Raw genomic sequence first — 60,948 nt, forward strand, 5'->3', positions numbered from 1 at the left:
CTAAAACTTCACCTCTAAACGTCAAATATGAACATTATCCATTCCTTATGGTCCCATTAGCTTTCAAATTATTTTGAATAGACGAGATAAAATTTAAAACCTGTAACATATATTTATAGAGGTTCTATGTCTATAACATTTTTATAATAAATCATTGGTGGTTAGTTGATATTGATTCAAATTTAAATCTAACATTAAGATTATTTTTTTGCCTAAATAATAACAATTAGTAACAATCTACCACTTAAGATTTGTTAAAAAAATATTGTAAAAAAATTGTGGATATATCATTTCTCTATATTTTATGACAAGGGTTGTTTAACTGACCATGAGACGAATATTCTAAAGTATTTTCTTTCCCCCCCAAAAAAAAAGAAGATATTATAAGAGTTTGTGAATTGAATATTTAATTAGGAACAAAGTTTCTCTCCAAACTAATTTGGAGAGAAACTCTACAAATTCATCATATATCTTTATATTGAGTGTGAATTTTGAAAATCTAACCGTTAGATTACATGTTCTTATTACATTCTTAATACTTAAAAATTTTTAAGAAGATCAAAGATCAAAGTTCAATTGCTATGTCATCAAATAAATGTTATAATTTCAAGTTTTTGTGATTTAAAGTTGTATGTAAAAAATAAGTTAATTGATCAAATAGTAAATAATATTCAATTTAAATGAAATGTGATACGTAATTTAAGAATATAAGAAACATAAAATTCAACAGTTAAAATTTTAAAATTCACACCTACAAATAAAATATATAAGAAATTTAAAGAATTTTCCGAAACTTTGTACTATAATGAGTAGGATGCAGAAGTTTTTAGAACCCAAAAATAGGGTAGAGAAGTTGCAAAAGCGCGTGGAGAGTAGAGGGAAGGTTAATATGTCGGCAGCGGTAGACTTTAATAATTTACACACTTTAATTTGTTTGTTAACACCACTAAGGATAAGGAACCGCGAATATTACGAATTATATTTATAGGATCATTTCATTTTCACGTATCCAATGCATGGTCAGCACGTGGGAACCGTACGTGTGACTGACTCTCTATATATTCACCTGCTTCTTATATCACCCCACACAACACAGCACAGCACAGCACATCATCAGTTACCAATTTTCATGTACTCTTTTTCCCAACAAAAAGAAAAGAAAAGAACAGAAATATGCCTAATGCTACCTTCATAGAAATCATCTTGGCCATTATTTTGCCTCCTCTTGGTGTTTTCCTGAAGTTTGGTTGCGAGGTACCTAATTCATTCATTTTCTTTATTTCATTTCATATATTTTTATATTTCTTTCTTATTCATTTTTCATGTGGTTGATTATTAATTCAGGTCGAGTTTTGGATTTGTTTGTTGCTGACCATTTTGGGCTATCTACCTGGGATACTTTATGCTATCTATATTATCACCAAGTCACCTTACAGATTGAGTTAATGGAGTAGATGAGGCGTCATTACAGATATGCTAGAATAGTATTTTGGTGCAACTTGATCACATGACGTTATGTCAGATACAATCTCAGGAGCATCAAATCAGGAAAACTCTAAGTGTCCAGATTTGCTAATGCAACTTGTTGTGAAAGCAGAATTCGTTCATCATTGAAAGTGAGCAATGCTTTAAAGATAGAAAATTGATGAACTATTCGGTAACAGTAAAATGTAAATTGTCTACCAAGTTCTTAATAATATAAAATTCAATAGACAATGGTGACCTATCATCTGCAACTTTTCTCCAACATACAGCAACGGTTTCTTGAATGGTAATCCACAGCTTTCTAGCAAAATCTGAGCAGATTAAAAATAAATAAAGACAAAAGGGAAAATGAAAATAAGTAACAAACAACTTTGCATAGATTCTAAAGGTGTTGTTGCTGGATAGCCATATAAATAATTACAAGCAGAGAGGATTCTTTTTGCACATCCCATCCAGTAAGAACCTAGGTCCAATAATAGTGTAGTCCCTTGTGCAACTAAAACCCTCCAATCAGAACCTATGTCACTATCAATTAAAGTGCAGAAGAGTTTCTTAGCCTTTAATGCCAGCAGATGATTATTGAACTTGTCACATAATGTGTAGTGTAGAATTTTATACTTAAGCTTCAATGCTTGTCACAGAATGTTCTGCAAAGGCCTTTCTTGTCCTTTAGAAAAGCTAGGTATTTACCATGCAGACACATCTTTAAACATTGAGATGATGAAATCATGGTACTCAACACACTCGAACAACTCACTTGATCAGGACTATCTGAACTCTCCCTAAGAAGCTCCCTGGAAACCCCAACTGCCCATCATAAAACTTATTCTGCAGAACCCCACAATCATTGAATTCCAAGAAAGGAGGCTTCTCACAGGCATTTCATCAAACACTCTCTGCAGAGCTCAAGTCATCACACTTAGCATACATATCAACCAATGCAGTACCAACAAACACATCTTGTTTTGAACCCATGTTTCCAATCAAACAATGCATTTGTACACCATGAGTAACTAACATAGTATGTGCACAAGCAGGTAAAATAGCAGAGAAAGTAAAGTGGTTTGGATAAATACCAGTACATCTCATATTGTTAAAAAATGTCAAGGCCTTAAAGGGTTTGTCAAATTTGACAGAACGATTCTATAAGTTTAATCCCAAATTCCACTACCAACTGCATACCCAAAACCCAGAAAATGTCAAAATCCAGTGAACTTTCTCAAATTCCACAGAGAACCCAAATCACAAAACCATTAAAATCAAAATAAAAATACCAAACAACAGACGAAGCTGACTCCCACACTCAATGAGTCACCAACAGCAGCAACTCTCCTCGTCTTGAGCCCAAGCGCCTTCTTTGCTCAGACCCAGATCGCCGATTGGTGTGGCAGTGGTGAGGCGGAGCTCAAATGTTCTCAAGAGAGAGATTTGAGAGCTGAAGTCAGCGTCAAAAGATTGAATTCAAAACTTATAAACTTTGGTGTAGCGATAAATAGTGCGACGCTATTTGCCGCCAATCCAGGGTTTTAATGTTATTATTATTATTATTTTTTCTTTTGTGACAAATGAGGGGAATTTGAGTATTTGACTATTTATATAGGTGTATGTCACAGATACAAAGTTAATTATTTATATAGGTGTATGTCACAGATACTAAGTTAATTTCGTGAGGATGACTTTAAGATGATAAGAGATTTTAAACTTAAGATTGTGAGACACTAAGTTAATTTCGTGAGGATGACTTTAAAATGATAAGAGATTTTAAACTTAAGATCTTATGAATATCTTGAGGTCTTAAAAATTACAAATAGGCTAATGTTAAGTTTGTTGAGGTTAATGTATTAGTTATCATAATTTGAGGTTTAAGTGTATGTTTGATTATATTATACATTTGAAAACTACTGATACAGTCAGAAATGTCATGAGGCTAGCCACCAAAAATGAACGCTGAGAAAACATTGAAATCATATGTTGAGTGTGAATGCGTTCATTTTTGGGAACTAGTCTAAAGACACTCTTACCTTTATCAGTAGTTCTCAAATGTATAATATAATCAAACATTTATTTAAACCTTAAATTGTGGTAAATAAAAAATTATGACATTAAAAAGAAAAAAAAAACAAGAAAAAACCGTTAGTATACTGTTAAGTGGGAGTGTAAAATAAGTATTTTTTTTTTGGTAAAGGACACTTATTTTGATGGGGTCTTTATATATATATATATATATATATATATATATAACAATGGGGTCTATTTAATTGTTCACTTAGTTGCACTATATTTGTTAATAATATTTGTTAGTAGGCCAATTAAATAGGACAATTCCTGTCCATTTTTCCTTAATTTCAGCTATTATTAGTATCCTTAATTAATTAAGATATATTGTAAAAAACAATTAAGTACAAAAACATATTTTTAAAATATCTAATGTGTGCCAATATTATCTTGTGCCAAAAAAGATTTGGCATAACTTTAGCATATGATCTTATCTTCTGTATACGTACCTCTTCGAACAATGGTTTATTATAGCTCTTTTCAAGTTTGCAAGTATGCTACAACAATCTCTTTCATACTTCTCTCTCTCTCTTTTTTTTTTTTTTTAAGTGAAGACTCAATAGTACAACATCAGTTAGTAACTTAGCAGAAAATAAAAGGCAATAATGGTAGATACACAGAAATCCCAACTAAAAAAAGAAGTCCTATGTAGCTTAGATATTTTACTTCTGTGTTGAAATATTAGTAACACCAACTCTTCTCTGCTACAGTATCTGAGCAAATAGTCATAATTTTGAACCTTGTCTTTGCTCTACCTCCCAGATCTTCCACTTTCTTAAGCACTCTCTTATTAGCCATTTTGAACCATATTCCTTCCATTTGCCAGCCTAAGTTGAGTAAGCCATCTAGGAACCCTTGTATTGTACGAAATTGTTTGAGGGTCACTTATTTTTGCCCAAAAAAAATTAGGAATATTTTTAACAATTTTTTAAATAAAGCTACCGACAATCAAAGAGTCTAGCCTCATGGTCTGCTCAGAAGTCAGAACCGTGCTAATCTTTGCTGTCCCTCATGGGCCCAATATAGTACATCAATCACAGTTCTGAAGTTGGGTCAGGCCATTAACACTTTAAATAGATAGCATGGAAGTCGAAAAATATGAACAAACAAAGCAGCATTTTTCATTAAATCATATTTATGATCGGGTTTGACAGTTGGAGACAGAGGTACATGAAGATGCCAATTGACCTGACCTGGCTACTAGATAAGATCAACATGTATTTTGGGGCTTGGCGGCAGTTGTAAGAGAGACCTTTTTATCTTTACAAATTAATTAAATTATATTTATTTAACTTTAGATATAGTTTTTTTTCTTCTTCTTTCACTTACAGTCTCTTTTTTCTCACTTTTTTTTAAATACAAAATTATAAATTTTTTTTTTGTCGGTAATATAGTTAACACTTAATATTTTTTGTAACATAATTGATATTAAATTTAAAATGTATCAAATTTAATTTTGAAAAATTTATTTTTACCGGCACAATTGTAACATGTGTTAGTGATTTTTTCCCCATTTAATTTAATTTCTTCATTTCTAGATGAATTTTTTTTTAATCGACATTTAAAAGACATGCCAAAAAACCTAATTTATCAAAAAAAAAAAAAAAAAAAAAAAAAAAAAAAATATATATATATATATATATATATATATATATATATATATATATATATATATATATATATTATAGCTTCACTTTATCAATAATTTCAACATTCACAAGGAAAAATTGGTTAACTGAAAATCTAATTAATGCTACAATTTTACACTTTAATTGTAAGGCATAAGATATAAAGTATATAAAAAAAAATCATATTTACCTTAAATATGACTTTTGATGATAAGTTTATGGGGGTAAAAGGGACATATAGAGTGGGTTTGTCACGAAAAACTTCTAGAAAAAAAGAGCAAAGAGAAAATATGGCTTACTTCTTTTTTTCAACTCAAAAAAAAAAACTGAAATACAATAAACACATTTTTATTTTAAGCTGCAATATATTAAAACCAAAATTATGTAACTTTTTTGCAGTTGGAGGGCTGAGGCAATTCTCAATTGCCTATATACTAGTTAAGTTGACACGGCTACAAGGTTATTGGCTAAAACTCAATAAGTCTTTAGTTACAAAAATATTTCATAAAATTTTATATGTCTTAATCTTGCCACCTCACATACACATAAATCCAAAACTTGAGTTTGAGACTTTTGTTTTGAGTTCAAATTTTGGTGAGGCTATACATAAATGTGAAGTGGCACGACAAATAAAATTTGTGTGAAATTTACTGTGCAATTCTTTATGTAAACAGAGACATAGTGATTCAAATTCAACATAAAAATAATAAAAACAACAAACAAACCACGAGTTCAAAAGGCAAATACCAAAATGGTGAATGACAGCCTCGATAATCGATTGTCGATGTCGATTGTCGATTGTCGATGTCGGTCCCCTGCATATTGGTGGCAAGAAGACTAGATAAGGGAAGAGGAACACTAGAAAGGACAATATTAACATGGTCTCTTCTTACGTTATGCAGCTTTTATCTTGCAAATTTGTTGTTTATATGCTTTCGACTCTTTGGATGATCACAAACCATGAGATGCTTGCTAGCTCCCACTCAATGAAACGTTATTTTCTTCCATCATGATTATATGCATTATGCATATGGGCCTAGTAACATAATTGAAGATATAACACCATCATATTCATATGTGATGATGTGTTTGGGAGGGGTCCCTATGAAAATAATGTCCCAACCCAACGGCACATCACTCCTAGTGATCTATAATTTCATGTCGATGATTTTGGCCTATCATTCATAAGCAATCTAGTTTGTTTATTATCACATATTTTGTAAATAATTGTTGTTATAATAAATAATTTAAAGTTCAAACTTATTAGTGTTAAAGATCTATTAGCCTAATCCTATTTTGTATCTAAGTCAAGTTTCATACTTGTATTAAAAGTCTATTAATCATAGCTATACAGGTTCATCTAAGGTTTAAATTTTTAAAAACTAAAAATTTATTATTGAAAACACTGTAGTAAAATAATTTTTAAAACACAAAACACTGTAGCAGTGAGTGATTGTTGCGTTTTTCATGGGTTTGGTAGTCCGTGAACAGTGCCGTGGGACAAAAAAAAAAAACGCAAAATGTAACTTAATGATATATCTTTATCATCATACTAAGACACCAATTATTTTTGGAAATCTCTTATCAATTACAAAAAACTTTACTAGTTGAAACCGCAAATACAGACTAAAGAACCATTCAATATATATAAGTATAACCATTCACCAATGCGTTGTCTTGTATAACACAATACAATGTCAAATTGAGAAATAACTTCAGAACAATATCAAATAATTTTAAATTAAAAAAATAGAAGATCCATAGGAATAGGTGACAGAGTGTGGTCTTTCAACTCACAAAATGGGATTTTTTTTTTTTTTAGTAATCAAATCAAAAGATGTTCCCTCAAAGTAAGAAAAAAAAAAGGCAAAAGGCCATCACAGATACCGATTATTGGATTACTAAAAAGCCAATTAATAATTAATTATGATTAAAGTTGATTAACACATAATAGTATCATATATCTGGCACACGTGGGAGGGCGGCTGAATCTTCCACTTTATTATTATTGGGTTTGCTTTGCTTTGCTTTGCTTGAGTTGTGTTGACTGTTGAGATCTGTGAACTGTGAATAGTAATTTGTGAACATGTGCACACTTGGCAATTTACTATTGGTTTAGAAGCCTCCATCCCCGCCGTCCTTATTTCACAACGTGGCAACCTAGGAACCGTCGCTTGTTTGACACTGCTCGATTTGATTTGTTGGCTCCGCATCTTTACTCGCTTTGTTTTATCCGTGGGAAACACAAAAAACTTTGGGCTCTTTAGCAACATCGTTTTAGTAATATTATTTGTATTTTTAAAAAAGTGAAAAAGTATGTAAAAATATATATAATGTTGTTTAAAAATTAAAAGCAAGTATTTAAATAAATATACCAAACGGGCCCCATAATTCTTAAGAAGATAGCAATGAACATCTTTCTAACAACAAAAAAAATCTACCAAAAATCCGATTTTTTTTAAATTTAAAGAGGAGGGGGAATGATTTGTGCTAAATTGCTGTACCAACTACCAAGTATTATTTTTTTATTCTTATATAAAAAAATTTAATTTTTGATATTATTATGTGTATTCTATCACTGAATATAAACTCGATATTCTAACAATATCAAAAAAAAAAAAACTACCAAAAACCCAATTTTTAAAAAATTTAAAGAGGAGGGGGAATGATTTGTGCTAAATTGCGGTACCAACTATCAAGTATTAGTTTTTTATTCTTATATAAAAAAAAAAGAATAAATTTTTGATATTATGATGTGTATTCTATCACGTAATATAAGCTCGATATGTTGTTTTGGATATAATAAAATTTCAAATTATGATATTTGCTTTAATTATTGGCTATGATACTAATTATTTTTTTAGTGTATATATATATATACACACGATAGAATTTCAAATTACGATATCTGTTCTATTATGATTTTTGTAAATCATTTGGCTAAGATACTAATTGGTTTTTGGTTTTAGATACGATAAAATTCCAAAGTATGATATTTGTTCTATTATAATTTAAAAAAAAAATTTATTTGGCCGTAAGTAAGGTTTGAACCATATCTCTTATTCAACGACCAATATATATATATATACACACACCGATTGAGTTAATTGGAACTCACAAAAAAGAAAATGTAACTACATATAACATATGATTCAATTGATATAATATGGACTTTGTTAAGAGCATAGTAATCAAATGACTAGAGGAAACCATGTGTATATTTATGTTTGAAACATGGTTGCTGGTTTTATGTCTGTTTGGCTAGCTTATTTTTTGTCAACTCATTTTATTATTTTGCTTATTTTACTACTATTCATAAGTCCCACTGCACTTTTTGGTACTTTTCATAAGTCTCACTGTACTATTTCAACTAACACTTACTTTTATTTACAGTACTTTCAATAAAAAGTTTTCAATTTTAACAAAATAAACAGATCTCAAACACACCCTTAGAATATGAATATGGTAGGTAGAAGACTAGAAGAGGACACTAGAAATATCATTGCATCCATCCAATACAAAGCAAGTTTCTTTCTAGGTTTGGAGCTATCTATAGGGTCGATGTCGGGCCTAGTTTTATTCAGAAATTTGGATTTTGCATGGACATTGTTGTCAAATTCGAAGTGAAAATAAATTCTGACTCTTAGCATGAAACAAAAATTATGACTTTTTTTATCAAAAAATAAAAAATTATACTATAACTTTTAAAATAAACACATTGAGAGTAAGTTTTAGTGTCTGGCGTTTAAACAGTGGATCTCATGCACTGTTCACGAGATTTACAAGTATAAAATTCAGCAAATTTTTTTAAAAATTGAGTCTCATAGCACTGCTCACACATTTAAAAATTATTTTTTCTACAGTGTTTTTAGTTTTCAAGTACCTTGAGAGAAAATGGGAGAGATGTAAAATAAGTAGTGTTTTGATAACGGTGAAATTTTTTCCCAATGAGATTTCGATGTGGGGGTAATTTGTAAGTTTCGGAGAGCTCAAGTGGATTACTAAAGACCTATAAAAATATTGTCAGTAACAATGTTAACCTTTTAGCTCAGTGACTAGTTGAATAAATAAACCAAATATTAAGTGGAGGAATATATCAATGTTTCGGCCAAGGGAGGCAAAGTCAATAGTTAGAAAACAAATATACTTTCCATGCTCTGATACCAATGAAGTAAAAATAATTAGAACTCCCAACATGAAACAAAAAATGAAAAAATTATAAGGCTTTCTAAAAAATAAAAAAAAATTATACATCGAGAGAAAATGGGACTAAAAAGAGATCGAGTTTGGATAATAATGAATTTTTTTTTGTCTACAAACCACAATGAAGTTTAAGGGTAAGGTATAATTTATACATTATAGCGAGCTATTTAAAAACCCAAAAAATATTTTATGTTGATTTCTGTTCTTATAACTTTAGATTAGAATCTTATTGTTCCCATATCACCTTACTGCCCCCACTCATAAGCAACTATGACCAAACATCCAATCAAAATTATTTTCAAATATTTTATTAATAGTTTAGTAAATACTCATACACAACACTTTGCAAGTTTGTAAGTGAAAAAAAAAAAATTAATCATTAGACATTGAGAGTTAATTGGTGGCCACGCAATTTACCAAAACCAGTGACTTTCTTTGCTAACTTTGAGTGATATTCTAGTAACTGATCTACCAATACGACAATGAGTGATATAGTTGTCGCCACTTGCCACCGGTTGATCATTAGACATTGAGAGTTAATTGGTGGCCACGCTATTTACCAAAACCAGTGACTTTCTTTGCAAACTTTGAGTGATATTCTAATAACTGATCTACCAATACGACAATGAGTGATATAGTATGGGGGATGTTGTTTGACGACAAAATGATGTTTGTGCTTTGTGGGGCTTAATTTATGTGGGTTAGCTAGTCATTCAATAGTGCATGCTATAACTATATATGCCGACATGATCTAAATGCCCTTTCGCATTCAGGTTCATGGAAACCTTAATTTGTATCTATCTAACTAAGCCGACATCTAAATTGTTATATTTGATTTATTTTTAGGACTCCTATAATAATTATATATTCTTCTCAAACTATCCTTAGGTTTAAAAATATTATATCGAAATTACCCATGCATCACTTTTCCATGGCGCCTTACAAATAAAATAAAAAAAATCATTATATCAGTCGTGGATGTATGAAGTCAAATCTTCTAAAATAATAGTTTTATCATATATTATGAAAATAATTATATCCAATATTTTTTAATGATTTAGAAGGACATCATGCATTGCCAATCAACATTGTTTATTTACAATTAGACATGAAAATGATGCATTTTACCCACCAATCTCAAAAGATTAACAAAAACGCTACTAAAAATTTAAAGATAGTTTTAGGAGCTTTAATATCATTACAAACAATTGTGTGAGCTTCAATTAAAAATATGAACATTATTAAAACGTGTTGATTGTAAGATGTAAGGAACATAGGTTAACTCTTCATCAAAAAAAAAAAAAAAAAAAAAAAAAAATATATATATATATATATATATATATATTGCCGGATCTCATCGAGATCTAGCCGGATCTCGACGAGATTTGGCTGGATCTCGCCGGATCTACGTTTGAGAGTGGCGGATCTCGGTCGAGCCAGTTGGATTTGATTTTTCATGTGAAGACTTGCTAATCGACCCATAGGATTTGGTTTCTAGACATGTAGACCCGCTGCCGTCCATCGTTGGAGTTTGGTTGGACAGTTTTTGGTTCGAGCCTGGGTGGTATGGTCGGATTGGCTGGGGTGTGGGTAAGCTTGGACACCCCTAGACAAAGCCATATTTGATTTGGGTTAATTTCTATGTGATGCTAATCTACGTGCACATGCTAGTGTACTCAATCAAGCTATAGGTGTGCCTAGGTTGGGTTGAAAAAAAATTCAACCTGATTCAACCCACCTGTATCAACTTGGATCCATAGGTTGGACAAGTTTTATTTTATTTTAATTGAGCATTAAATATTACTACTAACACAAATAAGAACAAACTTATAACTTAATAAACCAGAGTATTAGCATCAAACTAACACAAACTATTTTATTAATGTTTTATAGTTTAAACTAATACAAATAACAACAAATTTATATTGGTAGTTCATCAAATTAGCACAATTAATCCAATCAAATCAAATTTCATTTAGTTATTAAGAATAAGATAACAAATAGTTCTATCTCAACTCAGTTGAGAAACAAAATAAACATGAATTAGTTTTATTATTCTATATTTAGTAGAATACTATATAGTTCTATCCCAACTCAATTGATAAACAAAAGAGTAAATAATAAAATCATATTTTATATATATGTGTGTGTGTGTGCGCGCGCGTGGGGGGGGGGGGGGGTTGGATTGGGTTAGGTAGATTTGTGAATCTAGTAACCCACACCTAAATAGATCCATCATAAAAAAGATTTTTACATTCTAATTAAACCCACAAACCCCTAAAAATAAACCAAACCTAGCGGGTTGAGTTTGATTGGGTTAGTTTTAGTGAATTGGTAGGTGGGTTGCACACTCCTAATTCAATCTATTTTTGGCTTTACACCCTTAATTCAAGCCATTTTCTAACGGGGAATTGGTGGAGTATAAGGAGCAAAAAATTGCTCAACCATATTGATTTGTGTGCCTACGACTAATGAATCTAGGATAGGTGCATTTTTAGGTTTGACAGACTTGCACTAAAGTTATTAATTGAAAATTTAATAAAATTCAATAAAAAAATGTCAAAATGTCTTTCTATATTTATACTAATAAAATTATCACTATTATTTCTATTTTGATAGTTGGCGAGTTTGAATTATAGATGGTCCTCTTAGAAATATTAAACATTTTGTTTTCAACTTTACATGAGTAATTCTAATACTTCATCTCTAAACACGCTAAATATGACCGTTATTCATTTCTTATGGTCCCATTAGCATTTCAAATTATCTTGAATAGACAAGATAAAATTTAAAACTTATAACATATAACTACATATTTTATGATGAGGGTTGTTTAACTGAACATGAGACGAATATTTCAATGTATTTTCTTTCAAAAAAAAAAAAAGAAAAGAAGAAGAAGATAGGATAAGAGTTTGTGAATTGAATATTTAGAAGTTTTTAGAACCCAAAAATAGGATAGAGAAGTTGCAAAGGCGCGTGGAGCGAAGAGGATGTCGGCAGCAGTAGCCAAGAATAAAAAAAAGGGGCACATGGAACACTTTGGCTTTGCCACGTAGTTCCTGCATTTATTATGATTTCTATTTAGAGTATAAATTTTCTATCTCACTCTTCTTAGTTTAGCATACACTTTATAAATAAAAATATGTCACATATCCATCTATTTTATTAAATGCTAAATTTATGCTTTTTATTATTTCAATTGCCTAAATATTATGAGTTATTTATTTATTTATTTTAAAAAATTAAAATAATAAAAGTTATAAATTTTGTATTTAATAAAAAAGATAGACATATGACATGTTTTTATTGGTGAAATATATAGTAGAATAGGAAGAGTAATTTAGACTCATCTATCTCAACAACAAAACAAGAAAAGTGAAAGACTTTATTAATTTACACACTTTGTTAAGGAACCGCGAATATTAGGAATTATAGGATTATTTCATTTTCACGTATCCAATGCATGGACAGCACGTGGGAACCGTACGTGTGACTGACTCTATATATTCTCCTGTTTCTCCTTGCACTCTCTTCTATCATTCAACACAACACAACACAACACAACACAAAACAAAACAGCACATAAGTTTAGTTATTGGATCATCATCAATTACCAATTTTCATATACTACTCTTTTTTCCAACAAAAAGAAAAGAAATATGACAGCTGCTACCTGCATAGATATCATCTTGGCCATTATTTTGCCTCCTCTTGGTGTTTTCCTCAAGTTTGGTTGCCGGGTACCTAATTCATTCATTTTCTTTATTTCATTTCATTTCATATATTTTTATATTTCTTTCTTATTCATTTTTTATGTGGTTGATTATTAATTCAGGTCGAGTTTTGGATTTGTTTGTTGCTGACCATTTTGGGCTATATCCCTGGGATACTTTATGCTCTCTATATTATCACCAAGTGAACTTCAATCTTTGTAAGCGCCCATTCACCTCTCTCTGTCTCCCTCCCCTTTGCTTCTGTTTTATTTTTATATTTCGTATAACCATTTTTTTAATGCTAAGCTAAATTCTTTTTTGACTGAAAATGGTAAAATATTTCTAAAAGAGGGATATATTAAAACAAAAAATTTGTTATCTATTAAAATAATACTTAATTTTCTAAAATAGCCAATCTCCATTTGATGTGTTCTTTTTGCATAATTGAATATACAAGATAGCATAGTCACTTTACAAATATAATAATTTGACTTCACGAGAATAAGAGTTTGTAAAATGTGGGGCAAGAGCGGTTTTTTTAGAGTTTCAATCTATGGCGTTTGTTCGTGACTCAAGACACCAATCAGTTTTTGCTTACATAATAGTTCTTTATTATCAGACCAAGACACTAATTAGTTTTTGGTGTTGATCCAGATCTCTTATACAATCATCAGTAATTTTACTAGCTGCGTTTCAATTTATGGCGTTTGTTCGTGACTCAAGGCACCAATTAGTTTTTGCTTACACAATCGTTTTTTATTATCAGGCTAAGACACTAATTAGTTTTTGGTGTTAATCCAGATCTTCTATATATATAACCATCAGTAACTTTACTAGCTGGAACCCACGATAAAGGCCGGGTTCAAAACTATATATTATAGATAAGTTACTTTCTATATATACACAAGATAAAGTATTTCAGATGGATGAGTTAGTTTCTATATATATCGATACGTTTACTCTTTTTGTATAGGACGGTGGGTAAGCTATAATGATTAAAATTTGTGTCCCTCCAAAAAAAGAAAAAAAAAATATCAATAAAAAATTCATAAAGGTAAATTGTTATGGGGTATGAGAAATCAACATGGAAAAAGAACTCGCTTGAAATTGCAATTTGATCGTTTGTCTGATGGTGTGTTGTTGACTGAAAATAGGGAGAATGAAAAATAGAAAGAGAAAAATAGGGTGAAAAATGTTGTTTTTTACTATTTGGTTGAGAAAGAAAAATAGAAGAAATAGAAAATAGGGGAGAAAGTTTTTCATCTTGCCTCACTTTTTTTATCCTTTCAAATTGGAAGAAAAATGTAAAGGGAAAAATGATGAGAAATTTATTTTATATAAATACCCTTTTACCTACCTATAATAGTTAATTTATATAAATTACATGTTTTATTCTTCTATTTTTCTCTCTAACCAAACAAAAGAGTTTTTTACCCTCTCACTTTTTCACTCTCCAAACTATGTATAATAGTTCATTTATATAAATTATATTTTCTATTTTTTTCCAAAATATAATAGTTAATTTATATAAATTACATTTTTCATCTTTTCATTTTTCTTTCCAACAAAACAAAAGAAATTTTCATCCTCACTTTTTCACCTCTCCAACCAAACACATAAAGAGAAAAAATTAAATATTTTCAATCTTCCCATAATTTTTTATCGTTCTACTTTTTCACCCCTCTACTCTTCCAACCAAACGGACCCAACAAGTTTGAATTAACAACTTCTTTTTGAATTAACAACTTCTTTTATGGTAACAAGTAGATGATTTGTTAATGTATTTGTAAAAGTAAAAACAAAAGCGGAGAGGCCCCAAATGTCACTCTCTCACTCATGAGTCATGAGTCAAGAGTTTTGGGGCTGGCTGCGAGTTTGGGTTATGGATAGACTCATGGTCATAGAGAGCGTTTAATGCATAGACCCCGCGTGATCTTGACGTTCCCTGCACTATACTTCTTGTTTTTCATCTTAATAATTGTGAACTAATAAGTAATAAATGGACTGCTTTTTTCTCTAAATTATGAATGAGCTCACCTGGGCTTTTAAGCTTTAAGGCTTTTGGCTTTTGACAATTTTGCATCTTATTATTATTGCTTTTTTTGGGCAGGTGGAGTTGTGACCTGTGAACGGCAATATGTTTTTTGTTTCTCTGATTTGGGGTTCGTTTATATGCGTTGATGGACAGTTGATTCTTCATTATGTGTGCCAAAGTGTTTACGATTTCCTTTTTCTTTTTCTTTTCCCTTCTTTTTTTTTTTTAATCTGATGTAAAGGTAGAATATTGGTTTTTTATGATGGTGGTGGTGGGTACATATCACACTTAGCATACATATCAACCAATGCAGTACCAACAAACACATCTGTTTGTTAATGGCGAGATTTTTTCACAATGAGATTTCGATGCGGCGGTAATTTGTAAGTTTCAGAGAGCTCAAGTGGATTATTAAAGACCTATTATGTTCATATAATACATTTCAACAAAAACCAATATTGTCAGTAACAATGTTAACCTTTTAGTTCAGTGACTAGTTGAATAAATAAACCAAAAATTAAGTGGAATATATCAATGTTTCGGCCAAAGGAGGCAAAGCCAATAGCAAGAAAACAAATGTGCTTCCCATGCTCTGATACCAATGAAGTAAAAATAATTAGAACTCCCAACATGAAACAAAAAATGAAAATTTAAAGATTCACAAAATTTTTTATGTTCATTTCTTTTCTTATAACTTTGGATTAGAACCTTATTGTTCCCTTATTACCTTACTGTCCCCACTCATAACCAACTATGGCCAAACATCCAAACAAAATTATTTTCAAATATTTTATTAATAGTTTACTAAATACTTGGCCAAAATGAGCATTTGTCCCTTTCGCCCAAAACAAATAGTAAAATGCTCTTGTTTTGAAATTATTTAGTAAAATACTCTTGTTTTGAAACTTAATTTCAAAAAAAATTGAGTTTCAATGAAAATTTTGATTTAATGAAAATTGAGTTACTTGCATAATGTTACATGGAACTTGAGTTTCAAGTAATTTTTTTTTAAAGTTTTTTTTACCTATAACTCGATTTTTTAAAAATTAAATTTTTTTTTATTATTGAAACTTAAATTTTAAAAAATTGAGTTTAAAACAAGGTCATTACTTGTTTTTGGGGAAGGGGGACAAATATCCATTTTGGCCGTAAATACTTATTATACAACACTTTGCAAGTGAAAAAAATAATAATAATAATAATCATTACATATTGAGAGTTAATTGGTGGCCACACAATTTACGAAAACCAGTGACTTTCTTTGCAAACTTTGAATTATAATACAATTGATAATGTACTCTAGTAACTCTACCAATACGACAATGATTGATATAGTTGTTGCCGCTGCCGCCGGTTACTTATAGTGTGGGGGGTGGGGTTTGACGACAAAATGATGTTTGTGCTTTGTGGTTTAGCTAGCCAGTCATTAGTGCATGGTATAACTATGCCGACATGATCTAAATGCCCTTTCGCATTCAGGTTCAAGGAAATATGATACTTTTATGAACTTAGGATACCTTAATTTGTATCTATCTAACTATACCGACATCTAAATAGTTATATTTGATTTATTTTTAGGACTCCTATAATAATTATTTATTCTTCTCAAACTATCCTTAGGTTTAAAAATATTATATCAAAATTACCCATGCATCACTTTTACATAGCTCCTTACAAATAAAATAAAAATAATAATTATATCAAACGTGTATGTATGAAGTCAAATCTTCTAAAATAATAGTTTTATCATAAATTACTAAAATAATTACTCCTATATGAATCATAGATAGGTGTATTTTTAGGTTTGACAAACGTGCACTACGGTTAATCATTGAAAATTTAAGAAAATTCAATAGAAATTTTCAAAATAAATTTTTATACTATTCTTTTTTTTTTTACTTTGATAGTTATAATGGGGGAAGAGGATTTTGAATCATGGATGTTTATGTTGAAAACATTAGAATATGCCAATTAATTAATCTACATGGCTCTTCACCACTAATAAAATTATTAAACATTCATTTTCAAATTTCAATGAGTAAGCCTAAGCCCTCACCCTAAAATCACATGGAAGGTCAAAAATTAGAATTAAATGCAAGTATGCCAATTATCCATTCCTTATGGTCCATTTGCATTTCAAATTATTTTGAATATACAAGATAAAATTTAAAATCCATAATATCTATTTTATGATGATGGTTGTTTAACATGAGCTAAATATTCCAATGTTTTGGTGATGATGTAAGATTTATGCGACAATTATCTCAAAAAAGGGGAGAGAATGTTGTAATAGTAGAATTTCTATTACTAAATTATTGTGGAAAAATATATCCAAATAGCATTCCCATGCGAGATTGAATGTGAAAATATAATGAACTTTAGAAAAATATTCCCAAAATAAATAAATAATGGGGATGAAGAGTACTTGGCAAGAAAATAAAATAAACACATATACACACTTAGGATTTACGTGGTTTGACTTTTAGCATACCTCTACAGGTGGCCACATGACAAAATTTCACTAAAATAGAAAATACAAAATGGGGTAATGACATTCTCACAAGTCACAATACCCAAATCTCAATAGACCCAAATTATTTTCACATAAATACAAAGTTCTCTATCAGACTATGAGTACAAAGGTTGGGGTTGAATACTAAGTTAGGGGTTTAACCATTAACAACGAGCAGTTTTCTCATCTTTGCACAAAGCCTCCTTCGAAGAGATTTTTGATCTTTCACTCCTTACATTTTGCCACACCACACCTAACCTTCTATATATACCGCACAAAGGCACATATATACGGAGCAAAATAACCAAAGCGTGGGCAAGCACTATTGTGCATCCATGCAAGAAAGTCATGTATGCATTTGGTGGAGATTTGATACCACTTCTTGACAATGCAACAAAATCACAACCTTCAAGAAGGAAAATCTGATCTTGGCATGCGCCTAATGCTACGCCTATATTAACTTGCATGTGTTGACAATACATGCAAAAGAGAGAAGGCACATGCAAGTAGTATTTGGCTGACAGTACTTTTTCAATCACCAATTCGCCAATTCCTTAGTCAAATAAGGTGGCTACAATCCAAGTTGGCCGAGAGAGATTTTCTAGCCATACAAGACAAAGCTAGGCCTATCCACAGGTCAATCTGGGTTGGGTTTGTGCCCAACTCAGAACCGACCCGCCCACTTCAGGTAATAGGAAATCTAACCCGCTGGAAAACACGATTCGGTTCGATTTCAGGTCGGTTGGACAGTGTCAGTTTCGATCGAAATCGATGGAGCAGCAACGATGGGGAGAACTGGCTGGATTTTGACAGATCTCGTCGAGATCTAGCCAAATCTCGATGGATCTCGTCAAAACTAGCCGAACTGATGGAGCAGCACCGACGAGGAGAACTGGTCGGATCTTGACGGATCTTGTCAAGATTTAGCCAAATCTCGACGGATCTCATCGAGAACTGGCTGAATCTCGTCAAAATTTGGCTAGATTTGGTCGAGATCTTGCCAGATCTCGACGGATCCCGCCAGATTTGTGTTTGAGAGTGGTGGATCTCGATTGGGCTAGTTGAATTCGGTTTTTCATGTGAAGACCCGCTAACTGACCCGCCGAATTCGGTTTCTAGACATGTAGACTCGCCACCAACCATTGCTGGAGTCAGGTCGAATGGTTTTCGATTCAAGCCCGAGCGGTTTGGCCGGGTTGGCCGGGGTGCGGGTCAGCTTGGACACCCCTAGACAAAGCCATATTTGATTTGGGTTAATTTCTTTGTGATGCTAATCTATGTGCACATTTTAGTGTACTCAATTCAAGCTAGGGGTGTGCATAGGTCGGGTTGAAAAAAATTCAACCCAATTCAACCCACCTGTATCAGGTTGGATCCATAAGTTGGATAAGTTTTATTTTATTTTACTTGAGTATTAAATATTACTACCAACACAAATAAGAACAAACTTATAACTTAATAAACCAGAGTATTAGCATCAAACTAACACAAACTATTTTATTCGTGTTTTATAGTTTAAACCAATACAAATAACAACAAATTTATATTGGTAGTGCATCAAACCAGCACAATTAATCCAATCAGATGACATTTCATTTAATTATTAAGAATAAGATATCAAATAGTTCTATCTCAACTCAGTTGAGAAACAAAATAAACATGAACTAGCTTTATTATTCTGTAGTTAGTAGGATATTATATAGTTGTATTCCAACTCAATTGATAAACAAACAAGTAAATAATAAAATCATATTATATGCGTGTATGCGTGCGTGCGTGCGTGTGTGTGTGTGTGTGTGTGTGTGTGTGTGTGTGTGTGTGTGTGTGTGTGTGTGTGTGTGTGGGAGGGGGGGTCGGATTGGGCTAGGCTGATTTGTGAATCTACTAACCCACACCTAAATTGATCCACCATAAAAAAGATTTTGACATTCCAATTAAACCCACAAACCCCTAAAAATCAACCAAACCTAGCAGGTTGAGTTTTATTGGGTTGATTTTGATGAATTGACGGGTGGGTTGCACACCCCTAATTCAAACCATTTTTGGCTTTACAATCTACACCCTTAATTCCAGCCATTTTCTAACGGAGAATTGGTGGACTATAAAGAGCAAAAAATGCTCAACCATGTTGAATTTGTGTGCCTACGACTAATGAATCTAGGATAGGTGCATTAATTTTTAGGTTTGACAGACTTGCACTAAAGTTATTAATTGAAAATTTAATAGAATTCAAGAAAAAAAAATGTCAAAAATATCTTTCTATATTTATACTAATAAAATTATCACTATTATTTTGATAGTTTGGGAGTTTGAATTATAGTTAGAAATTATATTATTCATTTCGTTTTCAACTTTAAATGAGTAAGCCTAAAACTTCACCTCTAAACGCCAACTATGACCATTATTCAATCCTTATGGTCCCATTAGCATTTCAAATTATCTTGAATAGACAAGATAAAATTTAAAAGATGTAACATATATCTACATATTTTATGATGAGGGTTGTTTAACTGAACATGAGACGAATATTTCAATGTATTTTCTTTAAAAAAAAAAAAAAGATAGGATAAGAGTTTGTGAATTGAATATTTAGAAGTTTTTAGAACTCAAAAATAGGATAGAGAAGTTGCAATGGCGCGTGGAGCGAAGAGGATGTCGGCAGCGGTAGCCAAGAATTAAAAAAAAAAAAAAAAAGGGGCATATGGAACACTTTGGCTTTGCCACGTAGTTCCTCCATTTAGTATAATTCCAAATCCAATGCATGGACAGCACGTGGGAACCGTACGCGTGACTTACTCTATATATTCACCTGTTTCTCCTTGCACTTTCTTCTATCACACAACACAACGCAACACAACACAGAAGTTTAATTATTGGATCATCATCAGTTACCAATTTTCATTTACTACTCCTTTTCCTATAAAAAGAAAAGAAAAGAAATATGACAACTGCTACCTTCGTAGATATCATCTTGGCCATTCTTTTGCCTCCTCTTGGTGTTTTCCTCAGGTTTGGTTGCGAGGTACCTAATTCATTCATTTTCTTTATTTCATTTCTTCTTCTTTTTTTTTTAATTTTTCTTTCTTATTCATTTTTCATGTGGTTGATTATTAATTCAGGTCGAGTTTTGGATTTGTTTGTTGCTGACCCTTTTTGGCTATCTCCCTGGGATACTTTATGCTATCTATGTTATCACCAAGTGAACTTCAATCTTTGTAAGCGCCCATTCACTTCTCTCTCTCTCTCTCTCTCTCTCTCTCCTTTGCTTCTGTTTTATTTTTATATTTAGTATAACCATTTTTTTATTGCTAAACTAAATTCTTTTTGACTGAAAATGGTAAAATATTTCTAAAAGAAGGATATATTAAAACAAACAAAAAATGTTATCTATTAAATAATACTTAATTGTCTAAAATAGTCAATCTCTACTTGATGTGTTCTTTGTGCATAATTGAATATACTGCACATGCGATAATCACTTTCACATGTGGAGTGGGGGACAAAGGTTAAGTTCAAGATTATGTATGACGGATGAGTTACTTTCTATATATGCAAGATAAATAATTAAGATGGATGCGTTAGTTTCTATATATATATCGATATGATTACTCTTCTTTTTGTATAGAATGGTGGGTAAGCTATATATGATTTAATTTTGTGTCCCTAAAAAAAAAAGAAAAAAAAAATTATCAATAAAAAATTCATTAAGGTAAATTGTTGTGGGGTATGAGAAATCAACATGAAAAAAGGAACTCACTTGAAATTGCAATTTGACCGTTTTTCTAAGTTGAACAAGTTTGAATTAACAACTTCTTTTATGGTAATTAACAAGTAGATGATTTGTTAATGTATTTGTAAAAGTAAAAACAAAAGCAGAGAGGCCCCAAATGAAATGTCACTCTCTCATTCATGAGTCATGAGGCTGCTGTGAGTTTGGGTTATGCTAAGACTCATAGTCATAGACAGCGTTTAATGCATAGGCCCCGCGTGATCTTGACGTTAGCTGCACTATACTTCTTGTATTTCATCTTAATAATTGTGACTTAAGTGGACTGCCTTTTTCCTCTAATTATGAGTGAGCTGCGCTAAGCTTTTGACAATTTTGCATCTTTTTTTGGGCAGGTGGAGGTGTGACCTGTGAACGGCAATATGTCTTTTGTTTCTCTGATTTGGGGTTCGTTTATAGCTGTTGATGGACAATTGATTCTTCTTTCTGTGTGTCAAAGTGTTTAAGATTTTCTTTTCCTTTCTTTTTCTTTTCCCACCTTTTTTAATCTGATGTAAAGGTGGAATATTGGTTCTGTATGATATTCTTAAACCCATGATGGGTATTTGAGAAAAGGTGTAAACTTTGATTGATGCTTACTAAAGGCTTGGCTTCCATGCAAGTGCAAAGAAAATTTCATCAGAAGGCCATTGCAGCTTTAATATTGCTGCTTATTCACTCAAATTTTTTCTCTCTCCCCTGAAATACTATGGTTCCACAGGTTTCCTGCAAAAATGAATAAAAAATTAAGATATTCCTTATTATTATGAAGGCTGTTGTTGGTGTTGTATAATACATGCTTTAAATTCTTCACATTTGGGACAATTCTTTTTATGACGACAGAGTAATGCTTCATTCTTGCAACGGCACCCAACAATTGATCCACAATGGAAGGGAAAGGGCGCAAGTGAAGTACTGTATCAAACAGAAAAAGAACCAACTTCTTCATACCATCTTTAGCAATTATACCAAATGGACAGTGACGGCCGGAGATAAGCGGAAAAAAAAAAAAAACGTATTTATTAAAAAGTTATCAACCAAAATAAATACATAAAAATTATTGTTTTATAATATATTAAAATATAATTATTTATTAATAAAAATAAAAGACATGAAATACTATTATTTCTTAATACAATCATTTATGAAATATTATTATTTTTTAATACAAGGACAAGAGAATTCAACGTTCTTTTAAAATTTTAAAATTATCTAGAATTCAAACTAAATATAGTTATATTCATAAAAAGTATAAATTTAGTATTTTTTACTTATTTTTAATTTATAAATTTATTTAATTTAGTATTATGAGTTAACAAGTGATCTTAAATTTGTGTGATAATTTACTATATTATATGATTTGTTTTTATTTTTGGTCTTTGTATCTCTATTTTTATTTATCTCTTGGTCTTGTCTCCATATTTTTAACGCTCACCAGTTTCACTACTAACACTATTATTGCTCAACTACCAGTCAACAATCAATCAAACACTACCGATATATCATATATTCTCTCTCTTATCTATATAATATAAGAGATTCTCTCTTATCTATATAATATAAAAGAGAGCCACAAACACAGATGGACAGATAGTCACAAAGCTAAAAGGCCAAAAATCAATTGTAACCATTCGCCTGACTTTCTCCTCTCTTTTTCATTCGTTTTTTGTTTGGACTACTGGGTTTACTCTTTTTTTCTCTTTTTTTTAGATTTACATGGGCTATGGGCTGGCCTGCTGGGATCAGTGGGATGGTTCATGATTTTTGGAAGGGCTTGGGCTACAAAGGAAGGGCCCAGTCTTCTCTTTTTTTGGGCTTAGGGGCCGGGCCCCCTAGCCCCCACCTGGGTCCGTCCTTGCAAATGGATTTTTTAACGGACCCTTGCAAATGGATTTATGTTAAAAAATGTAGGTTGTTCCAATCATAAATATTTAGGAATCACAAAAAATAATTGCAAATATCATTAAAAAAAAACTCAAATAAAAATAGGAAATGAGATGTGTAATCGTACCAAATGGATTTATGTTAAAAAATGTAGGTTGTTCCAATCATAATTATTTAGGAATCACAATAAATAACTGCAAATATCATTAAAATAAAAACTAGAAATGAGATGTGTAATCATACCAAATGGATTTATGTTGAAAAATGTAGGCTGTTCCAATCATAATTATTTAAGAATCACAAAAAATAACTGCAAATATCATTAAAAAATACTCGGATAAAAAAAGGAAATGAGATGTGTAATCGTAAAGGTGTAAAACACAAAACAAACCCAAATGGTCCCTCCGAGGGGTTTTTCCATCCTACAAAAAAACAATTTGATCTAGGTAACATATCTCAATTAAACAGATAAGAGAGGAAAAATTAAAGCCAGGATTTCATAAACTAGCAACGTATAAAAAAAAAGGGAAAATTAAGAAAAAAATAGAGTAATTAATAATTTTTAAACAATATTAATTCAAAAAGGTGATACAATTAGGGATGGCAATGGGGCGGGGCGGGGTTGAAGGATGAGGTCTTCGTCCCTGCCCCATCCCCGCCCCTTGGGGCCCCGCAAAGCCCTGCGCCACTCCGTAAAACTCTATTTTTTGTTAATTTTCCCTACAATTAGTACAAATTTTTTATTGAAACCTATTTCATTAATGAAAATATACTTGAAATTATAACTAAATTTATTTCATCAAATCAAATCAATTTTTAGAAAAAATTGAATAATATATCCAAGTGTTTAACAAGATAATCATAAAAAAAAAAACTCATTGTAAAACACATACCAAAATAAAAGGCAAAGAACCATATTGGGTAGAATAAAACAAGCTAATATTGATATGGTTGTTTAAATATTAAGGTTTTAAGGTATGAAAAATTTACAATTATAACCTTTAGCAACGCGGGGCGAGAATGGGAAATGGCGGGTGTAAAAAGTCTAAACCCATCCCCACCCTGTCCTATGGTGCGGGGCTAAAATCTTGTCCCATCCCCCTTCACCACTTTTTCGAGGCGGAGAAAATCCGCGCAGGACAAAGCGAAGAGGAGCGAGTTAAGTGGGACAGGAAAAAATTGCCATCTCTAGATACAATACATTAACCTTCAACCATGCATTAAAATATGATGCCTTCATAATTCTCTTCTCCTTTTCCTAATTTATTATCTATGTCATTCATTTCAATTTTAGAAAAACATTCATTTCAATTTTGAATATTACACAATTAGAAGAAAAAAAAAAAAGATTCTTAAGACATCTATCACAACAACATTTCAATGGTAGAAAAACATTCATTATAACTACTAGTTTTTTTTTGGTTGAGTTACGAATGATTATAACTTCAATTTTTATTTTTAGGAATAAGAATTATTTAATTAAATTAGTAATATTTTTATCAAATTTTTAAATAAAGTTACCGACAATCAAGAATCTAGCCTAATGGTCTGCTCAAAAGTCAGAACCGTGACTTTGTATGTGAATCCAAATCTGTTATGGGGCTGGCGTTGTCACTTCGTTACTCTTAGGTTTCCCTCGTGGGCCCAATATAGTACATCAATCACAGTTCTGAAGTTGGGTCAGGCCATTGACACTTTACAAGTGCCACTGTCACCTCTAAATAAATAGCATGGAATATGAACAAACAAAGCAGCATTTTTTTTTTCCTTTTCTAAATTTGATAGTTTGAGACAGAGGTACACGAAGATGCCAATTGACCTGGCAACAAGACAAGATCAATTCCATGTATTTTGGGGCTTGGCGGCAGTGGTAAGAGAGACCTTTTTTTCTTTACAAATTAATTAAATCATATTTATTTAACTTTAAATATTTTTTTTTCATTTACAGTTTCTTTTTTTTACTTTTTGAAATACAAAATTATAATATTTTTTTTGTCGATAATATGGTTAACACTTAATATTTTTTGTAAGTTAAATTTAATTTTATCAAATTTAATTTTGAAAAACTTATTTTTATTGGCACAATTGTAACATTTGTTAGTGATTTTTTTTCCATTTTATCAATTCCTTCATATCTAGATGAATTTTTTAATCAACATTTAAAAGACATGCCAAAAAACCTAATTTATCAAAAAAACTATTATAGCTTCACTTAATCTTGGAATTTACAATAATTTCAATATTCACAAGAACTTATACTTGAACTCCAACCCTTATTCCCCACACTCCATAAGTATAAGTGTTTGTGGAGTGACCGTCGCACCAAAGCTGTGTGATGTGTAGTGATGACAATAATTTCAATATTCACAATTAAAAATTGGTTAACTAAAAATCAAATTAATGCTACAATTTTCCACTTTAATTAATTGTAAGGCATAAGATATAAAGTATAACTTAATAAACCAGAGTATTAGCATCAAACTAACACAACTATTTTATTAGTGTTTTATAGCTTAAACCAATACAAATAACAACAAATTTATATTGGCAGTGCATCAAACCTACACAATTAATCCAATCAAATGACATTTCATTTAGTTATTAAGAATAAGATATCAAATAGTACTGTCTCAATTCAATTGAGAAACAAAATAAACGTGAACTAGCTTTATTATTCTATAGTTAGTAGGATATTATATAATTCTATCCAAACTCAATTGATAAACAAAAGAGTACATAATAAAATCATATTATATGTGTGTGTGTGTGTGTGAGGAGGGGGGTCAGATTGGGTTAGGCAAATTTGTGAATCTACTAACCCACACCTAAATTGATCCACAATAAAAAAGATTTTGACATTCCAATTAAACCCACAAACCCCTAAAAATCAATCAAACCTAGTAGGTTGAGTTTGATTGAGTTAGTTTTGGTGAATTGACAGGTGGGTTGCACGCCCCTAATTCAAGTAATTTTGGCTCTACACCCTTAATTCAAGCCATTTTCTTACAGGGAATTAGCGTACTATAAGGATCAAAAAATGCTTATCCATGTTGAGTTTGTGTGCCTACGACTAATGAATCTAGGATAAGTGCATTTTTAGGTTTGACAGACTTGCACTAAAGTTATTAATTGAAAATTTAATAAAATTCAATAAAAAAAGGGTCAAAATATCTTTCTATATTTATACTAATAAAATTATCGCTATTATTTCAATATTTTGATAGTTGGGGAGCTTGAATTATAGATAGTTCTCTTAGAAATTATTAAACATTTCGTTACATGAGTAAGCCTAAAACTTCACCCCTAAACGCCAAAAATGAACATTATCCATTCTTTATGGTCCCATTAGCATTTCAAATTATCTTAAATAGACAAGATAAATTTTAAAACTTGCAATATATATTCTGATGAGGGTTGTTTAACTGAACATGAGACGAATATTTCAATGTATTTTCTCTCCCAAAAAATAAAAGAAGATAGGATAAAAGTTTGTGAATTGAATATTTAATTAGTAGAAATTAGAAGTTTTTAGAACCCAAAAATAGGATAGAGAAGTTGCAAAGGCGCGTGGAGCAAAGAGGAAAGGTTAACATGTCGGCAGCGGTAGCCAAGAATAAGAAAAACAGTGGTTGTCCGATAGGAATGAAAAAAGGGGCAAATGGAACACTTTGGCTTTGCCACGTAGTTCCTCCATTTTTTTATATTTTTTGGTAAAAGTAGTTCCTCCATTTATTATGATTCCTATTATCTCACCACAAAAAAAGAAAAGCGATAGACTTTATTAATTTACACACACACTTTGTTAACACCACTAAGCAACCGCGAATATTAGGAATTGAATTATAGGATTATTTCATTTTCACGTATCCAATGCATGGACAGCACGTGGGAACCGTACGTGTGACTGACTCTCTATATATTCACCTGTTTCTCCTTGCAGTTTCTTCTATCACTCGACACAACACAACACAACGCACTAGTTTAGTCATTGGATAATCATCAGTTACCAATTTTCATTTACTACTCTTTTTTCCAACAAAAAGAAAAGAAAAGAAATATGACAGCTGCTACCTGCATAGATATCATCTTGGCCATTATTTTGCCTCCTCTTGGTGTTTTCCTCAAGTTTGGTATCCGGGTACCTACTTCATTCATTTTCTTTATTTCATTTCATTTCATTTCATATATTTTTATATTTCTTTCTTATTCATTTTTCATGTGGTTAATTGATTAATTCAGGTCGAGTTTTGGATTTGTTTGTTGCTGACCATTTTGGGCTATATCCCTGGGATACTTTATGCTCTCTATATTATCACCAAGTGAACTTCAATCTTTGTAAGCGCCCATTCACCTCTCCCTCTCTCCCCTTTGCTTCTGTTTTGTATTTGTAAAAGTAAAAACAAAAGCAGAGAGTCATGCACTTTCAAAAAAAAAAAAGCAGAGAGTCATGAGTCATGGGGCTGGCTGTGAGTTTGGGTTATGGATAGACTCATGGTCATAGACAGCGTTTAATGCATAGGCCCCGCGTGATCTTGACGTTCCCTGCACTATACTTCTTGTTTTTCATCTTAATAATTGTGACTAATAAGTAATAAATGAGCTGGGCTTTTAAGCTTTAAGGCTTTTGGCTTTTGACAATTTTGCATCTTATTATTGACTTATTGTTGCTTTTTTTGGGCAGGTGGAGTTGTGACCTGTGAACGGCAATATGTTTTTTTTGTTTCTCTGATTTGGGGTTCGTTTATAGGCGTTGATGGACAGTTGATTCTTCATTATGTGTGTCAAAGTGTTTAAGATTTCCTTTTCCTTTTTCTTTTTCTTTTCCCTTTTTATTTTTATTTTTATTTTTATGATCTGATATAAAGGTGGAATATTGGTTTTGTATGATGGTGGTGGTGGGTACATATCAACCTTAGCATACATATCAACCAATGCAGTACCAACAAACACATCTGTTTTGAAATAGCAGAGAAATTAAAGTGGTTTGGATAAATACCAGTGCGCCTCATATTATTAAAAAATGTCAAGGCCTTAAAAAGGGTTTGTTAAAGTGTGATAATTGGGTAATAAGCGAGGTCCAAGTGCAAATATTCTTAAACCCATGATGGGTATTTGAGAAAAGGAGTAAACTTTGTGAAAGCAGAATTCATTCACCATTGAAACTGTGTATTCATGCCTCCAAGTATGTGCTTTAAATGTGCATGCAAGGTAGAAAATTGATGAACTTCGGTAACATGTATATTGTCTCCCAAGTTCTTAGCAATATAAAATTCAATAGACAATGGTGACCTCCTATCATCTGCAACTTTTCTCCAACAAACATCCAACGGCTCCTTGAATGGTAATCCATAGCTTTCTAGCACCATCTGAGCAGATTTAAAAATAAATAAATAAAGACAAATGGAAAAATGAAAATAAGTAAGAAACAACTTTGCATAGATTCTAAAGTTATTGTTGCTGGATAGCCATATAATTATAAGCAGATTGGTTTCTTTTTGCACATCCATCCATTAAGAACCTAGCTAGGTCCAATAATAGCACAGTCCCTTGTGCAACTAAAACCCTCCAATCAGAACCTATGTCACTATCAATTACAGTGCAGGAGGGTTTCCTAGCCTTAACTGCAAGCAGATAATTACTGAACTTTTTTTTTTTTTTTTTTGAGAAACAGATAATTATTGAACTTGTCACATAATGTGTAGTGTAGAATTTTATACTTAAGCTTCAATACTTGTCACACATTGTTTGCGAAGGCAAGATAGGCATTTACCATGCAGACATATCTTTTTTTTTTTTTTTGATGGGACATGCAGACGTATCTTTATATTGGGTCTCAAATAATATTATCATAAATATTAGCATCTCACTCAACTTGCACACCTTTATGCGGCACCCACTCCTTACTTTACATAAAAAGTCTGCCGCCTCACATCTTTTCCTAGGATTATTTGGAATCCTAACTCAACTTTAATTATAATTCTTCAAGAGCTTTCAACTTCACGTGACTTGAAAGTCACACAAACACAAACTAATTAAATGAGCACTACTTCGGTGTGGGCTGGACATTGGCGTCACGTGCACCCAACATTTTAAACATTGAGATGATGAAATCATGGCGTAATTTCTCAACCTCACATTAATAATAAATTAATAATAAATAAATAAATAACATATGCCAAATTGGTTGTTATTTTTATTACTGGTTTTCTTTTCCCTTTTTAAATAATAAGGACTTATTAAGCATCCACCAAAGAATTGCACTAAAAGTGGATAAAATGGTTTTAAAGGTGAGAATATGAATTTACTTAAGTAAACAACAGCAACATTAACAAGCCTTAATCCCAAAATTTGGGGTTGGCTATGAATCTTCAATAAAGTATAATAGGTTGTATAGTAGTCATATAAATTGCATATCCAAGATGTAAATTACATAATTATAATCCATATAGCCTGTAATCCTGGTGAACCCTTAAAGTCATGACTCAAAACTTCGTATAATTGTTACTTATTTTGAAAACCACTTGCTGAGGTGAAGATTCTAAGCTCAATATATACTGTATATACAGGCAATCCTCAAGTAAAACATAAAACAAACCCAAATGGTCCCTCCAATGAGAGGTTTTTCCATCCTACAAAAAACAATTTGATCTAGATGAAATGTTGTAACACATGTCAATAGAATAGACAAGAGAAGAAAAATTAAACCCAGAGTTTCATAACCCAGCAATGTATAAAAAAAAGGGAAAATTAAGATAAAAAAAATAGAGTAATTGATAATTTTTAAACAACATTAATTCAAAAGGGTGATACAATACACTAACCTTCAACCATGCATTAAAATGTGATGCCTTCATAATTCTCTTCTCCTTTTCCGGATTTCTTATCTATGTCATTCATTCCAATTGTAGAAAAACATTCATTTCAATTTTGCATAATATTACACAATGAGAAGAAGAAAATGATCCTCAAGATATTTCTCTCAAAACATGCATTGATGTCTCATGTTGTGAGAGTTGTCTCATGAGAATCTTCTCCATTAGTTGTAAAAGACATTCACTGCGCGCAACGAATATTTTTGGGATATAACTTTTATTTTATTAGTAAATATATAATATTGATGTATATTATTCATTATTTATTCATAGAAAGTTTCTAGAAAATCTGTACATTTCAATTGTAGAGAAACATTCATTTTAACTACTAGTTTTTTTTTTTAATTTAATTTTGTTGAGTTACGAACGATTATAACTTGATTTTTTATTTTTAAAAAAATAAGAACTATCTAATTAAATTAAGAGTATTTTTAACCATTTTTTAAATAGAGCTACTGACTATCAAGAGTAGTGTAGCCTCATGGACTGCTTAGCAGTCAGAACCGTGACTTTGTGTGTGGATCAAAATCTGTTCTTCAATTCAGTTAACATTGTACTCTACTTGTGAAATGGTTATGGGGCTATGGCGTTGTTACTTTGTTAATCTTTTTTTTCCCTCGCGGGCCAAAATGACCCAATACCACCTTTCTACAAAATTTTTAGCCAAAAAACACTGTTTTGGAAATAAATGGGGATCTATCACCTTTTCCAGTACTCGAGCTCACCAAACTCGAGTACTAGATTTTCTAGTTCCACTGTGGCATGCCAGCATGACATTTCGGATTTAAAAAATGCCACTTTGTACTCGAGTTTACTGGACTCGAGTACTGTATACTATGGTACCCGAGTCTAGTAAACTCGGGTATCAATCTGGGTTACACTGCAGAAATTGGGGCAACACAATACTCGAGTTTCATGGACTCGGGTACTGTGTTAGAAGTACCCGAGTCCATGACACTCGAGTATCAATCTGCATGCACTTAACAAATTCGGGCCAAATGCCAATTTATACTCGAGTTTCATGGACTCGGGTGCTTCTAACACAGTACCCGAGTCCATGAAACTCGAGTATTGTGTTGCCCCAATTTCTGCAGTGTAATCATGCACTTAAAATCTTTACGTCCATTTGCATGAAGTTCTCACTTATTACACACTCTTAAAATCCATTTGATTTTTTAGTGAACATTTTTTTTTTGTTTATAAGTTGATTTTGGTGAATGAAGTCAGAACTTCATGCGAATGGGTTGAATCTGCTCGATGGACAAGAGTCACAAGACCCACGAAACAATGCACAAGGTTTTCCTCCATAACTAAAGATGGCTTATATTGCAGAGACCACCATTTTAACAATTGCAGATTTGCAATAAACAATTTCAAAGTTACATAAAAAGTTGATTGTCTATCTTTTTTATGTAAGGCATCCTCCCGCAGAGGATTTAAATAAATAAATAAACTAAATCAAAATAATTAATACATAAATCGAAAATAAAAACTACTAATAAAATACTTTCATGAAACAAAATACGTTTAAAATTTAAGCATAAGAAACCAAGTCATTTTACATGACAAAAAGACTAATAAATTCACTAATTAATTGAACTATCTAAAGACAATGGTGATGACAACCGGGGTAATAGAATTTTCAGCAAGTCATTTTCTCTAATTACATAGCAACAAGGGGAATCATGTCACCAACATGAACAAGCAACCAAACTATAGGAAAATTACAACTTATCCATATCAATCCTCCTCTAGATTGATGGAGTCATTGAACTTCCCATACAAAATCTTTTTCAATTCGGCCATCTGTGCAACTACAGAATCTTTCTCTTCCTCCAGTTTTTCCAAGTTCTTGCTAGTCACCTCTTTCATCTGTTCTATCTTGGCCTCCACTTCATCCTTTGACACATGGGCAAAGACTTCCCCTATTTGGAACCGAACCATATCGTCATTAGTGAGAATCAGTTCGTTGCTAGCATCCTCCAGATTTTCATTTGATTCCTTAGGGGGAAAAAAGACCATTTATTTAGAAGGGAATCATAATATTAAAAAGAACAGGACAAGTCAAATTTTCAGCATGTTGTAATCATAAATAAATGCAGGTTGAATAAATATACATTTTCACCAACATATAATCACTGCATTTAGAAAAACAAATATTTCATGCTGTAAAGAGCATTAAGGTTTGAAAGAAACAGGGAGATAAAATCTGAACGTGACAGAGCAACAAATAATGAAAATTATAAACTGATTAGTAACACATCTGTAGCCAAATCATTCCACTTCACCTTTTCATCTAATGATTATAGTTTCACTTTCCTCTCAATACCATGTCATGTCACAATGGGATGTCCAACTGTAAAATGTAGAAAATGGAGGCAATCCTTGCCCCTTGATAATACGCAAAAAAGTGCAACAAAATTAGAAACAAGATATGTGGTTCTAGCGAAAGGATCTTATTGTCAAATAATTAATATTCAGAAAGGTTTGTTTGTTATTATTTGTAGGCACTGCTGATTGTTTTTTCACAATCTTGGAGTCTTTGGGATCATGCAGAAAAAGGTGAATAAGGTGCTGGGTGGTTGGAGGGGAGGTGAAGGTTATTCTGTGGTGAAAGAAGACAAACAGTTACATCCTGCTTTTCCAGCACTACTGCCACAAAAGGCACGACTTCATGGGGAACCCAAAGCTCATAAACAAACAAGTTCAGGTAAATCTATACATTCGGAAAGAACAGGGATTTTAGGGAGGAGCCATTGCCTTCAATGAAGCAGATATCAGATAAGGGAGCCTTACTAGCAGGGTGAACTTTGAGTTGATCTATGGCTTCAGAAGACAAAGTTGTGTCACCAAACATGTCATGCAAAGTAAAGCTGTGCAGCCACATCAGAATCAAAATCAAGATCCACAACACAAGAGAGGAGGAATAATAATTTTACTGCAAAATGTTTATAAACTAACATGACAAGGAATGTAATTGGTGCCCACTTCAACAATATAATAAATGAGTATTTTAATAATTTTTGTGATTGGCTACTCATCAATTTGTAAGTCGATATAGTAAAATTTGTATTATCGATAACATTGCTCATAAGAAATAGAGGAAAAATCTTGATTCTGTTATCATGCAAAGGAAGAATCGTGAGAACAAAAAGAGGGGGGGGGGGGGGTTACAAAGCAGAAGAAAGCTCTCCTTCCATTCAACAGACATTATGTTGACATCACAAACATGTTAAAAGAGCGATTTAAATATGCCTTCCCTGAGACCATGGGAGCTTGATGTTACAAATTATAATACTAAATATGCTTTACATGGAAATGGCAAATCATCCACTATATAATGTAGACATAAATAAAAGATTCAAAGACTTGCAGGTGATGACCCAACTACCAGTAGCTTCTGCGTCAACATAGCGTTTTGACTCGCCACATGGAGTTGGAACTAAAAATGAGTGACAAAGATTACTAAAAATAGCTGAAAGCTGATGGGGTACGTCTTCTGAAGAGGAACTCGAGTTCCTTGAAATCAAGTACCATTCATTTTGCGTTCATTATATTAGTTGTAGTGGTTGCCGCCAGGAAGTAGGTGTATGTAATAAGTATGGAACTTGGTACTCGAGTTTCAAGAACTCGAGTACTGTGTTAGAAGTACCCGAGTCCAGTACGCTTGAGTATGGCTCGGGTATAATAATAAAATGTGTACAATCATACAAATTAGTACTCGAGTTTATAAGACTCGAGTACTGTGTTACCAGTACCCGAGTCCAGTGAACTCGAGTAAGGCTCGAGTGAATTTACTTACAAATCATCTAGAGTCTCGCGAGGTTTTTTTTTTTTTTTTTTAATGCAAGTCTCGAGTTTATAGAGGTTTTTTTTGTTTTTGTTTTTTGGTACTCTCGAGTTTATAGAAGTATGAATAAACGGATGTCATTTTCAATAAATATATGTATCACAGAGATCACTTATTAAAACGAATTGGTAACTCTTTCAAGGCAACTCAACTGGTACCACTTTAAATTATATCTTACAAACTTTAGCACTATGCTCTGGTTCTAACAAGCTTGTACGCACTGTACCAAAAAAAAAATGAAAAAAAAAACCCCAAAAACAAAAAACCTCGTATGCACTGCACTTTATGTAATGTGATTAATTACCTCCGATCTGTGGTCATTATATTTGAAGTTACAATTAGATCTTGAATGTCAGAAAGGGGCCAAGGATGAGGATTAACACTATGGGACAAGCATAAAGCAGAATAAAGAGTTTAAATGCTATTAACAAGTAACCATTGTCATGCACAGAAGTGGATTCCTTCAATGGAGATGCTCTCTCAACACTAGCTCTCATAGGCCACTGCTTTATGGGACGATTGACCAGTGATCTTGGATTTTCCCTAGGAATGAAAAGAGCATCTGCCTTTGGTGTGTTTCTTCATCATCACTAAAGAATGGAACCTATATACAAAAAGTACCAATTAACATAACACACTGCATAGCTAGGTTATAATCGTTTTAAAACAAAGATTAAGTTTAACAGAAGCATCATTCTCTCCTTTGGCCCATCATTCTTAGTATGCTATTTCCTCGCAGGCAACCTAATCCGCCTTTGTGACAGGTGTCGAGAAGTCAATAAGGATGATATACGGACAGGAGCAGGTTTATCAACAACTTGATTGACCAAAAACTGGAGTGGACCCAAAGCTAAAGGACAGGGAAGTAGAAGCCCCAAAAGCAGGAGTGCTTGCAGCACCAAATGCAGACGTTGTGGCACCAAAAGCTGGAGTAGTTGAAGCACCAAATGCAGGAGCGCTTGAGGCACCAAATGCAGGAGTGCTCAAGGCACCGAATGCAGGTGTGCTTGAGGAACCAAATATAGGGCTGCTTGAAGCTCCAAATGCTCCGCCAGATCCAAATACAGGAGCATTTGACACGCCAAATGCAGTCCCTGTGCTGCCAAATGCAGGAGTTGTTGCTGAACCAAAGGCTAGAGCGCTTGTAGCACCGAAGGCTGGGGTGCTTGCAGCACCAAATGCAGGAGTGCTGGTTGACCCAAAAGCTGGAGTACTACTTGCACCAAATGCAGATTGACTTGTCGCACCAAAAGGTGTGGTGGAACCAAACATACTACTTCCAAATGCTGGCTGTGATTGTTGATTTGTGCTTCCAAAGGGACTTGTTTGAGTAGTAGTGGACCCAAAGCCTCCAAAAGGCTTCTGACCAAAAACAGATGACCCTATAGCAATAGGAGAGAGCTATCAGTTCAGATAAAATCTTAAAAGAAAAAAAGTGAACAAGTTGAGTTCATAAAAAGTACTTTTGTATATAAGACATCCACCTACTTAAGAGAAATATTATTAGCTTCTCTATAATCTAACCTATATAGTCAATTGCAGAGAATGATCATTTAAAGTACTTCTTGTGGTCAAGAAGGGAGGAATATGAGTGCAGGGAGAAAAAAGAAAAACAAAAAAGGGAAGCATCCATTTACTCAACAGTTGATAAATATAAACTAAAAGCAAATCCAATTGATGTCTTAGTTATTATTTTGTGATCTGTTCAAATTCCTTTCCCTCATCTCTTCATACCCTTATCCCATATAATTGTCTTCCAAAGTAATTCCATTATATTTACTTATCAAAAAAAAAAAAGTAATTACATATATTCAAGATAGAAAAAATGACCAAATAATACAATAAAAACCATAAAGCTGACATATAACTTGTCTAGCAAGGAGAGAAGTACAAGAGACATGATATCCTACAAAGCAAGTGAGGAGTTAGGGTGTGACAAAACGGAATCAAAGAAGACCCCAATGCAACCAGATGGTGGGTCCCAAATTTGTATGTTTTTAGTGTATTTTTCTTTTGGTTTGAATTGCACCCAAGTAATAAAAATAAAAATAAAAATAAAAAAGCCATAGGCCATTTAATGAAATAAACACATTAATATAAATTCAAGGTAGGCCCTTCTTGTTATACTAAATAATAATTTAATAACATGTACACATGCCATAATCACATGCTCTTAGTGAATATAGACAATTATACAAATCTGCAAGCCTTTGTATTTCCTGTTAAATTTTAATTAAAAATCACTACCAAATAGAGCTTCCTTTGAACCAAAGACTGAGTTACATGCCTAAAAAAAATGAAAGACCACAAACATAAGCCTAACATTTGCAAACATTAACAAACCTATTTTTTTTTTTATAAGTAATGTAAATATTGCCCATATCATAAAAAAGAGTCACCCAAGTATACAGGAAGAATACAGATAGGGATAGAGTAGAAACAAGAATAAACCCCAAAGTACATCAGAGTACCTCATCGACACATAAACGAGATGGTTCCTTTGCCGGTTCTAGGACGCCTTTTATTAACGACCTCAAACCTTTCTCTGCAGATATAAGATAAGGTTGATAACCATCTGCTTCTAGGACAATCTAATAAAATTGAAAGTGCCATATCAAAAGCAAAGCACCTGAAAACATTACAAGTCAAAAACAGAACAAAAGGAGAATGAAATAAGAAAAAGAGACTCTACCCTTTTGACATTGTTTATGTCGAAATGCCTGTCCAAGGGGAGCTGCTTATTCCTGTTAGGAAAATTTCCCTTAAATCTAGCAACAACTTTCCACCCACTACCCTGCAAAGAAAATTTGTGAAAAGAACTAAGTATTTGTGGTAGGACACCATTCTTGCAACAGTACACATCAGCGGCAGTGTATTTGTAAAATTGAACATCAAAATTTCAAGATCATGACGTACAAAGAAGTGGCAGAAAAACAACAGATCAAAGAACCATCCCTATGCACAGTAGAAATCAGGATAACAGATTTGTACCAATTAAAATAATGCAATGCCAGGATTACTGTTAGGCCTAAAGGAAGTCAAATGGTAACCATACGTTAACTTGAACAGCAGTTTGATATTTGAGCAAACACTCTTATTAGGCTGTAAAAATATCTAACAAGGAGGATGCATTTTTCCCAATTTTAGACACATATACTAGGCCTTTGGCATGATAACCAGTTGGAGATATGTACATTCTTCCTTATGTGTCATTTGGCAAATATTTTGCATTACTGACATAAGATTATAAAGAGCTATAATTGAAAGAAACTACTGACCTCACCGCCTGTGATATGTAGGAGAAATTTGTCCTCAAATTCACGGCACAGTTGCAAGGCTATAGCTCTTGTACCTTCAGCACTATTAACCATTTGTTCACCAAGTCTAACTAATTCATCCTGAACAAATTGAGACTTCCCCTGAAGACTGCAGTATTGTCAAAAGGATGAAAGTATCAATAAAGTGATGAAGGTTCCAAAACTCCAGTTACAAATAAAAACTATAGACAATAAAAACCAATCGTAAGTACACCCATTCATAAGCTTTTTAACTAGATTGGTTTTAGAATCAGAATGATCCAGATCCACCAAACTTTAAAAAGAGAAAGTGGCAGTGTAACTATGCAACTACAGAACAAAAATTAGCTCTTCATAACAGACCTGTCTCATAAAAGGTTTAAGGGTACATAGAAAAAGAAATAATTCCATGTGCTTTGTCATTTAGCTTGCTGACCCAAATATCTAGGAAGTATCTGAGAAAAGACTCTGAGAAGCAGGAAAGAACTTCAAATTTGATAACTCACCTCTCAACTAGGCTAGCTTGCCCCTTGTAAACGATGATGATAAATAAATAAGTAATAAATCCTAGTTTAGCTAGCATTTAGTAACATATGAGCTAATGAAAATAGAAAACTATCTACAAATCATAATTGAAACCCAACTTCAATCTGGTCGTCTGCATATTGTAACAATATATGCACAACGGTACTAGTCTGTACATGCTGGATAACATTAATAGAATGTTATTTATCACAAAGATCATCCATAAAATTCTCACCACTATTCTTCCAAGACAGTCTTCCCGGAGAAACAAAAGCAAAAGGAAACAAAAACAAAGTAGACATACTTTATCAATGTAACAGATTTTAGCAAAAGCAGCACAACTATAATAAACTAAAGTACTGAACAATCCTCGCCCCAATCTAGAAATTATTAACAGTTATTCAAAATAATCTATTCATTTCCAGAAAAGGAAAAGTATCAAAAACAAAAATAAACTTAGCTACAAAATTGTATGCAGCAATGAAAAAAAAGAACAGAGAACAGTTATGACAAACTTCTATCTTAACTGAACTTTAACTTCATGGACAGAAGATCAAGAGCAGATGAAGGGGAAAAACTTACCCAGAAAGAAGATTTGGCAGTTAAGAATCCGGCCAGCAAGGGCCTCCACCAAAGCTACTCTACCCAGCTTGCTTTGAGGAGCTCCAGTCAAAATAGATTTTAAACTTTCACTCTCAGCTCGCCAAGCAGTTTCTAAAGAATTCTCAGAACCAGCACCAGACTGTGCTGAAGCTATAGAAACAGATTGACCAATTAAAGCAACCCAAGGGATATCAGATGTCTTCGGTGGTCCCTGATTCAGTAGGGGAGCCTGAACAGCTGCAAGTGCTTTTGGTTCTGAAGCTGCTTGATCAATTTTACTAATAATGCCAACCGTTCTAGTGCCTACAGTCAACCCAGAAATAAAAGGGGATAAAAATAAAAACTAATAAAATATCATCAAAAAAGGATGTGCAAAAGAGAACAAACTTGAAATAAATGAAGAATGTTTTTTAAAGAAATTAGAAAATGCAAGGTTAACAATATAAAAACCCACTTTCTGCATCAAATTCCTTCACTATTTTAAGGGCTCGAGACAATGAAAGTTCTGGCGCCTGAGTTGCAGGAATTACAACTAGCAAAATAGCATCATTGTGTTCAACATATTCGCTGATCTGAATAAAATAAGTAGAAAAGAAATAATTATTTAAATGAAGTTCCAAGGGAACCTTAAAAATTGAATATTCATCAGAAGCATTATTAAAAACAACTATACCATGTTCAATCTACTCCAACAAGAATTAGCAAGGACCCAAAAAAAAATACCTTCTACTAAATTCGAAACAAAAGAGAAGACCACTTACAGCCACTCACCATTGAATCATCCATAATTCGTTGATCCAATCCCAGTAAGTCAATCAATTTTAATGGTGGAGCTGAGCATATAAAAGAAAGTTATTGAAGAATGCAATGTGTTGTGCAATGTGTTGTGATACAAGTACATTTGCACGCATAAGTATCCACATACACATACATAAAGAGTCGTATAGTCAGATATATGTAAGTACATACTACATGCTTATCTATAGATATACATGTGTTACATATGCATAGGATGTACACGTGTGTGTGTGTGTACACAAACAACTAGCATTCATCCTATATGAGCTATGCGCTTCAACGAGGGAATACTCTGGTTCTAACCAAGAGTGAAGAGTGGTCACAATATCTAACTCAATGCGACAGAGAGCAGTCAACCATTCAATCAGATTCAGAAAACAACTACCCTAGTGGCACACTCATAACAACAAAAACAACAACAACAATCAAGCCTCAATCCCAAAATTTTTGGGGTCAACAAGAGATCCTCAATACACGAGTCAGGATTGACCACATGATAATCATTCTCTCAAAAACAAAACGAAAAACCGAGCTAATGATATTACACATTTTATGTTTGGTTGTATAAAAATCCATTTTACATTTTTGAAATCTTTACTCTCACACTAAAGATTCCAAAACATTTCCATATCGCAATCTCTACTAGCTTACAACAAACACACACACACACACACATAAAGCTTCAGAAAGCCACTGGATCACAACTTTGTGGAATTCTGATTGTAGTATTGTACAAGGTATCCAATGGAGCAAGAAATAGGAAGAAAGGAAAACCTCAAGTAGATACTTAATCAAATGAAACACCATCTTACGTATCATTTTATTGAGAAAATAGCCAAAGGAAGGTATAACATAGAAGACCTGAGAAGCAGCAGAGGATTCTGCATTTTTAGGGTCAACCCAGCTCACAGTTGGGGCATTTTTGTCAAGCTTAAATTGTGGGTTCGACATTTTCTGCTTTGAGTATTCTGCACATGCATTGTTATGATACTCAATGAAAGCAAATCCACGGTATCTGCTGGAATTATGTGGGTCCTGTATAGGTCAATAAGATGCAATGAATACCAATAATAGATTGAGTCAAAAATGAAGAATAGTGGCAATAGTTTTCAATTACAGATTTTTCTATGAAAGTAAGCATTAAATTTAGAATAAGGAATATAAGCAATGATGACCCTTAAAAAAAAAAAAAAAATTGATAGAAAATTACAAGTATTGTCAACAGTTCCACAGAAATGACTCCAGGCCCAATCTCTGTTACAGCCTTCTTCATATCTGCCTCACCCCAATTTCTGGGAACATTACCAATGAAAAACCGATGCTTTGCTTGAGATGCTGAACACTTTACCTTTTTTCCCTGGCAAAGAAAGAGGGTGTTAGCAGAAAAGTTGATCCTATGAGAAGTTGAAAGTAAGACACGCCGACAGCTATACAGAAATTCTCCAAAATCAACCTCAAACACACAAAAATAAAATATCATTAAAAAATTGAATGCATGATGGTTCATTTACAAATTAGTGGCGCACGCACAGCAAAATTCTGATTTAATAAGCCATGGATGGGACTATTGAAAGGAGAAAATCATCAACAAGAAGTGCACTTAAATTACCTTTAATTCAGAATTATTTAACTCCTCAATGGCCCTAGAAGCCAACTCCTTGGTTCTGAGGGTCACAAAAGCATAAGCCTTGGTCCCACCAGAAAGGTGGAAACAATAAGAGGCCAAAAGGAGTTGCAGAGTAAGAACAGAACTATAATTTTAGCCTTCAAAGAAAGAGATGAAGAAATCCACAGTTACCTTGTAAAAAGCAGATGCATCATCTGTTTGAGCATTTCTGCCATCTCTTTGCATCAAGATTTATTATTGAGTCAGCTTCGAGGTTTGTAATAACAACCTTGAAACAAATAAAGGACAAGTTGCAACATGAGTGGGAAAATATTCTAGAGATAGCTCAAAACAAGATACAAACCTTGAGCAGATGTAGCACGACCATTGTACGGGGTGCTGCTTTGTTTAGTTCTTCTCTTATGTGATTCTCTCGTAGTGTGATCCAAATTTATTATACTATTGTCACTGTAGCACAAGAAAAGGCATATAATGATAACAATACGGCATAGATCATGCACTTTATTTTAATCAATGCCCATTACACACCCTGCACAAAAGCATACCTTCTAGTTAAAAGCCTTTGCGAATTGACTATCGAAAATCATCCCCGTTTTCTTCCCCTCACTGGTTCCTTGACTAGTCTCACCTTGCCTGAAAAGAACACAAGTAAATACTAATAATCAAATCATTTCACCGTAAAGAGATGTATATGTAATCGGTATTAGATCGATATATAGTACCATGTCCAGTCTCATAGTTAGGAAGATGTGTCCGTGTCCGTTGCGGCCTTCGCGGCCGATCCTTAATGTGTGAAGCCTCTGGTGGGGGGGGGGGTATCTCTGTCTGGAATGGTGTTAGGGGTGGGTAGCCTAGCGGTGGGCATGCATCTCATCTCATCTCTACCATGTACATTTACGGGGGCAATGCCGGTAGTCGGTGGGGGAGATGTACAGGTGGTGGGCAATAGAGATGTAGAGGATGTGGGTGGGTAGGTATCATCACGAACCATGGATGGGGACCGACATGTCTCCACATGGGCAAACGTATAGGATGGACCCGTATCATCATGTGCCATGAGCCCATGTCATAACTAGTGTCGAAACACATCTCATCTGCTGTCTGACTTGCCTCGTCCATGGTGTGGTCATGCACGGGTGTGTGACACCCCCCAGATGTGTGACGACGACCAGTTGTGGGACGCCAACTAGATGTATGACGCTGATTAGATTGACGACGTCCATGCCCTTGACGTCCACCTGCTTGCCGACCACACCCTACAGCCGATTCACTTGTGTAGCCCGTAATGCGTGCATCGTCCAAGGTCAACTGACCGATCTCTTCAACAGATTGCAAGGCATTAATACATTCGGTGTAGATCTCGAACCTTGGTTCGCATTTCGCCATAATCCTCAACTGTGATTCAACCTGTCACAAGTATACAAGAGTAGTGTTAGAAACTTACCAAAGTTTGAAGGTTGTACATTTATAACATAACAGTCGTTGTAAACTTACCAAAGTGTCCCAGTACGAGGTCTCTTTTGTAATATGCCGAACAGTGATGGGAGGATACCACACCATATACTCATCATTGTAGCTCATTACCCCATGAAAGGGCGGTGCTTTGGCAATTGTGGTGTGCACAGCCCATCTAGCAATATGCGTGGCATGTTCTGCAGCCCAGTTTTTTTCTTGCTTGCCCTAGAGTGTTATCTTATGGAGTTCAATTGAAGTATCGACATTGACCGGTACGTTCTGCTTCATTCCAAACTGTTGGAGAACACGTTCGGGATGATGGCCTTCAACCACCCAAAAATGTATAAGCAGCACGATGGACCTCCATATGTCTTGGCCTACCGTACAATATGCAGGCAGGGAACCCAAATAATCTCTATATGGCTCCCAGATAATCTACAATGATCCAACAGATGCAAACAACCGTATTAACAATATAATTAGAAAAAATGTGTAACGAATGTGAACAATACATGGCAACAATGTTTAACTTTAAAAGGTATTAGGTTTATTCATTTCAAAGCGAATTGTAAGTACAACAACTATATGCCAAAGCGGTTCCCACTTGTAAAGGTCGATACCTGATTTGGCCGTAGCGAAGGAAGCGACACACGATAGGTGCGTAGGACGTGCATTGGATGTTCAGTTGTTATCTTAGCCCCTTTCCATTTAGCAAACAACACAGACATAACCTTCATATTAGTTACTTACATAATTCCCATGCGAAAAAGTTAATGCGGAAATGTAAAACGGTAACTAGCTAAGATCTTACATACATGATAGCAAGTGGACTTGGGGCCAGTGCCTGGTGTGGATGCCTTATCACATGACATATGTGTGAAAACCTCAACCACGCCCACAACTGCACTAACAGCAGTGCACCGCCAATTTGCTTAGCTGGCTTCTCTGATGCCTTACAGAGGTGTCTATATAGCCAACTTAGTGCTACACTACCCCAACTATAATTTTTTCCGTTGCTAATTGGATTGAAAAATTGTAGATACATAATTGAGAGCCATTCGCTAGACTTGTCCATAAACAACATACTACCCAACATTTGGAGTATGTAAAATCGAGCACATTGCTGCACACGCACCTCAATGGTGTCAATAGGAAGAGGGTTGATAAACTGCTCCTCGAGCCATTTGGCTTTTATCCTCGGCCCTTCCAACATTGCAGTGTTCTTTTTCATACCGACTGGTCTTTCCGGTGGACGGGGGGTACCTAGCAAATCAATGCATAAGTCACGCCAACGCTCCATATGGGTAAATCCCACCACCGGCAAGCCATGTATAGGTACCCCCATTATGACCTCTATGTCTTGTAGCGTGATGGTCATCTCACCGTATGGCAAGTGGAATGAGTGCGTCTCTGGCCGCCACCTCTCCACTAAGGCCATGATCAGTGCATGGTCAAGGTCCATATATGGGACCCGAAGTAGCCCATTTAACCCCGCATCTTTGATATAACCGGCAAACCGTGGATCTAACTCACCTTCAAACAGACCTTTCTCTCGGTGACAACAAGTTAGTAGACTGGACACTTCCTGCAAACAGAGTAGCTTAGTATTTATAATAACATTCACTAAGCATGTAATAATTACGCTTCAAACTTATATTGACTACGATTTTGGACAAGTGCATACCTCGCCTTCCAAAGGAGCATCCCAAAGCAAACTTGAAAAATGCACATCCTGCCTCGTCAAGACAGTCTGTATAGAGGGTCCCGCTTGATGTGGGTCCATATCTGGCATAAATTAAAAGTGATTAAAGGCCCATTAAGTGACTACTGGCCCATTAGGTCAAATGCAAAGCATAAAGTTTCTTCTTCTTCTTCTTCTTATTTATTTATTTTTAATTATAAACATATTTAACTGAAAATGACAATAATATATATATCTAATGTAGCCTTCACTCATATCATAAGAAAAAACGAATTACACTTTAGAATGTTAAGTAGTCTAAGCATCCTACTCATTATTCAACAACATCAACCCCCAAAAAAATTTAGGCTCAGCTATTACATTAAGGTCATCCTAGATCTAAATCATATTCTACATTGGAAATAGCCCTTTCAGATTTGGCAAAACCTTTTTCAAAATAACATTGTGAGTTTTTTTTATAAAAGTAAACTTGTCAATGATAGATTTGACAATGTAAACTTGTCTCAAAAGAGGAAAACAATGCATCGTTCCCACATCAACAAATTACAGGGAACATACATTGTTTTTGGGTAAAAATGCATGCATTTGCTCAACAAAAGTGTTCAGGGCAACAAATTTCACAGAGTATGTGCTTTGTGAACTGTTATCCCACAAAAGTCACGATCATATGTTTCCTAATGAAATAGCTTGGTCTTTCTAGTTTGTACTATAGTCTAATGAATCATGGATGTTTGATGATCCAAGCAACAGCAAAAATTTCCAAAAAATCTAAAACCCAAATGTAATAATCCACCCAAAATAATATAATTTCATTATGTAAAGGCATTTCCAAGCAACAAAGTTAGCCATATACCAAACTAAAACAACTTTCACTAAGTGGTCAGTGCAAACCCAAATGATAGAAGAGAAAAACAAAATAAAATGCAGTGGTAAAAGAAATTTCCTTATAATCCAAACACACTTTTATAAATTGTTTCCATTTGGTAGCTATGTCTGTGTCCTACAATGACTAATTGCTCTAATAACACATGAAAATGTTCATTTTAAAAAAAAAACATTCAAAAATTACACCACAAATACCCACATATACCCACAAATACCCACAAATACCCAATGCTCAAACAAATATTTAGATAAGGAGACATACCTTGTGAAGATGCAGACCGAAAGTGAGAGTAGAGACTGTGAGCAAGAGGAAGAGAACAGAGTGAGACCGGGACTGAGAGGGAGAGCGAGAGGGAGAGGGAGACTGAGAATGAGAGCGAGAGCGAGACTGAGAGGGAGATTGAGAGCGTGGGAGAGTTAGAGTGAGAGGGAGACTGAGAAAGGGAGTAAGCTAAGTGTGGGTGGGTTTTCAGAGAGTGTAAGTGTGGGTAAGGGTCGGGATTGATGGAAATGGTACTCGAGTCCAAGAAACTAGAGTACCAAGTGGAATTTTTAAATTCACAGATTGATACCCGAGTTTACTAGACTCGGGTACCACAGTATACAGTACTCGAGTCCAGTAAACTCGAGTACAAAGTGGCATTTTTTAAATCCAAAATGCCATGTTGGATTGCCACGGTAGAACTAGAAAATCTGGTACTTGAGTTTGGTGAATTCAAGTACTGGAAAAGGTGGTAGATCCCCATTTATTTTTGAAATAGTGTTTTTTGGCTAAAAATTTTGTAGAAATGTGGTATTGGGCCATTTTGGCCTTCCCTCGCGGGCCCAAATATATCAATCACAGGTTTGAAGTTGGGTCAAGCCATTGTAATGACATGGAAGTGGAAGAGAAAGACCGAAACAAAAGTAAAACCAAAGCAGTATTTTAGGGCTTGGCTACAGTTGTAAGAGAGACCTTTTTTATCTTTAAAAATGATTTAAATCATATTCATTTAACTTTAGATGTAGGTTTTTTTTTCATTTACAATCTCTTTTCTTACTTTTTGAAATACAAAACTATAATAATTTTTTTTGTCGGTAATATGGTTACCACTTAATCTTTTTTGTAATATAATTAATATTAAATTTAATTTTATCAAATTTAATTTTGAAAAACTTATTTTTACTGGCACAATTGTAACATGTGTTAGTGATTTTTTTTCCCATTTTATTAATTTCTTCATATCTAGATGAATATTTTTTTAACCAACATTTAAAAGACATGCTAAAAAACCTAATTTATCCAAAAAAAAAAAAAAAAAAACTATTATAGCTTCACTTAATCTTAGAATTTAAAATAATTTCAACATTCACAAGGAAAAATTGGTTAACTGAAAATCAAATTAATGCTATAATTTTCCACTTTAATTAATTGTAAGGCATTAGATATAAAGTGTGTGTGTGTGTATATATATATATATATCTAATTTACCTTAAATATGACTTAATATATAAACTTTTTGAATATTAGAAAAAATAAATGTTAAAAACAATTATAGGAAAATTAGAAAGAAAAAAAAAAGATGTAAACACTGATTGGCTAAACTAGAGTGTAGCAACAATAAATGCTACATTTCAACTTTTAGATATACTAATATTATGTCTGTGCAATGCATGGCTTAAGAAAAGAATTATATATAAATTTTTTAAAATATATATTGATAATGATAGTGCAAGGAAAATCAGTAGGTTGGATGCTCCGGATTTAAAAGGACCACTCGCTCTCTAATGGCCTGAAAAACAAAGGAAAACAATCAAAGGTGACCGGGATCGCCGGCCAAGAACCCTCCGATGGTAAAGTCAGTTTTCCCTCTATTTCTTTGGAGTTCCAATTTCTTGGGAAAAGTTCAACGTACCTTTCATTGGTCTGAACATGTGTTTATATAGTGTCCTAGGAGAAGTTATTGGGATTGTAACCTCTCCTGGATATCAGGAGGTCCGAGGTTCTTGAATAACTCCCATAACCACCTGATAGTTGCATTTTTTCATACAACGTTCATCGGAAGTTATGCGTAAATTGCAGAATGGTAAAGTGTACTTTAATAATTCCCGTGTACGTCCTCGTCCAGGGGTTCTCGTGTGAACGAGTCTAGTCAGGACGAGTGGTCGCCTTCAGGACGGAAGATGTGGCCTTAACTTCGTCCATGGACGGCTATGGCGTTAGCTCCCGTCTTGATGCTTTCTTCTGGACGGCTGCTGGTGTGGATGACCGTGGACGATCTGGAGTACTTCATTCCTCATTAGATAATATAATTAAATTTAATAACATATTTAGTAAAAATATTTTAAAGATTATGGCAAGTTTTAAATTTCTAAAAGCTTTTAGTAGTAAACGGCCGAGCTTTGCATAGTTTTGGTCATAAACTTATAACATAAATAATTTTATTGAGAAACACTAATTAATGATTGAAGAGAAATGCTATACCCGGTCAGACTAAGACATAACTTTTACTTATTCAAATAACAATTGAGGTGAAGTAGGGTGCGGAACAACAAATAATAATAATTATAGCATACCGGCATAATAACATTTATATTTAATTATAATGAAGCGCTTGCATCTCAAAGTTTAAAATTAATATCAACATCGAACACCCTACTATTACATTAATTATGATTAAAATTGACCTAATATTTTTACTTTAACCCCAAGCAATCATCCTGAATTTACAAATTAAAACTACCCAAATTTATAAAATTAAAAAAAAAAATTGAAAGCAAAATTCACAATAACACACACAAATATATAGACACAAAGAAACTTTGAATTCAATAATTACAAACAATATTAATTTCTAAACATTTAAGAAAAAATCTGGAATTGGAGTTAAAAGTAAAGATACTCACATGAAAATTGAATTAACTTTGACAGCAGGGGGGGGGGGAGGGCAACGAAGTCATGGAGATTTCACATCACCTTAAATATCCATTATTTTTTACATCACCCTTTTTATATTTAATCAATTTTCTATCTCCATTCTTTGTGGAGTAATGTTCCTTATCATGGTTTTGGGTGCTTAAATCTTGGTCTCATGGCTACCTATGGGATCTACACATATTGAAAAACAGATGTTTCAAAAAGTGAATAAGATTTTTGTTAAAATTAATATGTTAGTTTTCATGGAAGATACAAATTGATTTTGAAGAGCATAATAAGCATATAAATTAGATCAAAGTTAACAAAAATAACTTAAACAAAAGGCAACCCGCACACAAAACATTTTGAATTTGATAAAAAGAAGAAGAAGGGAATTTTATGAAAAAACAAAAAGAAGAAGGCAAATACATACATGCAAGTTTCATAGGTAAGGTAAGTATGAGAAGGAAAGAATACATCGAGAAATCGTATGGTAGGAAAAGGGAAAAATATACCAAACCGTATATATATCCCCACTTTTATATTAGATAATTTTAAGTTGTGAAGAAGTTTTTTTTTTTTTTTTTTTGAGTAAAAAGTTGTGAAGAAGTTGATAACTTGATATGAACAGAAAGTAAAAGGAGTTTACGTAATTAAGAAGTTTATGTTAATTAGATATTAGTTTTTTTTTTACTTTATCCCAAAAAAATAGTTAATGTTATTAGATTTTTTTTTTTAGTTTACGTTAAAGTTAAATCATTATTAGCAATTTTTTTGTTATTTATTCCAAAAGAAAAAAAAAATTGAGAAGAAAAAATAATACTTTTAAATTTGTTACCTTATTATTAGGAAATAGATGATGTAGGATAAAAGTTTATCCCCAAAAAAAAAAAAAAAAAAAATTCATTAGAACACTTATTGTTACTATATCCAAAAAAGTTGATAAATATAAATTTTTTTTTGTTTTTATCTAAAATCTTAAATGAATGAATTTATTGAAAAATCTAAAAAAAAAAAATTTACAATTTGATAAAATCACTTGACGGAACCATTGCTTCTAAGCCCAACTTTTATTATATAAATATAGATTATAGGTGGAAAATTCAGTGGTAATTAAATTAGGAGGGAATACGCGAAGAGTATTCTACACTAATAAGGAGATAAACTAGATAGAGAGTATATTCTGGAGAGCCTTGGAACAAATTCCATCATAGAGAAGCTAGGATGGATATAAGATTTTTTCCACAATTAATGTACTCTGTCTATTGGCCTGGATCAATTTGCACACTGAATCGAAGTTTCTACTAGCCTAGCTCCCATCAAAATGAAATAAATTTGGCTACCATTTAAATCTGTGACAACGCACATTTTTTAAACCATTTTAATAAAATAAAATGTTAATTTTTTAATAATTCTATAGTTGGGAGGTGTATTACAATCATGTATGTCTCTCTTGAAAATACAATAATAGGTAAGTTGAGCTATAAATCTCTTGGTAAAATAATTAAATAAACAAAGTCAATTTTTTTTTTTTTTTTAAAGAAATCAAGAAATGTAATTAATCCTACGACATAATTCCAAATCCTGGTGCTAACCTTTCCATTCCCTTGTCGACCTTTCACATTCATGTGCATAAATAGTCGGGACCACGGCGAACTACAAAAAAATGCGACATCTGCAAAAGGGAACCGTGCAGGAAATTCTTGTTCACAAAAAAGTCAATGAAAAATTTTCTAACAAGCCCGTCATTTTTGAACTGACTGAGTCAATGCATGACCTTGCTTGAGTCAATGCTAGACAGAACCACCACTTGGTTGAGGCCATGCATGACCTTCTATGCTTATAATGGGTCTAACTTTAACTTGTTGGCTAAGAGCTCTAAGGAAATAAAGCAATGGACATCTTTGCTTCTGTGTTTTTGAGTTCCAGTTTGCTTGTTTTCTCCTTTGTATCCTCGGATGCTGTTGACAGCATTACTCAATCCCAATCCCAATCCCTCAGTGACAGTGAGAACACAACCTTGGTCTCTAAAAATGGACGCTTTGCCCTGGGGTTCTTCAGTCCAGGTAATTCCAATAACCGTTACTTGGGAATTTGGTACAACAATATCCCGGTTAAAACAGTTGTTTGGGTAGCAAACCGGGTTGACCCAATCCCAGACTCGTCTGGCCTGTTTATGGTAAACAGTATAGGTAGTCTTGTTCTTCTCAGCTCGAATAAGGCTGTTCATTGGTCTGCAAATTCAACAAAACAGGCCAGGAATCCAATAGTACAGCTTTTAGATTCAGGAAATCTAGTATTAAGAGAAGAGAATGAAGACAATTATTTGTGGCAAAGCTTTGACTATCCTTCTGATACTTGGCTGCCAGGGATGAAGCTTGGATGGGACTTAAGGACTGGTCTGGAAAGGCGTCTAACTGGATGGAAGACTCTAGATGACCCCTCTCCTGGAGAAATGAGTTGGGGGATTGAACTTCATAATTACCCTGAATTAGTTATGATGAAAGGCTCCCAGAAGTACTTCCGGTCCGGCCCATGGAAAGGCGATTCTTTCGGTGGTATTTATGAGTCACAGGGCACCCCGCTTTACAACTTTTCGTTTGTCTCCAACAAGTACGAGGTACACTTCACGTACGAATTGATTAATAATTCTGTAATCATAAGAGCAGTTTTGAACCAATCAATGTATATGGGCTACGTGTGGGTTGGAGAAAAAGAAGGATGGAGCATGTTCTTCAATTGGCCGAAAGACAAGTGTGACGTTTATAATTTATGTGGTGCGTATGGAAATTGTATCATTAGTGAGTCACCTATCTGTCAATGTTTAGAAGGATTCAAGCCAGTGTCACTAGCAACAGGGGACGCGGAAGAGAGGTCTAGGGGATGTATACGAAGTACGCAATTGAGCTGCCAGGATAAAGATAAAATTAGGTTTGTTAAATTTGCTGGACTCAAAATGCCAGCTACCACTTATTCTTGGTTGAACGTAAGTATGAATCTTGAAGAATGCAGAGTCAAATGTTTGAACAACTGTTCCTGTACGGCTTATGCAAACTCAGATATTAAAGACGGAGGAAGTGGCTGCGCCATCTGGTTTAATGATCTAACTGATATTAGACAGCTGGAAGTGGAAGCTTACAGGCAGGACTTATATATTCGAATGTCTGCTTCAGAGCAAGGTATGGGCCTAGAGTCTTCATTGCTCTCTTATTCGTATTTTGATGTACCATCAAAGCTAAAATATTTTTTCCCATCTGTTTTATTGCATTACTAAAATATTTTTTCTTTTCTATTGCAAATTAAAAATTAAAAAAAAAAGAGGTGAAAAACAAGCAAAAGACGAAGGTGGTAGTGATAGTTGTGGTTGCCATTGCCATAGTATTTGGGGTGCTCATGATTCCTTACTGCATTTGGAAAAGGTCAAACTTCAGAGGTAATATTACGCAAGTCATTTTACCAAGGTTCTTTGATATAACTTCTATAAATGTATAGAGTAGCTAATATGATAGTTGAACAAGAAAAGCTGTGATGTATGGTCATTTAAATTTTTTTTTTTCTTTTTGGGAGAGTCACTTTCACTAGACCAGTTTTTTGAAAGAATTACGCAATTCAAACTGTGTTACTAGACCAGGATTTTGTGCAAAATTGAATCACTTGTAGTACTTGCAGCAAGTGTGTTTATTTGATGAAAATTTTGCACTTCGAGGCTACGTTACATTCTATCCTCGAGGGCTAAGTAATTTTTAATACGATAACTAGGATTAAGTGAAGAACTTAAAACAAGTATTTTCAAGACTAAGTCAGTATGCTCTATTCTACTTCGAAGTATTCATAGTTGTGAAGAAAATAAACTCAAGACTACAATTAACTAATTGCATGAGAAGTAAAACATTGGAAGGAAACTACCATAAACGCAATGACGCATACACAATGGAGTCTAATTCCAATCTAAAAGATAAATTTAAAGCATAACAAGCAAATATGAGTGTTGGTAAATCTCTTGATAAATTAATGTACTTGTGGCTGTTCAAAGTATTGCTGACTAAAGAGGCTCACTCAAGCAAGTAAATACATGCGGGCTCAAGCAGCTCATTAAAGCCTGCTAATTGACCACCCTAATGCTCGCTTGAGTAAGAATCGTAGAAACGAAATCTGAATCCTATTATGAATAGAATTTTAACCCTACATGTAACACCCACTTATGCACGATTTTTAGTGAGGTTAGAGAGGAACAAACCCAATGCTTTTAGAGAGAAACCCCATCTTTTCATCTCGTGAGCTTTCATGAGAAAATCCCTTTAGTTCTATAAAAAGCTTGCAATCCAAATTGCCCCTAAAACTTATAAAATAATTAAAAATAATATAAAACTAAGATTGACTTCCCGCTGCCTGCATAAGAACGCTTTAAGAATGTCAACAAAACTATTAAATGCTTTTGAAATTAGATGCATATATTCCTCTGCAACCATGTGACAGATCCCAGTTATTAGTTAAGCCATGACGGCTTTTATGAATCATTTTAGGATTAGAATAGAGGAACCATCTTAATGATCAAGTAGGGGAGCACTCGTTATAATTTGATTTGAGAAACAGGACCACCATCTTCATGATCAAGTTAGGGAGGACTTGTAACAATTTGATTTGAGAAACAGGACCACACAGGTTGGACTAATTGGGACTATCTTCTTGATCAAGCAGGGGAGGACTTGATATCGTTTGATTTCAGCAACAGAGCTACACAACGAGGACTAATCAATAAGAAGAGGACTGGGAAAGGTAGAAATAACGAAATGGAGCTTCCACTCTTTAGTTTTTCTAGTGTATCTACTGCTACTAATTACTTCAGTGCCTCAAATAAGCTTGGAGAGGGGGGTTTTGGACCTGTTTACAAAGTAAGTTTCAATAACTAACCACATTTATCTTAGAAGAGAAATTCTGAAGTAATATATAATATTCCACAATCTAACCTTTAACACAAATGTTGAAGTCCTAATACTTGCATGAAACTGATGCCAGGTGTTAGAGGTATTAGGTATACATGGGCGAGGCCTAATTATATTGTAAGCCTAATACCTCCAACACTAGGATCCAACCTATAATAATTGTTTGATGTGGATTCTTCCCAAGGTTTAATCAAAAACTAAGTTAAAAGAATTATTTTCAGGGATCCTTGCTGAATGGACAATTAGTAGCAGTAAAAAGACTTTCGAGAAAATCTGGACAAGGATGGCAAGAGCTAAAAAATGAGGCAACGCTTATAGCCAAACTCCAACACAACAATCTTGTGAAACTGCTTGGCTGCTGCATTGAACGAGATGAAAAGATTTTGATCTATGAATATTTGCCCAATAAAAGCTTAGATTATTTCCTTTTTGGTATGTAGTTTTACACAATCTTAATTACTTTCAGAGTTATCTGCTTACATTATGCTTGTTCATAGTTCAAAATCTGGTTGTAACCAGGGTATCATACACATAATGCCCGCCAATTCTTTCCTATCTTCTATCTGACTATTTGTATGTGGTATTGAGACAGATCCAATTAGACATGGGATAAAAGATTGGGCAACCCGAACTCACATCATCGAAGGGATTGTTCAAGGGCTTCTTTACCTCCATCAGTATTCCAGGTTACAAATCATTCATAGAGATTTGAAGGCCAGCAACATCTTGCTAGATAAAGACATGAATCCTAAAATATCAGATTTTGGATTGGCAAGAATTTTTTGTGGGAATGGGTCACAAGCAACCAATCGAATAGTGGGGACTTAGTAAGTATAATCTATTAGTATGTATGCTCTATAGCAAATATTAGTAATAAATACAAAGTGTTCACAATGAAGCTACTAACTAGTTTGTTTAACAATGGAATACAGTGGCTATATGTCCCCGGAATATGCCATGGAAGGCCTCTTCTCAGTCAAATCTGATGTCTTTAGTTTTGGAGTATTGTTGTTAGAGATCTTGAGTGGCAAGAAGAATACTGGTTTCTATGAGAGTGACTCTATCAATCTTATTGGATATGTGAGTAATGGACCCTCTTACTTTTATGTTAACAAAAGCTTAGAAAATGTGTTGGCGTTTGACCATTTTAGTCCGTGTCTGTGTGTGTGAATTATACCATCTCTTGACCTTTCAAAGGATTATATTCTGAGTCAGTAATGTTGATTTAAAAGTTATATACCAATGTCAAATTAAGTTTCCTCTAAACTTATGTAGCTACTTTTCGGTATTTTACCCAAGATCATTTCTAATGCTCCTTTAATTCAGTTTGCAATTCTTCTTATTTGTGACGTATACTATGCTAAGAGCATAATGAATTGCACTTACTTTTAATTTTGGTACTAAAATTTCTTCAGGCTTGGAATTTGTGGAAAAGCAATAGGTCGTTAGAGTTGATGGATCCAATCCTTGGAGATACTCCTCCTACGAATGTCCTTTTGAGTTACATAAACATAGCACTGCTTTGTGTCCAAGAAAGTGCAGCTGATAGGCCTACTATGCCTGATGTGGTCTCAATGTTCAACAAGGAAATTGCACTTCTGCCTTTACCAAAAAGACCAGCGTTTTCATTTGTCAGAGGTATGGAGAATTTGGGTTCATCTAATAGAATGCCAGAAATTTGTTCTGTAAATGACATGACAGTCTCGATTTTGAAAGCTCGGTAACAATTTAGATTTCGGTGATCATTACTCAGTCGTTCATCTTGTTATCTAAGTATTTTTTAAATGAACAACAATATTATTGACCTTGAGAAACCAAAATTTACCATTAGTGATTGGCTCATTGCCATGTTGATGTCTATCAAGTGCTACATTAAAAGCTTCTTCTTCCTGTTTCTCCTGCTTTCATTATATACCTCTTCTTCTTCTTCTTCTTCTTCTTCTTCTTCTGTTTTTAGCATAACTGCATAATGATATTCATGGACTGATATCAAGGAGGGACTTAGGGCCACTTTTGAAAGCCTACACTCAAAAAAAGCCAAGGCCCAGGCAGATGCCCTGTTTTGGATAAAATATAATAGTAATAATAATTTAGCCTGAAAAACTTGGAAATCATGATTAAGGTTTAAATAGTTATATTGACTATTGTGACAAATAATGTTATCCTTTTTTAAAGAGAATAAATTCAACCAAGTCATTGGTCAATGCAATTATGTGGTTGAATTTAATTGAGAAACTATTTATAGTAGCATTTAAGAAATTGTATCTAAGTTTTTCCCAAAAGAGATATATATATATATATATATATATATATATATATATATATAGAAGGAATTTAAACTATTAGTTTTACTCCACACCTTGGAAGAGAAGAACAAACAGAAGCTGTTACCATCCACCTTGAGTGGTTTTGTTATTGAAAAATATATCCAAGTACTTAATTGAAACAGGCTACCATCCATAAATAGGCCTTGAAAGCAAGAAGGAAGACAGAATTAGCTTTAATTAATTTGGCTACAATTGCTACTGCTTACAAATTTTTATCACACGATTAGTATGATTAGAGTGAGACAGCAAAAGGCTTTGCTCCTATAAAGAAATATCAAGTTTTTTATTGATACTAAAAGAAAAGGCTAGAGAAAATAAACAAATTTAAATGTTACTTCTTTTAGATTTATGAAAAACGAATCTGAATGGATGTTATCAGAGACAAGCAGATAAGATTGATATTAGTTTGTAAGGGCAAACCAAATTTTTTATAATTAAAAAAAGATCTGTCACAGCAATAAATAAATAAATAACTCATATTTTTTAAACTGATCACAAAAAAATTTCATGTTAGTGTTCAGAACCTAAGTTTGAGTGTGTGGAAATGTGTTTGTGAAAGTGGCTGGTTCAAGGTAGCCAGGATAGGTTTAAAAAAAAAACAGAGGTTAAGACTTAAGCGGGTCACTACTTTGGCCTCTGTGCCTGTGGCCATGTTTGAGGTTCGGCCATTGACTTTTGATGTGGGTTGCTCGGTTCGACTACTTTGGACTTGTGGGATTTGTACCAGCACAATCATTTTGGGCCCACAAGGTTTTTACCTCTCAGAGATGAAATATTAGAGATTAACTGCATTACACCTGATAAGAAAACCCACATTTAGAGAAAAAACAAAAATTGAAATAAATCGCCGACCAATAACAAAAGAATGGAAGTTGAGTTCTCTACACCAACCCAACCTACAAGCGAAGAAGAAGAAGAGTTGCATCGTAGTGTGAAAAAATTCAAAGAAAGCAATGGTGCAAGAAGCTTCTTGCAACCTAGGAAATTAGTGAGCTACAAAGATAGTATCGTGGGAGATATCCCTGAGGCGTATGAGTAGGCTTTTAAGTTTAGCAAAGATTGGGAAGAAAAATATGAGTCGGAAGCTGAGATAGAGCCTTTAACAGAAGGTATGGCTGAGGTGAAACTTTCCAAAGAAACAAAAGCCTGTATCAAAGCGCCTTGGTCGAAAGCCTTAATAGTGAAAGTGTATGGTAGGTCTGTTGGATTTCACTACCTCACTTTCAAGATCAATACTTTATGGAAACCAACGGCGAAGATGGACTGTGTGACCTTGGGCAGAGGTTTCTTCCTGATTCGATTTAGTTGCAATGATGATTTTGACAAAGTTCTTCGGGGCAGTCCATGGTTTATAGGGGAGCATTTTCTTGCAATCAAGCCTTAGGAACCTTATTTTAAAGCTTCTAAGGCCAAGCTTACATCAATGGCAATTTGGGTTAGATTTCCTGAATTGCCAATTGAATTCTATGATGCTTCTGTGCTGAAGGAAATTGGGAGTGTCATTGATCCTGGTTCACGCATTGACTCTTACATGGCCTCGGAGACCAGAGGAGGTTATGCAAGGTTACGCATTCAGATCAACTTAGATAAACCTCTTATTAGCTCTATTCGGGTGGGAAGGTTAGTTCAAAAAGTTTTATATGAAGGTATTTCTTCTCTTTGTTTCTGTTGTAGTAAGCTTGGACATAAACAGGAAAATTGTGGACTGAAAGTGAGGAAACCAAGTGGAGAAGATGAAGCTCAGGTCTTGTTAAAAACTAACGAGATTAGTGGGGAAGTCCAACCTGAGCCTAACTATGGGCCCTGGATGGTAGTCACGAGGAAAAAAGGTTCGGTTAGGATGGGAAAAGCTAGTGGGCCAACTAAGTCTGAAAATCCATCCCAGGTTAAAGCTAGGGGCAATTCGGACCTTTCGCAAGTCTTATCTCATGTGGAAGCAAGAGAGGATTTTGACAAGTCAAATCAAAGGGATTCAGCAGACTCAAGAGATGAGACCACATGTGTTGTGGCAGCCCAAAACCCGCAGAGTGACTCAGCAGACTCTAAAGAAGAGACTACACTTGTTGTGGTAGCCTAAAACCCGAAGCTTAACCTTGAGATGAGGAAGGATTGTGTGATGGAGGATTGCATTGAGAATCCATATGCAAAGTGACAGCAAGATACGAAGCAAGCTTTAGGAAATAGAAGGAAAGCTTTACCCAAAAATAAAGGTAAAGGAAGTGACGGTCTGGGGATTAGAAATTCAACAAGCCATAAATGGCTATCTCACAGCACCGAGGGAAAGAGTGACTTGATTTTGTGAACAAGAGTTTTGGGGAATGGTAATCTAGTTGAGTATGGAGAGGATTCTGATCGGGTTAACCCCTCTGCCATGGTCCGGATGGGCCATTCGGTACAGGAACCGTGTGGTGGCTATTCCAGATGAGATAATATCTCAAATACGAGCGGCGCCAACAGAGACTCCAGGATGGTTCAAGGAAGAGTTGGGATAGGCTTGGAAGCATCTCTTCCCCATAATACCGGAAAGCATTAGACTGGGGAACCTTCCATTAAAGCACAATGCGTGGTTTCTCACGCCCAATCCGTGGTGGAAGTTCCTTATGGATGTTTTGAAGGTCTCGTGGGAAACGGCAGAGGAGCTAAGCAGGTAAAGGAGGCCATCAGTCGTGCCCCATTGGGACGAATTCGGGTGGATCATTCAAGAGAGGAAGCTTGTGGATTTCAGAGGGATGGCCATGACACATATGGGGAATCATCCAAAGCTAAAATTAATCCAAATTATGGCTCCGGTGAAGAAATGTGATGTACTCTGAATTCCAGAGAGGATATCTTAGGCATTCTGAAGCATATGATAATTTGGAAGCCGGAATGGGGGGTATCCAAGGATCTTTTGAGGAGGATGGGGTGGAGTATGGTGGAAGCAGCTATAATGAATACTAATCCACTAGAGATTGAGGTGCCGTTAGGTCAATTCGTCAAAATGAATGTGTTACTTTGGAATTGCAGAGGAGCTTTGAATTCGGATTTCAAAAGGAGGATTTTTGAAATGGGAATCAATCAGTGGCCTGATATCTTTGTGGTGACTGAAACAAGAGTGGGAGGAGACAAGGCAGCAAAAATTATAGAAGGGCTGCCTTTTGATGGGTCTATTACAACAGATACAATTGGCTATGTTGGGGGATTGTGGATTCTCTGGAAATCAGAAGAGGTGGAAATTCTTCCTTTATCTTCTACTGAGTAGGAAATACACGCTATTGTTAAGGTGCATTCATCCAACCTTACCAAGCTTTTATTTGCTATTTATTAAAAGAAGAATTTTATTGGAAAATTTAAAAACTGTAGTTCATCTCCATAATTTGCCTTGGCTGATGCTGGGAGACTTTAATGAAGTACTTTGTGATGATGATAAATTTGGTGGCAACCATGTAAATTTGAATAGAGCCCTAGAATTTAAGGATTGTCTAGATGAGTGTAATATGTTGGATTTGGGGTTTGTGGGTCCGAAGTTCTCGTGGACAAACCGTAGACCCATATCAAGTTTGATATTAGAAAGGATAGACAGGTGTTTTGCTAATCCTGTGTGGCACATTTTTTATCTAGAAGCCTTAGTGACCCACCTCCCTAGGACCTTCTCGAATCACTGTCCAGTATTGATTGAGTTGTGTAGAGCTAATGCGAATCAACAGAATAAACCCTTCGTTTCCAAACCATGTGGTTATTCCATCAAGATTTTTCGAGGGTTGTCTAGCAAGCTTGGACTGAGGATAGAGTTTTATAGGACGCAATTTTGGAGTTTGTAGACAGAGCTAAAAGGTGAAATTTTGAGGTGTTTGGGAATTTGTTCGCTAAAAAGAGGAGAATATTAGCTAGGCTTCGTGGTGCACAAAAGGCTCTAGCTAATAATCCTAATGACTTCCTTTTGGATTTGGAGCAGCAGTTGATTTCAGAATACTCTCTAAGCCTTATGCAGGAAGAGAAGTATTAGGCTCTTAAATCTAGATTAAATACCGCCACTTTTGGAGATCGAAACACGTCATTTTTTCGTGTCTCTACAATAGTTAGGAGGCATAAGAACAAGATTAGGTGACTTAAGGATGTGGAGGGAAATTGGCTGATTGATAAGGTTGAAATAAAGGATTACATCATAAATGGCTTTAAGAAATTGTATATGACTGAGCTGAATGTGTTCTCCATGATTTCGAATGTCTCTGAATTCTCTTGTTGTTTTTTGGAGGAGGATAGAGCTAGAATTGAAGGGGGTGTAACTGAAGAGGAGGTCAGAGTTGGTTTATGGGCTCTTAAGCCTTTTAAGGCACCAGGGCCAGACAGGCTGCATGCATGGTTTTATCAACGCTTCTGAATGGTGGTAAAAAATTATGTGGTCAATGAGGTAAAAGAAATTTTTGAAAAGGGTTGTGTGCTAAGTTATCTTAATGAGACTTTCGGATTAGGCCGCTGCTTAGTAGTCTGATAGCGCCTGTGCAAACTGCCTTTGTTCCTGGCAGAAGAGGCACGGATAATGTTCTAATTGCCCAAGAATTGTTTCATGCCTTGGATAAGAAGAAAGGAAAAATGGGCTTTATGGCTGTGAAGTTGGATTTGGAAAAGGCTTATGACAGATTAGAGTGGAGTTTTATCCATAGAGTGCTTTAAGCCTTTCATTTTCCCCCTAAAATCTCCAAGATAATCATGAGCTGTGTTACGTCCTCAAGTACCTCTATATTGGTGAATGGGCCTTAGAGCGTTTTGAGCCATCTAGGGTCATAAGACAGGGGGACCCTTTGTCCCTGTACCTTTTTATACTCTGTATGGAGTATTTAGGGCATCACATTAAGCAGAAATGTGTGAAGGAAGATTGGACACCGCTAAAGGCTTTGAAGGACAATTTGGGTTTTTTCCATATCCTTTTTGTGGATGACATAATCCTTTTCAACAAAGCTGATGTGCGTGGGTGCGAAGCAATTCTAGATGTGCTTGAAAATTTTTGTAGCGAATCTGGCCAAAAGATTAGCCCCAACAAGTCTAGAATTTATTTTTCTCCTAATGTAAGTGATGAGTTGTAGGAGGAAATAAGTGAAAGATTAGGCATCAGGGAGACCAATAATATAGGGAAGTATCTTGGTGTTGGGAACCTAGAGGTTCCTAATGGGAATGGGCATGAATTATAGGAGGATTGATGGGAATTGTAGGAAAATTGACTTAATTCTAGGTAGTCATCCTCCATAGAGAAATAGAGATTAAGAGAGAGAGAGAGATGCACTAATGCACTAAGAAGTTGGTTTATTCTTTAATTGATATCTCATATTAGATTACAATCATGTATTTATAGGAGACTAGCTCTAATCTCATTGGCCCACATGGCCTTATCCTATTGTAACTATTATTCCCCATGTGCATTAATAATTCCAGCATGTGCTAAATGTGATTAACATTAGTTCTATTATTCCCCATGTGTATTAATAATTCCAACATGTGCTAAATGTGATTAACATGCTTGGAATTGTATCTAACTAAATCTCAATACAACAATTATTATCCATACGCTTATAGCATTCTTAATATTTCCCTCCCCTTGAAAACACCTTGCCCACAAGGTGTTGTTGTAAAATGACACATTCATTAGGGGAAACCAGCCACTAACCCAATACACCAAAGCATCTTGACTGTTGATTACACGAATAGCTCCAAAGCAATTAATCACAGCCCATGACATAGGAGCATAACGCAAAGTAGTCGTATTGAACTTAACCTTCAACAATATAGAACTCAATTTCTTATAAAAATTGTGATCATCTCAGCTATGGAATCCATCATGTATCCCACAACTACCACCAAGAAAAGAAGCGTCTAATTCCTTGGCTTTGTGATAGCCACTAATGAGCAAG

The 60,948-nt window shown here is 34.0% G+C and overlaps 6 protein-coding genes across 13 annotated transcripts; 5 read left to right on the plus strand and 1 right to left on the minus strand.

Moving 5' to 3' along the window:
* The first annotated feature begins 1,091 nt into the window (after positions 1-1,091).
* On the plus strand, positions 1,092-1,720 carry LOC142627998 (hydrophobic protein RCI2B-like). Its single transcript, XM_075801917.1, has 2 exons — positions 1,092-1,254; positions 1,345-1,720. Exons 1-2 carry the CDS (start codon positions 1,174-1,176, stop codon positions 1,444-1,446), a joined length of 183 nt encoding a protein of 60 aa, XP_075658032.1. The 5' UTR covers positions 1,092-1,173; the 3' UTR covers positions 1,447-1,720.
* Positions 1,721-12,900: 11,180 nt separating this feature from the next.
* LOC142628002 (hydrophobic protein RCI2B-like) lies at positions 12,901-15,509 on the plus strand. The gene is made up of 3 exons (XM_075801922.1): positions 12,901-13,114; positions 13,210-13,305; positions 15,198-15,509. The coding sequence occupies exons 1-2, from the start codon at positions 13,034-13,036 to the stop codon at positions 13,291-13,293; spliced, it is 165 nt and encodes a 54-aa protein (XP_075658037.1). The 5' UTR covers positions 12,901-13,033; the 3' UTR covers positions 13,294-13,305; positions 15,198-15,509.
* A 4,940-nt stretch (positions 15,510-20,449) lies between these two features.
* Positions 20,450-22,062, plus strand: LOC142627606 (hydrophobic protein RCI2B). The gene is made up of 3 exons (XM_075801480.1): positions 20,450-20,656; positions 20,754-20,849; positions 21,757-22,062. The coding sequence occupies exons 1-2, from the start codon at positions 20,576-20,578 to the stop codon at positions 20,835-20,837; spliced, it is 165 nt and encodes a 54-aa protein (XP_075657595.1). The 5' UTR covers positions 20,450-20,575; the 3' UTR covers positions 20,838-20,849; positions 21,757-22,062.
* Positions 22,063-27,241: 5,179 nt separating this feature from the next.
* LOC142628001 (hydrophobic protein RCI2B-like) lies at positions 27,242-28,093 on the plus strand. The gene is made up of 3 exons (XM_075801921.1): positions 27,242-27,422; positions 27,524-27,619; positions 27,966-28,093. Exons 1-2 carry the CDS (start codon positions 27,342-27,344, stop codon positions 27,605-27,607), a joined length of 165 nt encoding a protein of 54 aa, XP_075658036.1. The 5' UTR covers positions 27,242-27,341; the 3' UTR covers positions 27,608-27,619; positions 27,966-28,093.
* A 6,167-nt stretch (positions 28,094-34,260) lies between these two features.
* LOC142629792 (uncharacterized) lies at positions 34,261-41,374 on the minus strand. Of its 6 annotated transcripts, none has more exons than XM_075803831.1 (11): positions 41,199-41,374; positions 41,027-41,123; positions 40,838-40,915; positions 40,439-40,585; positions 40,090-40,263; positions 38,885-39,002; positions 38,410-38,733; positions 37,293-37,432; positions 36,699-36,800; positions 36,478-36,551; positions 34,261-35,388 (listed from the first exon to the last, which is right to left on the minus strand). In XM_075803831.1, exons 2-8 carry the CDS (start codon positions 41,078-41,080, stop codon positions 37,395-37,397), a joined length of 933 nt encoding a protein of 310 aa, XP_075659946.1. In that variant the 5' UTR covers positions 41,081-41,123; positions 41,199-41,374; the 3' UTR covers positions 34,261-35,388; positions 36,478-36,551; positions 36,699-36,800; positions 37,293-37,394. The 6 variants fall into 6 exon arrangements, with proteins under 6 accessions (XP_075659946.1, XP_075659945.1, XP_075659944.1 ...); XM_075803830.1 differs by having other exon boundaries at positions 36,478-36,597; XM_075803829.1 differs by having other exon boundaries at positions 37,285-37,432.
* Positions 41,375-49,654: 8,280 nt separating this feature from the next.
* LOC142627169 (G-type lectin S-receptor-like serine/threonine-protein kinase At4g27290) lies at positions 49,655-54,621 on the plus strand. 3 transcript variants are annotated; one of them, XM_075800971.1, is made up of 8 exons: positions 49,655-49,859; positions 50,163-50,972; positions 51,113-51,226; positions 52,492-52,685; positions 52,958-53,168; positions 53,329-53,563; positions 53,669-53,816; positions 54,152-54,621. In XM_075800971.1, exons 1-8 carry the CDS (start codon positions 49,688-49,690, stop codon positions 54,458-54,460), a joined length of 2,193 nt encoding a protein of 730 aa, XP_075657086.1. In that variant the 5' UTR covers positions 49,655-49,687; the 3' UTR covers positions 54,461-54,621. The 3 variants fall into 3 exon arrangements, with proteins under 3 accessions (XP_075657086.1, XP_075657085.1, XP_075657087.1); XM_075800970.1 differs by having other exon boundaries at positions 49,655-50,972; XM_075800972.1 differs by lacking the exons at positions 52,492-52,685; positions 52,958-53,168 and having other exon boundaries at positions 49,655-50,972.
* The last annotated feature ends 6,327 nt before the right edge of the window (positions 54,622-60,948 follow it).

The sequence above is a fragment of the Castanea sativa genome, chromosome 3, assembly GCF_040712315.1.
Source record: "Castanea sativa cultivar Marrone di Chiusa Pesio chromosome 3, ASM4071231v1".
NCBI classification, from domain to species: domain Eukaryota; kingdom Viridiplantae; phylum Streptophyta; class Magnoliopsida; order Fagales; family Fagaceae; genus Castanea; species Castanea sativa.

Excerpts from the sequence above, each read along its gene's own strand:
- LOC142627998 (XM_075801917.1), top strand. The coding sequence starts at position 1,174 with ATGCCTAATGCTACCTTCATAGAAATCATCTTGGCCATTATTTTGCCT. Across the intron at positions 1,255-1,344 it reads TCCTGAAGTTTGGTTGCGAG|GTCGAGTTTTGGATTTGTTT; the intron begins GTACCTAATTCA and ends TTATTAATTCAG.
- LOC142628002 (XM_075801922.1), top strand. The coding sequence starts at position 13,034 with ATGACAGCTGCTACCTGCATAGATATCATCTTGGCCATTATTTTGCCT. Across the intron at positions 13,115-13,209 it reads TCCTCAAGTTTGGTTGCCGG|GTCGAGTTTTGGATTTGTTT; the intron begins GTACCTAATTCA and ends TTATTAATTCAG.
- LOC142627606 (XM_075801480.1), top strand. The coding sequence starts at position 20,576 with ATGACAACTGCTACCTTCGTAGATATCATCTTGGCCATTCTTTTGCCT. Across the intron at positions 20,657-20,753 it reads TCCTCAGGTTTGGTTGCGAG|GTCGAGTTTTGGATTTGTTT; the intron begins GTACCTAATTCA and ends TTATTAATTCAG.
- LOC142628001 (XM_075801921.1), top strand. The coding sequence starts at position 27,342 with ATGACAGCTGCTACCTGCATAGATATCATCTTGGCCATTATTTTGCCT. Across the intron at positions 27,423-27,523 it reads TCCTCAAGTTTGGTATCCGG|GTCGAGTTTTGGATTTGTTT; the intron begins GTACCTACTTCA and ends TGATTAATTCAG.
- LOC142629792 (XM_075803831.1), bottom strand. The coding sequence starts at position 41,080 with ATGCAAAGAGATGGCAGAAATGCTCAAACAGATGATGCATCTGCTTTT. Across the intron at positions 39,003-40,089 it reads AATCCTCTGCTGCTTCTCAG|ATCAGCGAATATGTTGAACA; the intron begins GTCTTCTATGTT and ends TATTTTATTCAG. Across the intron at positions 37,433-38,409 it reads CTGCCAAATCTTCTTTCTGG|TCTTCAGGGGAAGTCTCAAT; the intron begins GTAAGTTTTTCC and ends ACAATACTGCAG.
- LOC142627169 (XM_075800970.1), top strand. The coding sequence starts at position 49,688 with ATGGACATCTTTGCTTCTGTGTTTTTGAGTTCCAGTTTGCTTGTTTTC. Across the intron at positions 51,227-52,491 it reads GAAAAGGTCAAACTTCAGAG|GGGAGGACTTGATATCGTTT; the intron begins GTAATATTACGC and ends TTGATCAAGCAG. Across the intron at positions 53,817-54,151 it reads CTATCAATCTTATTGGATAT|GCTTGGAATTTGTGGAAAAG; the intron begins GTGAGTAATGGA and ends AAATTTCTTCAG.